General features: G+C 43.2%; 1 protein-coding gene across 1 annotated transcript; it reads left to right on the plus strand.

Annotated features, from left to right (window-relative positions):
- Positions 1–8,307: 8,307 nt before the first annotated feature.
- On the plus strand, positions 8,308–34,863 carry LOC119420345 (cationic amino acid transporter 2-like). The gene is made up of 12 exons (XM_037687735.1): positions 8,308–8,446; positions 8,535–8,905; positions 11,352–11,507; positions 11,767–11,932; positions 15,521–15,657; positions 20,851–21,073; positions 21,246–21,382; positions 28,347–28,449; positions 28,609–28,733; positions 28,920–29,086; positions 34,512–34,620; positions 34,742–34,863. The coding sequence occupies exons 1-12, from the start codon at positions 8,403–8,405 to the stop codon at positions 34,861–34,863; spliced, it is 1,860 nt and encodes a 619-aa protein (XP_037543663.1). The 5' UTR covers positions 8,308–8,402.
- The last annotated feature ends 19,386 nt before the right edge of the window (positions 34,864–54,249 follow it).

Consider the following 54,249-nt stretch of genomic DNA (forward strand, 5'->3'; position numbering starts at 1 on the left):
TCTCTCTCTCTCTCTCTCTCTCTCTCTCTCTCTCTCTCTCTCTCTCTATATATATATATATATACATATATATATATATATATATATAAATTAAAGAAATGTTCACAGCTTTTCTGCTAAAATGACTACGTTGTTTTTTATGCATTGCTGTATTTTTGTCACATTTTCTATTTAAGAACAAATTATGTCTTCTTTGTTAAATGTCATGTTTTTTCCCATTTTTATGACCATGAGCAATGTTTTTGAATAAAGCTGTCATGATTACCTCTTTCTCCGTTACTCGGTGTTACTCTTCACACTCTGCACACTTGCACAACACAGTGACACAAAGTTCAATGAAAAGAAAACAGAAGTGATGGTGTTTGGTCCTAGTGGCTCTTGTGAACCTTGCCCTGTTGATCTGGGCCCTCTGGCACCACATGTAAAGAAAATTATTTCTAACTTGGGTTTTAAAATCAACATTGATTTTAAATTATATTCCCAGACTGGAGTGGTGGTCAAGACCAGTTTTTATCACCTCAGACAGCTGGCTAAGGTAAAGTCCATCCTCACACAACAGCATCTGGAAATGGTAATCCATGCCTTCATCACCTCTTGGCTGGATTACTGTAATGCTCTTTACCTTGGAGTCAGCCAGTCCTCCATCAGACGTCTCCAGTTGGTCCAGAACGCTGCAGCTCGGCTTCTAACTGGAGTTCAAAAAAGGGAGCACATCACCCCCACTCTGTCTTCATTCCACTGGCTGCCTGTTCATTTCAGAGTTCATTTTAAGATTCTTTTATTTCTTTTTTAAGTTTTAATAGGCTTCCTCCATCCTACCTCTCTGAGCTGCTTCATCTGTACTCCATCCATCCATTATCTTTACCCATCCATCCATCCATTTTCTTCCGCTTATCCGGGGTCGGGTCGCGGGGGTAGCAGCCTAAATAGGGAGGCCCAGACCTCCCTCTCCCCAGCCACTTGGGCCAGCTCTTCCGGGGGAATCCCGAGGCGTTCCCAGGCCAGCCGAGAAACATAGTCCCTCCAGCGTGTCCTGGGTCTTCCTCTGGGCCTCCTTCCGGTGGGACGTGTCCGGAACACCTCACCTCATCTATGGTCACAAGCTTTGGGTTGTGACCGAAAGAATGAGATCTCGGATACAAGCGGCCGAAGTGAGTTTTCTCCGCAGGGTGTCTGGGCTCTCCCTTAGAGACAGGGGGAGAAGCTCGATCATCCGGGAGGGACTCAGAATAGAGCCGCTGCTTCTCCATGTCGAGAGGAGCCAGTTGAGGTGGCTTGGGCATCTGTTTAGGATGCCTCCTGGACGCCTCCCTGGGTAGGAACATAGATCGATCGGTAAATTGAGAGCTTCGCCTTTTGATTCAGCTCTCTCTTCACCACGACAGAACTGTACAGCGCCCGCTTCAATGCAGACGCTGCACCTATCCGCCTATCGATCTCACGCTCCATTTTTCCCTCATTCGTGAACAAGACACCAAGATACTTGAACTCCTCCACTTGGGGTAGGACCTCCTCCCTGACCCGGAGAGGGCACTCTACCCTTTTCCGGCTCAAGACCATGGCCTCGGATTTGGAGGAACTGATCTTCATCCCGGCCGCGTTGCATTCGGCTGCGAACCGCTCCAGCGAAATCTGTAGATCATGATCGGATGAAGCCAATAAGACCACATAATCTGCAAAAAGCAGAGACGCAATCCTAATGCCACCAAAACAGATCCCCTCAACACCTTGGCTGCGCCTAGAAATTCTGTCCATAAAAGTTATGAACAGAATCGGTGATAAAGGGCAACCTTATCTTTACCCGCTTCTTCCATTTTGTGTCACGGGGGTCACCAGTGCCCATGTCCAGCAATCACTGTGCGAGGGGTGGGGTACACCCTGGATGGGTCTCCAGTCCATCAAAGGGACACATAGAGACAAACGAGACAAAAAACCATTCAGTCTCTCACTCACACCTAGGGACAATGTAGAGTTACCAATCAGCCTAACATGCATGTTTTTGGTCTGTGGGAAGAAACTGGAGTACCCGGAAAAAACCCACGCATGCACGGAGAGAACATGAAAACTCCATCCAGAAAGGCCCCTGGACCGGGATTTGAACCGGGATCCTGCTCGCTGAGAAGCAGCAGCTCTACCAGTTGCGCCACCGTGCTGCCCTCACCTGTACTTTCCTGCTGAAATTAGGGACACATTAATGTACAATAAGAGGGAAAAGTATTCATATTATGACAACAAAGTCCATGCTCAATAATCCAGGTACACAATCCAACATTTTTCAGTCAGGTCATCTGGACAGTTTCTTCATATTTTTTTTTCTTATTATTTATTCTATTCATATTTTGTTTCTCTATGTACCTTTTTGTGATATCACAATGAGTGCAACTATGATGTATGACATCAGTAACCAAAACAGCATCAAGTGATTATGAAAATAGAAGAATACAAAGTCAGCATCATCACTGATAAATAACATCCAACACATCCAGGCTAAGTGGCACCCTAGAGCTGCCGCCTCTCATCAAGAAGTTTGTTGGTTCAAATCCCAGCCCGGGACCTTTCTGGGTGGAGTTTGCATGTTCTCTCCGCACTGTGTGGGTTTTCTCCAGGTACTCCAGTTTCCTCCCACAGACCAAAAACATGCATGTTAGGCTGATTGGTAACTCTAAATTGTCTCTAGGTGTGAGTGAGAGAGTGAATGGTTGTTTGTCTCTATGTGTCCCAGTGATGGACTGGAGACATGTCCAGGGTGTCCCCTGCCACTCGCACAGTAATATCTGGACATGTACTGTATAAATTACTTTCTAATGATGCTATAAGTATCATTATATATGTTGTTTGTTGTCGCAGTTTCTCGGTTTTGTCTTTTTTTCCCTCTATTCGCAGGTCTAGAGGCAGACTTCAATGATGTTGATGTGTTTTCTTTTTCCCTCTCTCTCTCCTCTATTCTCTATCCTCCTTCTTTATCTTTTAACCCTTCTCCCACTTTTCTGCTTTGTTTTCTTCTTTGTTTTTCATCCCCATGTCCATTACATCTGAAACAAACCCAAAGCAAATTCTAATAAAGTTTTATTTTTACAGTATATCAAGTGGAGCATTAAGGCCAGCCAGAATGCTCTGCTTGTGAAAGTAAATCTGTTGGGCATCACTTTGACACTCAGACAATAATTCTGAATGTCTCAATGCCGGACAGGACAAGGGAAAAAAAATAAAAATAAAATAAATTCCTCGACATAGGCACCAGTGACCCAAAAAGGAAGAAGTGGGCAGGTAAAGATGATGGATGGAACATACCCAGGCTGCTCCTTCACACTGTTCCTGGATGAAGGGTTTCCATGGTAACCTCTTCTATTATCTGATGTGTTGAGTTATGTTGCACATGTGGGGCGGGGGGTGGGGGGTGGGGGCAACGACAAACAGCATTGACTTCTGCTTCTGTGCCAGGATGAGGTGAAGAAACAACTTTAGCTCACTCGCAGCAATTACCACCACGTTAGAGCTGATAGAACACGTTTACAACGACACAAGCAACACACACACATGCACACCCAAAGAGAGAGAGAGAGAAACTTGGCTCCATGCCATTCATACATCACTGTTACTACTTCTGCAAACATGGTAGTGGAGACTGTGAGAAGGGACTGGGTTGATTTTTATGTGCAAAATAAATTAAATTTAGTCAGATGAATTATTTGTCGAGTCTCTTAATCTAAATTCTCCTTCACGTAACAAATAAAAAGAAACGGAGGAGGACGGTAGAATTTCTCAGGTTTTACACTAAAGAGAGAAAAGTTATTTTAGTGAGATAAGCTCATTTTGTGGAGGGTGCTGTTGCAGACATTAAACAAGTCGAGCCAGTATTCAAGAGGTTGCAAGTTCAAATCCTTGGATCATTACTACACAATGTGGGTGGGAAAAGTGAAGCACCCACAGTTGCCCCACTGTGGGCCCTTGAGCAAGCCTTAGATGGAAGCCCTCCTCTCCACACGTGTGGGATGTGGTAGCACTGCTGTTGCTTCAGGAAGTGCATCCAGCATTGAACAGAGCTCCTTCATGTAAGTTTGCTCGAGGTGTTAAACGTCAGGACAAAGAAAATCTGTCTAAACAAATGTGACTCAGTTCAGGAGCTCAGGCAGTTCATCTTCCTGCTATTGATCTGAAACAGATTTCTTCCTCACACAAATATTTTTATCAGCATTATGTCATCATTTGATAAATGAGGGGAAAGAATCATTTCGGTATATTTTTATTTCTAAATCTCCTGTTGCCATCTTGTGGTACTTCCTGGGCATTACAGGCGAGAGAAAACCCATCCATCCATCCATTATGGTTACGGCTTCTTCCTTTTCGGGTCACCGGGGTCACCGGTGCCCATGTCCAGCAGTCACTGTGCGTGAGGCTGGGTATGTTATTTTTGCAAGTGGCATTAGGTGAAAATAATGAAACAAAACAAAACAAAAAAATGAAAAATAAAAGAAAGAAAGTGAAGAAGGAGGAGAAAACCTCCCACCGAGGTGAGCAGAAGAAAGCAGAACATTTAGTTAATTTGATATTTGATGATCGCTCTTAAAACTGAAGAGAAATTCAGAACTGAAAATGCAGAACAAAGATGATCAGCAGTGCTCCACTTCATCCAGTCTGATGATAAGCAATCTTCATCCAACAGTTTGATTCTGAACTTCAGACACCTTCATCTGATGGTTTTTAAGAAGACCTCTGTTCATTTCTGACACCTGCTTCCTCCTGATGACACGTGGAATCATTCATCCCATCAGATTTACTTTAGCAAGTGCCGACTCAACTCTGAGCAACTTAAACATTAACATAAGAAAATCAACGCATATTCAGAATCATACTGGGGGAGAGTTGGAGCAGAGGTTAGAGGAGGTGAGCTTGGGATTGGACGGTTGCAGGATCAGCTTCCCTAACCTCAACACCCAAATATGTTTATGGGTAGCAATGATCCCTGAACAGTTTCACGCCTTGATGGCTTTTAGTTAAAACTGCAGGTGAAATTTATGAACTTTACTTCTGTTTCCCCTCATGCTTTGTCCATCGTCTTTACACGCTTATCCCTTTTTGGTTTGCGGCGGTCATGCCATACCATTTTATTTATAGAGCACTTAAAACAGCTACAAGGCCATCTCTCTGATCTGCTACAACCGTATGTCCCACCACGTTCCCTGAGGTCAGTGGACCAGTTGCTCCTCACAGTTCCAGGAACTCGTCTTAAGCGCAGAGGTGACATGACCTTCTCTGTAGCAGGACCAAGACTCTGGAATGAGTTACCTCTGCTTGTCAGACAGGCCCCCTCCCTCCCAGTTTTCAAATCCCTTTTAAAAACTCACTACTATTCAGTAGCTTTCAACACCAGATGATCTGTGTTTTGGACCTGTATGCTCCACACTGGTTAGTCGTTATATTTATCATATGCAACGTTTTTATGTCTTTATTCTGATTTACTTCATTTTGTATATTGCTTTGTGTGTTGTCTGTTGTTCTGTCTGTACAGCACTTTGGTTGGCCTTGTAGCTGTTTTAAGTGCTCTATAAATAAAATGGTATGGCATGACCGCCGCAAACCAAAAAGGAATAAGCGTGTAAAGACGATGGACAAAGCATGAGGGGAAACAGAAGTAAAGTTCATAAATTTCACCTGCAGTTTTAACTAAAAGCCATCAATCAAAGATACAGGCTGATTCTGAAAATGTCTTCTTCTTTCAGCTGTTCTCTTCTTCAGAGGTCAACACAGTGAACTAACTCACACTACGCCGGATGTCCTTCCTGACACAACCACAGTCCACTGAGCTACCACAGCCTTCTGTGTGGAGCAGAGAGCTGCTATCTTGGGTGCCCAGGGAAGCAAATAATGGGGGTGCCTTGCTCAAGGATCCAAAGTGGAGCAAATGAGGGTGGAGGCAGGTATGGGTGCTTCACCTTTCCTACCCAGCCATCACTGTGCGAGATGTAGGAGACACCATGGACAGGTCTCCAGTCCATGACAGGGACACATGGAGACAAACGAGACAAACAACCATTTACTCTCTCACTCTCACCTAGAGACAATTTAGAGTTACCAATCAGTCTAACATGCATGTTTTTGGTCTGTGGGAGGAAACTGGAGTACCTGGAGAAAACCCACGCATGCACAGAGAGAACATGCAAACTCCACCCAGAAAGACACCCCGGACCGGGATTTGAACCAGGGACCTGCTCGCTGAGAGGCAGCAGCACCACCAGCTGAGCCACCGTGCCACCCTGCTTTGGTCCAGTAACTGAAAACAGGTCACAGATTCCTAAATGCAAAAATAAACAGCAACGTTATAGTCCTTTTGCTCAAACCTTAATTATTTATTTATTTATTGTTTATTTAATCTTTATTTATACAGGTAGTCTCATTGAGTCATGAGGACTCATTTTCAAGAGGGACCTGTTTTGGGCGGCTCTGTGAACGCCCCAAGAGCAGTTAGGGATTTGGTGTCTTGCTCAAGGACACCGCAACATGTGGGTATGACGGGGAGTTGAGCCTGCGACTTTCTGGTCCCAGGTCGGCCACCCTACCTCTACACCACACACACACTTTGTTAATGATGTCTGACTTCTTCCTGTGCATGCTGTGAGATGTGACAAGATGTGAGCCTTCAGTTTGTGTTCTGAAGGCCTCTTAGCTACTACCACCACAAATGTTGTGTCTGTTTCTGTAAACTGGCTGAGTTATGATCATTTCTGTGTTTTTAAAGTCTCAGCTGTGTCATGCTGTGTTTTACCTTATTTAGTTTAACTACTTTTCTTAATACTTTTATATTTTGATATTTTTATGCAGAAAATATTTTATTGAAAGAAAAAGTTTTTTTATATCGACGAAGAGAATAACCTTCACATCAATGTGAAGAAGACAAAGGAGATGATTGTAGACTTCAGAAGGAACAAACACACCTACACCCCCCTGAACATAAGAGGATCTGCGGTGGAAGTGGTCTCCAGCTACAAGTACTTGGGTGTACACATGAATGACAACCTCAGCTGGAGCAACAACACCACCAGCCTGATCAAGAAAGATCATCAGAGACTCTACTTCCTCAGACGGCTGAGACGAGCTGGTCTGTGAAGCTCAGTCCTCACCTCCTTCTACAGGTGTGCAGTGGAGAGTATCCTGTGCTCGAGCATCAATGTGTGGCATGGAGGCTGCACAGCTGCAGAAAGAAAAGCTTTGCAGAGAGTGGTGAAGGCTGCACAGAAGATGTTGGAGTCAGTCTCCCCACCATCACAGACATTTACACCTCCAGATGCAGGAAGAGGGCCACCTGCATCATGAAGGACCCCACTCACCCAGCACACACACATTTTGCCCTGCTCCCCTCAGGCAGGAGGTTGAGGAGCGTTACGTGTAGAACCACTAGACTGAGGAACAGCTTCTACCCTGAGGCTGTTAGACTCATGAATCTCTAACCAGAATAATCACTGTGAAAAATCACATGTTGCTGCTGATCTGTTTCATGTTGATGTGTTCATGTGTGCTCATCTGCTCACACAGACTCATGTTTGTGCTGCTGTTCGACGTAATGTTTTTATGCTATTTGTGCTCAGTGTATTTTTAGTTGGTGTTTTTCTTATTTCATATCTTAGATGTTATCATTGTTTTTCTTTTACATTTTTATTGTTGGATGTAACTGGGACCCTGTGTGCATAGTTTCGTTCCACCACATGTACCACATGTGGTGGAACGACTAAAGAACTTCTGACTGTTTTAGAAACAGTTTTGCTTCAGTCAGTTTTGTCATGAAAAATTTAGTGGAAAAATATTCTTGCTCAAGTTGTGGTTTTTTTCATTTGCATGAAACATGTGGAGAAATTAATTTTTTTAATTGATTTATAAATGACCTATGAGTTTTTATTTTTACTATTTATTTTATGTTTTATTGGGATTTCTTTTAAATTATCCTGATAAAGAATTGAAAGATTTTTCAAAATTAAACCATTTTTGTTTTATTTTTGTTCAAATTTGGAAACGTTAATGAAACTGTTGGCATTTTATTGTTTAACCATTAAGCTGTTTTATGACGAGGTACCTAGAGGTGGAAAGAAATGTGGTTATATGAAACATGGTGTTGAAAAACAAAAACTGAAATAACGGCATTTGAAATCAAACATCAAGTGGATTACATCTGTGGATGAAAAAGTAAAGGATTTCCTCCCAACCTGCAGGGGATTCTCCAGCAGCAGATAAAGAATCCTGAAGCCTCCACCTCAGTGGACTGATCATCTGAAGTGACTTCAGGTGTGCACCAGCAGCCGGCTGCAGTGAGGAGTCAGGGTGCAACCTGAGAGTGACGTGTCACCTTTTCTTTATTGTGTTTCCATCATCATTTATAATTATATATATTATATAAATATTTACCTGTCAGCATGTCAGGACACAGTGAAACCAGAAGCTCACAAACAACGAGCAGGTAATAAATAGCTTAATTTATTTATTATTTACAAATATTAATCAGTTACCATATAAGGACTTGTTGGACAACTGTCCTCTGATTTCAGAGTCTCCTGTGTGAAAGTTTTAAAGCTTTATCGTGCCATGACCCGAAAGAAGCCTCTGGAGCCAGAAGGCGAAGAGTCCACGTTCTGCAGATGCCTGACCACCCTGGACCTCGTGGGTCTAGGTGTGGGCAGCACCCTCGGAGCTGGAGTTTACGTGCTGTCAGGGGAGGTGGCGAGGGAGGTGGCTGGTCCGAGCATCATCCTGTCCTTCCTGGTAGCAGCTGTGGCTTCCGTCTTTGCAGGGTTGTGTTACGCAGAGTTTGGAGCTCGAGTGCCCAAGACGGGCTCGGCCTACCTGTACACGTACGTGACGGTGGGCGAAGTGTGGGCCTTTGTCACAGGTTGGAACCTGTTACTGTCCTACGTCATTGGTAAGTTACCAAATGATGTGGAAAACAAGAACACTCACAGCTGAAATGGTAGCAGTAATATTAATGTATATGTGATCTCATTAACATCTACACTCCAGTAAGAGCACTCCGGTCTACCAACCAGTTCCTCTTAGATGTCCCCAGATCCAAACTTAAATCCAGAGGTGATCGGGCTTTTGCGGTTGCTGCTCCAAAACTGTGTAACAGTTTACCAGAGAATTTAAAGACCGCTCAGACTGATGAGACTTTTAAATCTTTGCTCAAGACTCATCTGTATTCCTTGGCATTTCATCCATGCAGAGTCTGAGAACAAGTTGAGCTGATTTTATTGTTGTTGTGTGTTGTTTTTACTGTCAACTTATGTTTTTGAGTGGCACTAGATGCATTTTTGCTCTTTTTTTATTTTTTATTTTTAATCTGTCTTAACTGTAAAGCACTTTGGCCAGCTTTTTTTTTGTTATGTGCTATATAAATAAATTGACATTGATAATGACATTGACATTAAACCTACAGAGGTTGGACTGGACAGGGTGGTGGTATGTACAGACTCAAAGACTGTCGTAGAAAGCCTGCAGTCTAAAGGAAACAACAGGAAATACCTTCTTCTAGAAATTCAGCACAGTTTATTCAGGTTACACAGGGGTGGTATGGATGTTCAGTTTAGTTGGGTGCCAGCACACGAGGTGGTGGAAGGAAATGAGAGAGCAGATAAAGTTGCTAAAAAAAACTTTGAAGGGTGAAATAACAGTTAATATACTGTTAGGGAAAGGAGAGGGTAAAACGATTAAAGGGAAATGAATGGAAATTTGGCAGAAAAAGTGGAATGAGGACAAAAAAGGAAGATTATTCAAAATACAAAACTAAGAATGATAGAGAAAGAAGTAGAAGAGAATATGTGATAATAAGGAGACTGACGGTAGGACATGCTTGTCTAAATGATAGTGTATATGATGGGGGAGGAGGAATAACAGCAGCTGTGAGGAAACAAAGTGTGGAACATGTACTGAAGTTCATAAAGAAAAGGGAGAAATTGAAATAAAAAGTTAGAGGCAGGGAGAATATGGAGCTTAAGAAATATTATGAACAGGAGGAAACAAGGATAAGTGTTAGAAAAGTGTTAATTTACACAATATAAATATTAAAAACTGAATTTAGAGGATGGAGGCTATGAGGTTACACACTCATGCCCAGTAGGCGGCGGTATGCACCTGAACGTTGTTTACAATCCACCGGTAAATGGAAAAGAAGAAGAAACGAGAACAATTTACACAACATCAATGACGTGTTGCATAAGAATCCTCCAAAGGATGAAAATGTAGCATATTTTCTGTAATCCATGTATAGATTTATCCTAATCCATCCAATTTGTTGTCTGCCGAAGTCTGTGTGAACAGCAGATAGGCAGTTTCCTTTTGATTGCCTCAAACACCATTGGTGCTGCCCCTGGCTTTATTTTAAAGCTCCAGTTTATGCACCTTACAGACCGTACATATAACCAACCTAAACTCCTCATTTAGTGAAAATGTGTCCATGCTATTGCTTGTTATATCTGCGTGGATATAATGCATTCACTGAGTCAAAGATTTTTTTTACGATTAAAGCAACTAGTTAACCCAGGTAAGCTGAAAGTTGAAGCTTATTTCAGTCAGCAGCTTGTAGATCGGTGTATCGTACTGGAAATGTTCCTGTCTGTTCTAAGAATTACACATTTTAGTGGTAAAACCGTTTAGTTCAAAGACATCAGTGGAAGTCTTGTTAGACTGGTCTCCATTGGGCTCAATTTATTGGTATGTGGTTGAAAAAGATGAAAATCATATACACTCCCTATTTTGGGATATTTATTTAAATAAAACCAGGATTCGGAAGAGTGATCAGTATAATGGACAAAAAAGAAAATACTCAGATACTGTTCTGCTAGAATAATTGTGTCTTTATTATTCCGTCACAGATTATAGCATAAAAGCAAAGCAAGGTACAATCACAGATGTACAATCATAAGTATCAATGCATAAACAAGCTCTCACCGTGACACAAGGCTGGGGAGCCAACTCAGCCTAGGTATAACCAGAACACCGACACAGCTGGACGTCCCGATCGGTAGACTCACTGCAGACTCTAACCTGGTCCAAGTGCTTCTTCTACTTTTATTCTCTCTACATCACATGAGAGCATTTCCCAGTGAACAAAACATGTTTACTCAAAACTCAGAGCTGCATTCCAAAAAACGGTAACTCCTTTCCATCTGCGTGGAGGGAGTGAAGACTTATCTTATCTGAGGAAAAACATGCTTACTTGAAACTCAGAAACTTCAAGGTAGTGCGAGAAGGGGATGGGCCAAATCCTCCTCTCAGGCTTCCCGAGTGATCAAAAACACTTCATATAATAGTTCAAACGGTCAGAAAAACAACTTTTTATTAAATTTACAACTCACTCCCCCACCCCCTAGGAACATCCAGTGTTGCGAAAGCTTGGACCGGGACTTTCGATGACCTACTGGATAACGTTGTTGGAAAAACCCTTGAGGAACATACGATGATGGACTCTCCTGGCTTGGCCTCGTACCCAGACTTCTTTGCTGCTGCACTCATCATGTTGCTCGCTGGTGAGAATATCAACTTTATGTTTAATTGTGTTTAAACAATGTTGTACTACAGACATTTAAGACGATAAAAAATATATATTTTGTTCATTCCTATGCTTGCTTCAGAAAGGGCATCTGACGTGAAACAATTGCCATGTCTTCATGCACATTTTCTTGCAGTGGTAACTTCTCAGAAAGGGAGCAGTCAAAAGGGGGAGAACGATCATTCCATTGATCTATACTATTTATCTAGATTATTTTATCTATCTTCATTTTTCAGGAATACTTGCATACGGTGTGAGGGAATCTTCAGTCGTGAATACCATTTTTACTGCCGTTAATGTGGCGGTGCTGCTTTTTATCATCATCTGTGGTTTCATCAAAGGAGACGTCAACAACTGGCACGTTACTAAAAAAGATATCCTCAATGTTACTCAGCAAATTAAGTAAGTTTCTGTTTTAGTAGTTTTGTGTTCCTTTAATGTGGTGAGTCAGTTTATTAGTTCATCCAGTTTATTAGTTCATCCAAACATAGAGGAAAAGGGTCAGTTCCTGAGCTATTCATGGTCTGTCTTCACTGGCCTTTCGACATTAAAACTTCGCTCAGAATCAGATTTTGGTTTTGAAGGGAAAGTCCAGCCAACTTCGAAGTTCTGTGAAATAGCTATTAATAGATGGGACCAAGAGCAATTCTAGGATCTGACCTTGTGAGGTGCTTAGCCCCCAGTACCGACAATAGCTCTTGGCTTGAACAACACACCCCTTGGTGTGGTTTGAGAAGCACAAAAACTTACAGCACCTGGTGTTCCCAGGCGTTCTCCCATTCAATTTACTAACCAGATCTGATCCTGCTTAGCTTCCGAGATCAGACGAGAGCGAGCGAGTTCAGAGTTGTATGGTCATAAATGAGCTCTATCACAAATGGGACTTTTAAAGGATCATGTCAAACAAAGACTAAACTTGTACAACCAGAAATTGCAACATATATCTACATTTAAGACAAACAGAACAAAGCACAACTAGCTAACCTTTAATTTGACCATTAACCTCTGACTGCCAAGTGTTCGTAATGCAAAGCCCTGACAATGTTGTTGGAAGAAAATGGGGTGGAGCTTCTGCAGGTAAGGGGCGGTTAACTTTGGGACAAACTGAGGTTGCTGATTGGTCAGTTGCTGATGAGCCTATTGTGTTGATTGACAGATGTTGAGCATCTGACTAATGTAAAGAAAAAATAATTTCATAGATTTTACTGGCCCGTTAAAGTGTGTGATAATTTATTCCATATTTATTTAAAATGTATTAAATATTTCGGTAAATCTTAAGGTTTGAGAACCGAGCTTACAAAATCCTAATGATGGTTTTTTGATTTTTTTCAACGGTGCTGAGTTAATTTAGGGGCACTTGAGTACTCGCAAAAAGTGGCTGAAATCGCCACTGGATAGGACTATATCAGCCGTGACAGTGAAGATTAGAGTATGGAGAAAGAGACTAGTCTTTGAAGCTAAGCTCTGGCAAATCAAAACAGTACCATTCCAGAAACGACATACCAGTGTGAAAGAATACTGCTTTAGCTAAGATTAGATCTCTACAGTTTTGCATGATGGTTTGTTTAGTCTGTCACTGTTTTCTCTGTGGAACGTCGTCTGTGATTATTTTGTGAATTTGTGTGTGTAGTATAGATAAATACTGTATGTCAGTGGTCTTCTGGTAAGATGGCGCCTGTGTACATGGCTTACAATCCACCTCTGCTGATGGTGTTCGGATTATTTTTGTTTTTTGCATTTCACATCTGTGACATCAACTCTCTGCTGGTGTATGACAGACAACAACTTTTGAATATTCGTTTTTCTGTCACTGAAGTCGCTTATTTGGACCATTATCAGCGTACCTCTGGACCCCTTCCCCCCCTGCTGGCGGACGTGCCAGCTTACCTTCACTGCGCTCCTCACCTGCCTGCCCGGAGATATCGCTTCAGACGCCGGGGAAAACGTGCTGGTCAGCTGGTGAAGCTGAAAGCTCTGCACGTGGCATCTTCCTCTCCACCTGGCAGTCATGGTCTCCATCTCCAGCTTCCTGTGTGCCCGGACAGTTAACCAACGCGAGTTGTCAGCCGTTGCGCAGCTCGGACCGACCTGGAGGGGCTGTTATTGAAAACCTGCGGCCATTAGCGCGCGCTAGGTCCACCGCTGCTAGCTCCACTGCTGCTAGCTCCACTTCGGACAGTATCCGGATGTGTTTGGTCAACGCAAGATCTGTTACCAACAAAACTTTTATCCCCGGGGATTACTTTCAAGAGCACGATTTGAACTTTCTGTGCATCACAGAGACTTGGATGTCTCCGGGTGACGCACCTCTGGAAGCCTCAACTGAGCTGTGCAACAACTTCTTAAATTTCTTTTTGGAAAAAATTGCGACCACCAGGGCTCTCATTTCTCCTCCAACTCATGACCCATCCATCCCACCTCAATCTGTAGCTCCTTTTGACCATTTTGAACCCATCACTCTATCTTCTCTAGAGCAGGTCATGTGCAGCTTGAAACCTTCTGGCTCCCCCTTTGATGTGGTCCCCCCTCGACTACTAAAGGAGATGTTTCCAACTCTAGGTCCGTCCAATCTTGATATAGTAAACGGTAGTTTATCCACTGGCGTGGTCCGCAGGGGTCCATCCTGGGTCCCCTCCTATTCTCTTTATACCTGCTGCCGCTTGGTGCAATTTTCCGGAAACACAACATGCCCTTCCACTTCTATGCCGATGACTGTCAAATTTAATTCCCCCTAAGACACAATGGTACATGCTCTATTCAACCGCTGCTCAACTGCCTGGCTGACATCAGGGACTGGATGGCTTTAAATTTCTTGAGTTTCAATGAAAGGAAGTCTGAAGTCATTTTGTTCCCTCCCAACAACACAATCGCAAACCACTGCATTGACCTTTCCGCTCTAACCCTGTCAGAAAAACAGAGTCACTAATCTGGGTGTGATAATGGACCCTTCCCTGAAGCTTAACAGTCATGTAAACATGATTGTTAAATCATGTTTCTTCCAACTGAGGCGGCTGTCTAAACTGAAGCCCATATTGTCCAAAAATAACCTGGAGACAGTAATACATGCATTCATTACATCTAGGCTTGATTACTGCAATTCGCTTGTTTGGTATCAGTCAGACCTCCATTGCACGACTACAACTGGTCCAGAATGCAGCAGCCCGATTTTTAACCAGTACAGGCAAAAGAGAGCACATTACACCTTGGCCTCACTGCACTGGTTACCGGTTCACTTTCGTATCCAGTTAAAAAAACTCATGTATGTCTACAAATCACTGAACAGTGTCGCCCCCCCCCCCCCCCCCATCTCTCTGATTTGCTACAACCGTATGTCCCACCACGCTCCCTGAGGTCAGCGGACCAGTTGCTCCTCACAGTTCCAGGAACTCGTCTTAAGCGCAGAGGTGACAGGGCCTTCTCTGTAGCAGGACCAAGACTCTGGAACGAGTTACCTCTGTTTGTCAGACAGGCCCCCTCCCTCTCGGGTTTTCAAGTCCCGTTTAAAAACTCACTACTATTCAGTAACTTTCAACACCAGATGATCTGTGTTTTGATCCTGTATGCTCCACACTGGTTTGTCGTCATTATCTGTATCGTTTGTATGTCTATATTCTGATTTACCTCATTTTGTATTTTGCTTTGTGTGTTACCTGTTGTTTTGTCTGTACAGCACTTTAGTTGGCTTTGTAGCTGTTTTAAGTGCTTTATAAATAAAGTGGTATAGTGGTGTGAGGGTGCTGAATGTATTATTCCATTAGAAGTTGAGTAAACTGACTAGATGTGCTGATGGATGTGGATGGGCTGATATATATTTCAGCAGTCTCAGCCTTATATTGGTACATAAACATCTGTTCATTTATGTTGCCATACTTTTTTAATTGTTCTGTAGTGTGTCAAGGCCATAACTGCAGAGACTTTTCCCACACAAAATGTTACAAAAATACTGATCCACTTTGAGAGACATGATTAAATTTGTATTCCTTTTCACAGGAACCACACAGCAGCCCATAATCAAACTGTGGACTTTGGTGTTGGCGGGTTCTTTCCCTTCGGTTGGGAAGGAACTCTGGCAGGAGCCGCGACCTGTTTCTATGCTTTTGTTGGGTTTGACTGCATCGCAACAACAGGTACAATTTAGTGCAGGTCTCTCTCAAAAAGTGGCACCTATCGGAAGGATTTTGTGCTGCCTGCAGCAGTTTTCTCATTTGCCCACATGCTTCTGAGGTTGATACAAATTGATGCCTAAGAGTGATTGTTATAATTTTTAGGTTTAACAGAAAATACAGCGGGGAAAACCCCTTAACATAAAATGTGCAATGTTGGGTACAAAACAAGTTTTTTGGTCTTTAACTGCATTATATTCAGTATCTTCTAATTTTATGATTAAGATGACAAAGACTACCTTTATCAACTCTACAAAAGTATGAGCTTTTGGAAGTAGACTTTTGGGTAACAATTCATAAACATTAGCTAAATTTTATGTGTTGGGGGGGGGGGGGGGGAGATTTTCCTTGATGATGATGAGAAACTGGGCTTTTAAGGAACTTTGAAGTTTGCAAAATTTACAATTTAATCACGTTTTATTAGGATCTTTTCAAACCAAACGCATAAATCTGTTTCAACAGTCAGCTAAACACTTTCATCTTTTGACTGACCACTCTGTGAGAACAGGCCATGTGTGTTTGTGTGGGTCTAGAAGATCTTTTGAAAAAACATACATAGATGAAGTTCAAATTCTGAGAAAAGTTTTGACTTGGGAAACTGAGACAAAGTGAAGATTCAACATCTGCTGGATTCCTTAGATAACTTTTACTAATAAGCTTTTTTATGAATGTTTAATGACTTAGCATGTGGACAGCAAAAAATCAGGGTTTATTGCAAAGGAGGTGCAGGTCAAAAATCAACCAGCTGGACACGCCAAGAATATCCAAAACACCATCCACTTTCTATTTTTATACCTTCCTTATAAAGGCTTGTATACGTTTCCTGATGCTGTTCAATAATCCAGGTAGATCCACTACATTGCCAAAATTATTTGCTCACCCATCCAAGTTATCAGAATCAGGTGTTCCAATCACTTCCATGGCCACAGGTGTATAAAATGAAGCACCTAGGCATGCAGAGTGTTTTTACAAACATTTGTGAAAGAATGGGTCGCTCTCGGGAGCTCAGTGCATTTCAGCGTGGAACTGATAAGACGCCACCTATGCAACAAATCTAGTCATGAAATTTCCTCGCTTCTAAATATTCCACAGTCAACTGTCAGCTGTATTATAAGAAAATGGAAGTGTTTGGGAATGACAGCAACTCAGCCATGAAGTGGTAGGCCACATAAACTGACGAAGCGGGGTCAGCGGCTGCTGAATCTCGTAGTGCGAAAAGGTTGCCAACTTTCTGCAGAGTTGATCACTACAGACCTCCAAACTTCATGTGGCCTTGAGATTAGCTCAAGAACAGTGCGCAGAGAGCTTCATGGAATGGGTTTTGGTCGAGCAGCTGCATCCAAGACATACATCACCAAGTGCAACGCAAAATGTCCAATGCAGTGGTGTAAAGCACGCCGCCACTGGACTCTAGAGCAGTGGAGGCGTGTTCTCTGTAGTGATAAATCGTGCTTCTCTGGCAATCCGATGGACGAGTCTGAGTTTGGCGATTGCCAGGAGAATGGTACTTGTCTGACTGCATGGTGCCAAGTGTAAGTGGAAGGGGGATTACGGTGTGGGGTTGTTTTTCAGGAGCTGGGCTTGGCCCCTTAGTTCCAGTGAAAGGAACTCTGACTGCTTCAGCATACCAACACATTTAGGACAATTCCATGCTCCCAACTTTGTGGGAACGGTTTTGAGCTGGCCCCTTCCTCTTCCAACATGACTGTGCACCAGTGCACAAAGCAAGGTCCATAAAGACATGGATGGCAGAGTCTGGTGTGGATGAACTTGACTGGCCTGCACAGAGTCCTGACCTCAACCCGAAAAAACACCTTTGGGATGAATTAGAGCGGAGACTGAGAGCCAGACCTTCTCGTCCAACATCAGTATGTGACCTCACAAAAGCGCTTCTTGAAGAATGGTCAAAAATACACTCCTAAACCTTGTGGACAGCCTTCCCAGAAAAGTTGAAGCTGTTCTAGCTGTAAAGGGTGGACCAACGTCATATTGAACCCTATGGATTAGGAGTGGGATGTCAATTAGAGTGCATTCACACCAGCCATGTTTAGTCCGCTTTAATCAAACTCTAGCTCGTTTTCCTAGAAAGTCCGGTTTATTTAGGGAGGTGTGAATGTGCCATCGAACTCTGTCACGGAACAAAAAGGCGAACTCTGGCCCGGGCTAAAACCTAGGTCTCGGTCCGGTAGAAGAGAACTCCAGCGCAGTTCGAGTGCAGTGTGAATGTAAACAGACAGGGCCCCGTTCCGCAGGGTAAACAAACACGCATTTCTCTGACCTTATATGGAGCCGTCAGCTGCCTTGTGTGGAAAAACGATATTCTCCATGGTCTTCTATCTCATCTTCTGTTTATGCTAAGTCCATTTTTGAAAAATGACAAAATATAACTCCTAAAACTGCTAAAACTTGATGCCACTTCGTTTTTATTTTTATTTACAGAAGAAGATGTGTCTTCAGAGGTTTTTGTGTTGTTTCAGTAGTTCTTGGTGCAGCGCCCCCACAGGCGAGTGGAGGAATAGGTTGGTTCAACAGGTTTACTCGACTGCACAGTGCAGTGTGAATACAAACGCACCCGCTCAAATGTAAACAAAAGGTCATGAATACCAATACCGAACCGAGTCTACCGGACTATCTGGTGTGAAAACAACCTTAAGCTCATGTGAGTCAAGGCTGGTGAATACTTTTGGCAATGTAGTGTAAGTCTAACCAGGTGAAGTCAGGTCCTCTGGACAAATTCTTCTGTTGAAACGTTTAATCTTTTGTCTAAAAAGGCTTTTTCAGTCTGAGAAGCTGCAACAAACTGTCTTATAAATGGCACCTTCTCATAGTGAATCAACCAGTTTATTGTTGCCACCCAAAACTAGCTGTTCACATGATAGACCAGCCTAACAATTGATCATTAGTGCCCTGATGACCACTTGCTATTCACAGGGGGCTGAGTTATACTAGCAATAACAACTCTGTAATTGGATTAAAGACGAAGCGTTTCAACAAGAAGAATTCATCCAGAGGACCTGATTTAACCTTGTTAAGTTTATAAAAGTTGTTCTTGCCTAAGTTTGTCATGTACGCGCTATCTAGAAACAGCCACTGGACTCAGTCCAGACATTTTCATGTCCACTTCCTGTAAGATAAATGCATTATTTCCCTTAGGCTGTAAGAAAATTTCAGTTGCATAACACTTTGATTTGTTGGATTGATGTTAAAGGACTTGAATGCTTATCTTAATTTGATGTTTGCAAGGTGTTTTTTTCTTTGGATCTACAGCAATTTAGCCTGATGCATGCTCAATAATCCAGGTAGGAAAATCCAAAAAAGTTCAATCTGGTCCTATGGACATTCAAAAAAACAAAATAAAGCAAAACAACAAAAAAAATGTAGAAAAATTTCGTCTCTCATCCGAGAGACTTCCTCAGTCTAAGGTGTTGTATTCAGCTCAGTCTCTTAAATAGCACCGTCTCAGAGTGGATCAACCAGTTTTGCTGCTGACAACCAAAACCAGCTGATCACATGCTCAAGAAGGACCATCAGCCTAACAATGGATCATAAGCACACTGATGGCTGTTTACTATTCACAGAGGGCTGAGTGATACTAGCAATCACAGCATTGTAAGAGGGGGACAATTGAACACGTAGGCTTCCACCCCTGTTTAACGATGGACGGTTTCTTTTCACAAAGATGGCCTCCTTTGCTCCTCTCTCAAACCATCGTTCCTCTCTATCCAGGACGTGCACATCTTCATCCCTGAAAGAGTGACCGGCGGCCTGGAGATGAGTGTAGACCGCAGAGTCCTGGCCTGATGATGTTGATCTTCTGTGCTGGGCCATCCTTTTGGCCAGTGGCTGTTTTGTTTCCCTGATATAAGACTGATCACAGCCCTCCTGACACTGAACAGCATACACAACATTACTCTGTTTGTGCCGGGGGACTGGATCTTTGGGATGAACCAGTCTTTGCCGGAATGTATTTTGGGGTTTAAAAGCCACTGGGACGTTATGTTTAGAAAATAAACTTGTCAGTTTCTCTGATACTCCCTCAACATACGGAATGACCACTGGTATGGGTCTGGGTTCCTCCTTTTCACCTGTTGGCTGACTGGAGTCCTGTTTGGGTTTCTTCTCTGCTTTTAGGAAGGCCCATTTAGGATATCCACATTGCTCTAGAGCCTGTCTTGTGTGGGATTTCTCCTTCTGCCTGGCTCCTGAGCTAGTGGCGATGTTGTCTGCTCTGTGATACAGAGTCCTGATGACTCCTAACGTGCTCGAAAGGGTGATGGGAGTCAAACTGCAAATACTGGTCTGTGTGGGTGGGTTTGCGGTACACCTCAGTTTGCAAATGTCCTCTATCAGAGACTGAGACCTCACAGTCCAAGAAAGCCAACTTGCCATTTTTTTCATCTTCTCGTGTGAACTTGATGTATTTATCCACAGAGTTGATGTGGTCAGTAAAATGTTGGACTTCCTGAGATTTAATTTTAACCCAGGTGTCGTCAACATACCTGAACCAATGACTTGGTGGTGTCCCTGAAAAGGACGTCAAGGCTCTCTTTTCTACCTCCTCCATGTACAGGTTGGCAACAATAGGAGAAACTGGAGACCCCATAGCACACCCATGTTTCTGCCTATAATATTGCTCCCCATATGTGAAGTAGGTTGACTGCAGGCACAGTTTCAAGAGTTGAATGTCCAGAGGACCAGATTGAACTTTTTTGGATACAGCAATTTAGGATTTATTTTCCATCAGTACACAGGCTCTTTGTCCTTTCACTCAAAACAGGGTATGTTTATTTTAATAGTTTAATAATGGGGAAAAAATGCATTTATTTATTCAAATTCTTGATTTAGATTTTTTTTAAGTACATACTTTCAACTTTACCATTTCAGCCTGCTGTCAAAGTTTGAACACAACTGATTCAGTTGGACACTTGAAACGCACAATATACTTAGTACTATTGTATGTAACTTGTGCTGACAAGCTAAAACATTTATGACCATCTGTTGGTTCTCATCTTATGCCTCAAATTAAAAAAAATATATTAAAAAAATATTACTTTAATCCTTTTTATAACATGCGGTTTGACTGTAAACCAGTTCATTTCAGGATCTGTTCTGAACCATTAACAATATAGGACAATGCTAACTGCTTTGTTTCTCCAGGCGAGGAAGTACAGAATCCACAGAAATCAATACCTCTTGGGATTGTGGCATCACTGATCATCTGCTTCTTGGCCTATTTTGGTGTCTCAGCTGCTCTGACACTAATGATGCCCTATTATCTTCTTGATGTCAGAAGTCCACTGCCAGTAGCTTTTGAATACATAGGCTGGGAACCAGCAAAGTATGCTGTGGGTCTAGGATCTCTGTGTGCCCTCTCAACAAGGTATTTATCTTTTTATTCTGAAGAAGAAGCTTTTGGTTGTTCACTATTCAATAATACTCAAAACTTTCTTTTTGGCAGTGTTATTTGGTTACAATGAAAGTGAAATGCCAAAACAGAAAATCAAAAGGGTTAAACGTTTTATTTTTATTAAATATACTTTGTGGTTCTTTAGTCTCCTTGGGGTGATGTTTCCGATGCCCCGGGTGATGTTTGCGATGGCCAGAGATGGTCTACTGTTCAAGCCATTACGCTACATGAGCTCCAGACAAAGTCCAGTTTTAGCCACACTGTCTGCAGGAGCTGCAGCTGGTAAGACCATCCAGTTATTCAACATTGTTTGACAGAACATGCTTTTTATGCTTTTAGACAGGAGAAAACCTCAGAAGTTCACAATAACTGGTTGTAAACATCTGTTGAGAACCCAAATATATTTTGTGTGTGTATTAACTGAATATTTTCTTTCGGACCTTCTCTCTTCAAAAGTTGCCACAGTGAGTGATTGTCTTCCATATCACTCTGCCCTCGCCATCCTCTGTCCTCATTCTGACCTCCCTGCCTCAACACCAAATGCGTATCTCTGCCTTTGGCCTTATTTGTCTTCATTGTGACAGCTGAATTTGTAACGTCCTTCTACTAATAAACACACTGTCCCTTCCTCTGCACTGTCCCTTCCTCTGCCCAAGTCTTGGTCTGGCCTCTCTAACTTTATCTCCAAGTCCGTCAACCTGTGCTGTACCTCTGATGAACCATCCATCCACCCATTATCTTCCGCTTGTTCCAAAGTCGGGTCGTGGGAACAGCAGCTTGAGTAGGGAGGCCCAGACTTCTCTTTCCACAGCCACCTATTCCAGCTCTTCTGGGAGGATTCCAAGGCATTCCCAGGTCAATCGAGACTCGTAGTCTTTCCAATGTGTCCTGGGTCTTCCCCGGGGTCTCCTCCCAGTCAGACATGCCCAAAGCACCTTCCTAGGGAGATTCCCAGGAAGCATCCTTACCAGATGCCCGGACCACAACAATTGGCTCCTCTCAATGTGGAGGAGCAATGGTTCTACTCTGAGTCTCTCCCAGAAGATTAAACTTCTCGCCCTATGGGTCCAGCCGTACTGCGGAAGAAACTCATTTCAACTGTCTGTATCCATGATCTCATTCTTTCTATCACTACCCAAAGTTCATGGCCATAGGTGAGGGAAGAAACGTAGACGACTGGTAAATGGAGAGCTTTTCCTTGCTTCGCTGCTCCTTCTTCACCACAATGGATTGGCACAGAGTCTGCAATACTGCAGATGATGCACCAATCCTTCTGTCAACTTAATACTCTATTCTTCCCTCACTTGTGAACAATACCCTAAGATACCTGAACTCGTCCACTTAAGGCAGAACTTCACCCTCGACCTGAAGAGAGCAATCCACCCTTTCCGACTGAGGACCATGGTCTCAGATTTGGAGGTGCTGATTTTCATCCCAGCCATTTCACACTCTGCTGCGGACCACTCCAGTGAGAGCTGGAAATCACAGCACAATGAACACAAATGTTGAGCCTGATGGCAAGATGGTGGCGCGCACAGGCGCAGTGGCACAGTGCTCTCACTTTTGGTGTACTTTTTTGTTGTTTTTGGACATTTGTCACTTGTCTTTAACACCTTCTGTTGGGCTAACAGTACCTACAAGTCAGCATGATCTCCTAAAAACAGGAGCTTTGTGTAGAATAGACGTCACAGCAGAGTTTTTATACTCTCATAACATACCGGCAGATATAGCAAGGAGGCTGGGAGCACCGTGGATTACTATTCCAGCAGGAAGGAGGTGACGGCAGCAAAGGGAGAGGAAATGGGGCTGCCGGGGCTGCGTAAACAGCCACATAAATCACCGCTTCCAAACATTTTTCTCACTTATGCAAGATCGCTCGCTGATAAGATGGAAGAACTGCAACTTCAGATGGCAACAAATTACATCGTCAAGGATGGCTGCATTCTGCTTATTACCGAAACCTGGCTACATCCAGCTATTCCGGACTCGGCAATCTAGCTAACGGAACGTACAGTACAGCGACAGGATAGAAACAGTACCTCTGGTACGTCCAAAGGTTGGAGACTTTGTGTGTACATTCACAACAACTGGTGTACTAACACAGTAACTGTTGCCAGTCACTGCTCCCCGGATTTGGAATCTGACTGTTAAATGCAGACCTTTTTACCTACCGAGGGAGGTTACTGTGGTTATGCTAACTGCTGTTTCTATTCCACCGGATGCTAATGCTAACTCGGCGCTAGCACTTTTGTATGATAGCATTAGCCAACAACAAAGCCTGTATCCTGACGTTGTACTTATCATAGCAGGGAACTTTATTCATGTGGCTCTAAAAGCAGTGCTCTCCAAATTCCACCAGCATGTAAAATGTACTACCAGAGGAGCAAATACACTGGACAAGGTGTATACAAACATCAAAAAGGGCTACAGGGCTATACCACTACCACACCTGGGTCAGTCTGACCACTTCTCCATGTTTTTAATCCCATTTTATACCCCCATCAGGAAAAGTGCTCCTATTACAACCAAAACTATTAAAACCTAGCCTGAGGGAGCCTCTCAGCAGCTGCAGGACTGTTTTATCAGTACCAACTGGGATGCTTTTGGAGCAGGATTTGGATGTGTTTACAGACAGTGTCTTATGTTACATTAAAAACTGCAATGACACAGTCAAAGTGGACAAATGCATCTTGAGTATATCCCACCGAGACCCCTGGATGACCAAAGAGGTCTAACTGCTGCTTAAAGAAAGGAACACCACTTTCAAGTCTGGCGACAGGGCCCTCTACGGTTCTGCACGTTCCAACCTGCAAAATATTTTATAGTTTTTATAAGCATTTTAATCCTACAGTTTTTTTCAAATTGTTTTAGTTTTTTATTTTTTTTTAGTCCTTTTTTAGTCAATCCTTTATTCTCTTTAGATATTTCATATTGTAGCACTTTGAGATTGTAAAGTGCAGTACAAATTGAATAATTTTTATTATCAGGAAGGCAAAGGCTGATTATAAAAGAATGATTGATTGACCACCTAGAAAGTAACAACTAAATGCAAGTCTGACAGGCAATACAGCACATCACAAGCTTTAAGAACAGCCACGGGACAACAGAGGGCAACGCTACACTGGCAGAGGAGCTAAACGTTTTTCTTTGCGTGCTTCGAGGAGCTGCAGGAAAACATCTTACAACACCCAGTGGTCAGCAGTAACATCGGTTTTACCCTGACTCAGGATGAAGATGTGGTAAGGCGCACGCTAAAGTCTATCAACCCAATAAAGACTGCAGGCCCTGATGGTGTCACCAGGTGGGTGTTGAAAGACTGCATTGATCAACTTGCTGGGATTTTCATGGAGATCTTTAACAGGTCACGTTCACAGGCGATCATTCCAGCCTGTCTAAAATCCACAACCATAGTCCCCCTACCAAAGAAATCTCAGATCACCAGCCTAAACGATTACAGTCCAATTGCCCTAACTCCGGTAATAATGAAGTGCTTTGAGAAACTGGTTAGAAATCACATACTTTCACTTCTTCCATCCGACTAGCAGGTCTACAGAGGATGCAGTGGCTACTGCCCTTCACACAACCTTAAACCACTTGGAGCAACAGGGAACCTATGCCCGGCTCCTTTTTGAGGGTTATAGTTCTGCCTTTAACATCATCATCCCCCACAGACTGATGTGCAAACTATTGGACCTGGGTTTGCCTTATCACACCTGTTTATAGATCAAAGACTTTGTCACGGGACACGGACAAAAGGTTAGGTCCTCCTCGATATGAATACCAAGGAAGCAAAAGTCTGTGACCCTTTCCACACAGTCCCCATTGATAGTTATGGGTTGGATGTCCTTTCTCACCTTTCTAAAATCAATGACTAGCTCCTTCGTCTTTGATGTATTCAGACGTAGATTATTGTCTTTGCACCACATTGACAGCCGTTCCAACTCATCCCAGTAGGCCGTCTTGTCGTCTCCTGAGACGAGTCCCAGAATGGTAGTATCATATGCAAATTTTACTATGGTTTTATTGGTGTGAGCAGTGGTGCAGTCATGGGTGTTGAGGATGTAGAGCAAGGGACTCAGCACACAGCCCTGAGGAGAGCCTGCGCTGAGGCTAATGGGTGTAGAGGCATGAGGTCCTACTCTAACCTGGGTGTGAACATCAATGAACTAAAAAAAGGCACAACAGAGACTACTTCCTGAGGATTCTCAGGAAAAACAACATTAATCAGAGGCTGCTGGTGTCCTACCATTCCACCATAGAGAGCATCCTCACTCACAGACTCTGTGTGTGGTTCTCCAGCTGCACTGCAGCACACAAAAAAGAACTACAGAGGACTGTGAGGTCGGCAGAAAAAAATCATTTGGTGCTCTTTACCCACCTTGGAGGACCTACACAGCTCTTGTTGTCTTCAGAGAGCTCACAAAATTGTTATGGACGATTCCCACCCCGGTCACCATCTCTTTGAGCTATTGCCATCAGGCAGACTGTACAGATCTATTAAAACAAGGACCAACCGGCTCGGAAATAGCTTTTACCCGACAGCAGTTCGGGCACTAAATAACCTTTTATAAACTCTGTTTTAATACAGTTTTAAATAGAACACGGGACTGTGTAATATTTTACTATTCACTATTTTATTATTTTACTTTCACTATTCACTAATACAAGAGCAATATGAATTTTTTGCTTCGTAGCTGTTGTGCAATCTAACAGTATTTTTTAAAACTGTAATCGGTTTACTGACGTAAGGTCTGTTGGGTGTAACAGTTTTCTTTTATTATGTCTTTTATCATGTTTACAAACCGGATTCCAAAAAAGTTGGGACACTAAACAAATTGTGAATAAAAACTGAATGCAATGATGTGGAGATGGCAAATGTCAATATTTTATTCGTAATATAACATAGATGACGGATCAAAAGTTTAATCTGAGTAAATGTAACATTTTAAAGGAAAAATATGTTGATTCAAAATTTCAGTGTCAACAAATCCCAAAAAAGTTGGGACAAGTAGCAATAAGGGGCTGGAAAAAGTAAATTGAGCATATAACGAACAGCTGGAAGACCAAATAACACTAATTAGGTCAATTGACAACATGATTGGGTATAAAAAGAGCTTCTCAGAGTGTCGGTGTCTCTCAGAAACCAAGATGGTAAGAGGATCACCAATTCCACCATTGTTGCGCTGAATGTGCAGCAATACCAGAATGGTGTCACCCAGCGTAAAATAGCAAAGACTTTTAAGTTAAAGATCATCAACCGTGCATAACATCATCAAAAGATTCAGAGAATCTGGAACAATCGCTGTGCGTAATGGTCAAGGCCGTAAAACTCTACTGGATGTTCGTGATCTCCGGGCCCTTAAACATCACTGCACCTCAAACAGGAATGCCACTGTCAAGGAAATAACAGAATGGGCTCAGGAATACTTCCAGAAAGCATTGTCAATGAACACAATCCACCGTGCCATCCGCCGTTGCCAGCTGAAACTCTACAGTGCAAAGAGGAAGCCATTTCTAAGCAAGCTCCACAAGCTCAGACGTTTGCACTGGGCCAGGGGTCATTTAAAATGGAGTGTGGCAAAATGGAAGACTGTTCTGTGGTCAGAGGAGTCACAATTTGAAGTTCTTATAATGGTAGTATTGTGACAAGTGTGGTTCCCGACGTTTTCAAACATGCAGTAGTTCATCCGTTAATTAAGAAACCTGGACTTGACCCTTCGACTTGCTCAAATTTCAGACCAATCTCAAAACTTCTCTTCCTGTCCAAAATCCTGGAGAAAATAGTTTTCATTCAATTAAACAAGTTTTTGAATGAGAACATAATCTTTGAAAATTTTCAGTCTGGTTTTAAGCAACTCCACAGCACTGAAACAGCATTAGTAAGAGTTTGTAACAACATTATGATCTCAAACGATTCTGGTCAATTTGTGGTACTTGTGCTCCTGGACCTTACTGCTGCTTTTGATACTGTTGACCACAGTATCCTTATATCACGGCTGGAACTGTGGGTTGGGATCACAAGTGCTGCATTAGAATGGTTCCCTCATACCTGAGTGGCAGGAGTTTCTGTGTCAAGGTTGGTAATAATGTATCCGCCTCATTACCTCTTTCTTGCTGGGTCCCACAGGGTTCGATTCTTGGACCCCTTCTGTTCTCACTTTATTTTCTCCCACTGGGGTCCATCCTGAGGAAACATGGTCTTTCATTCCATTGCTATGCTGATGACTGCCAGATCTACCTGCCTGTGAAACCAGCAAGTGTTTGCTCCATTCACCCGCTGTTAAATTTAAAATGTCTGGACGACATTAAGGCCTGGATGGCTTCAAATTTCTTAAGCTTTAACAATGACAAGACTGAAGTCATTGTTTTTAGCCTTAGCTCAACTGCCACCACTGATCCTGTCAACCTGGACTCTCTTCAACCATATCTGAAGCAGTCTGGTAAAACTCTTGGGATGGTTTTAGACTCTGATTTCAAGTTTGACAATCAAATCAACTCTGTTCTGCAGAAAAGCTTCTTCCAACTCAGACAGGTAGCTAAACTCAAGCCAGTGTTGTCCAGACCTGGCCTTGAGAAACTAGTCCACGCCTTTGTCACGACCCGATTGGAAAATTGCAACGCACTGTTTGCTGGGATCAGCCAGGCCTCCATCTCACGTCTTCAGCTCGTCCAGAATGCTGCTGCTCGGCTTTTAACCGGAACGAGTAGGTCTGAACATATTACTCCAGTTCTGTCCTACCTTCACTGGCTCCCTGTTCATACGATGATAGTTTATAAAATTCTTCTGTTGACCTTCAAATGCCTAAATGGCCTTGTACCCCTTTACCTCTCTGAGCTTCTGGAACCTTACGCTCCCTCTCGGGCCCTGAGACCATCCAATCAGCTGCTTTTGGCTGTTCCGAAAACAAGACTGAAGCTCAGAGATTGGGCTTTTTCAGTCATGGGCCCCAAACTCTGGAACAACCTGCCCCCCAACATCAGGCAGGCCACCTCCCTTCCTCACTTCAAATCCCTGCTAAAAACACATCTGTTCTCTCAAGCATTTCATACAGTGCAAATTGATCTAGTGTTTTTTTAATCTGTGACCCTATGTTTTAAATGCTTTTTATTGAATCTTCAGTTATCATTATTAGTGTTACTATACATTATTTTGATTTTTGTAACAACTAACATTACTGCACTTAATACAGATGGCATTCAAATTGAACATTTTTTGACATTAACAATTTTTTGAATGTCGTTGCAGCTTTCATGGTCCTCCTGTTTGACCTAAAGGCGTTGGTTGATCTGAGCTCAATTGGGACCATTTTTGCATACTCACTTGTAGCGGTGTGTATACTTTTACTGAGGTATGTAAAATTTATTAGTGTTTCATAGACTTTAAAAATATGAATATTAAACTTACAAAAAAAGTTAAAATATAAATTTCTGTAGAGGGGGATATTAATACTGGTGTCATACATTAAGAGCCCCATGATGAATATTTGTAAGGTGTATTTTCATTCTAGGTACAAAGAAGATGCCAACTTTGTTCACAGACCAGAACCATTCTCAATAATTGGGCTCTTTAGGCCCCCAGATCAACCAACACGCCGCACCTCTAAAAATGTCAACATAGCCACGGTTGTCATGTGTAAGTTTTCATTTTTATCATTTTTTTGTTGCTCTCTAATTTTATTTTAGCTTCCTCCACGGGCATGTTTTCCAATCCCACTAGTAGAGAAAGCAAATATTGCAGTTTTTAACAGTGATGCAGTGATTGATGCAAATTTGAATCCTATACTTGGGTATTTTTCTAAAGGCTCCAATCTTTTTCCAGTGGTCTTGGTGATTGTTTTGAGTGTGCTACTTAGCGAAGCCATGGATTGCCTTCGCAGACGTGAGATCTGGAGTATCCTGGTGGTCTTTGTCCTTGTGCTGATACTGGTATTCACCGTCATCATCATCTGGAGACAGCCACAGAGCACAACTCAAGCTACTTTCATGGTAAACTACAAGGTTATTTGTGATAGGCACTACACTCTAAACAAATGGCACAAAGTACAAGCACTACAGTCCAAAGTCCAGTGGGGCCGAGATAGGATAGAAGTAGGGCAGCCGACTCTGGGTCAGAATTTCCCAGGTTAAATCCCCAGCCATCCCCACATGTCATGGTGTTTCTGAGCAAGACACCTAAACCCCAATTGCTCCCCAGGCACTTAAATAGCTGCCCACTGCTCCACCTGGGTGCATCCCAGGTGCAATGGGTTAAATGCAGAGAACCAGTTTTGCCATTGTATGGGAACATACAATGATGACAACACATACAGTAGCACTTTATAATAGTTGGGGGGAAAAAAAAAAATCTTTGTTCCTTACACTGTTGAACAATATTCTCAGAGCTTGTCAGCAGTTGGACAGATGGGCTTTGGGTTTCTTTTTAAAGTTGTCACTTAAGTATGCCAAAACTTGTTTAAGACCAAATAATTATTTCTTCCTTCCAGTTTTTGCTTCTGCAAGTGTAGCCCACCTATACCCCTCGGAAGTAGTTAAGGGCCCCTGAGTTCGTTAAAACCATTAAACTCAAACTAATTTATGCTTAGAAATAACCAATAACTCAGGATTAAAGTTTGAACACTATGAATTTACATTAAATTCAAACACAAAAACTAAGCATTCACAGTTGTTCCAAAACATTTCAGTCGTAATAAAGTCTTTCTGATTATTAAAGTTTACACAAAATCAAGTGGGCCCACACTCTTAACATACACCTAAGCCGGCATATAGTTAAATTAAATTTGTTGAAACAAAATAAAAACCCTGTTGCAGGCCTGATGTGATGCTGAAGAGTGGAGGGAATGTGGTACCTTACTCCAAGGTCTAGATCCTCTAGAACTTATTTTGTCAGTCCCAGTTAAAGGAAAGATGGTGCGGGATGTTCTCAGCTCCATTACCTGCCTCTCGGTCCACCAGAAACGGAGACAGCAGAAACTGTGAAGATGCAGTGCTCCAGCTCAGTCATGTAAAACTCTTGGTATAAGCTTATCTATTTGTACAGTACTTGAGGAGCTTCCATGCTAGAAACTTTTTCTTCGTGTTAGCTGGGTTAGCCACACAGTACTCCATGTCCATTCACTGTGCTAATGAACGCTAATGCATTAGCGAGCCATAAAACATAAACTCACGACTACTGTACTGCAAATTCTGGGTTGAAATAATTACAGTACCATAGTAAAAAAGAAAAAAAAAATGCTCAAGGTATAGTTGATATCTATACAAAGACTGAAATGAACATCTAAATCAAGGGTGTCAAACTCACTTACAAAAAGGGGCCAAAATTACAAACTTTATTAAACTAAAAGCCAATTTCAAAAACTACATTGACTCAAATCAGATCACCAACATCTTTTCTTGGTCACCGGTTCCACAACAAGAGTTTAATTGGTCTCATTTGATGTTCTCTGTTGCGCTTTTGACATCATAATCAAAGATTATTGAAAAAAATCCAGAGATGGAAGTATTTTACATTTCACACATCATCTTGGGGGCCAGATTAGATGTCTATGAGGGCCACATTTGGCCCCCAGGCCCGGGAGTTTGACACACATGGCACAGGTGTCAAACTCCAGGCCTCGAGGGCTGGAGTCCTGCAACTTTTAGATGTGTCTCTGATGCCACACAGCTGAATCATATGACTGAATGAGCTTCTCAGTGCAATCAAGTTCTCCAAAGTCCTGCTAATAACCTTATTTGATTCAGCTGTGTGGCGTCAGAGATGCATCTAAAAGTTGCAGGACTCCGGCCGTCGAGGCCTGGAGCTTTACACCCCTGCTATATGAACCCAACCCTGTACAATATACATTTATTTTGGACTGGGTTGCAAAAGCAAAAACTGCAATCATTTTTGGACCTGCATCACCTGTCTACTGCATCAGATGTCTTCAAGGATATCCATCAACTTTCTTCTGCTTATCCGGGTTCAGGGTTGCGGGGGGTAGCAGCCTAGGTAGGGAGGCCCAGACTCTCCTCTCTCCAGCCACTTGGGCCAGCTCTTCCAGGGGAATCCCAAGGCATTCCCAGTCCAGACAAGAAACAGTCTCTTCCCAGATACCCGAGCCACCTCAACTGACTCCTCTTGACATGGAGAAGCCTTTTGACTCGGCTCTCTATTCACCACGACAGACCGGTACCATGCCTGCTTCACTGCATATGCCGCACCTATCCACCTATCGATCTTTCACTCCATTTTCCCCTCATTCATGAACAAGACCCCACGATATTTAAACTCCTCCACTTGGGGCATGACCTCTTCCCTGACCCGGAGAAGGCACTCTACCCTTTCCAGCTCAAGACCATGGACTTGGATTTGGAGGAACTGATCCTCATCCTGGCTGTCACACTCTGCTGCGAACCGCTCCAGCAAAAGCTGTAGATCATGACCTGATGAAGCCAATAGGACCACATAATTTACAAAAAGCAGAGACACGATTCTAAGGCCACCAAAACGGCTCTCAACACCTTGGCTGCGCCTAGAAATTCTGTCCACAAAAGTTATGAACAGAATAGGAGACAAAGGGCAACCTTGGCGGAGTCCAACTCTCACGGGGAACGAGCCCGACTTACTGCCAGCAATGCGAACCAAGCTTTGACACCAGTCATACAGGGGCCTAACAACCTGTATCAAAGGGCCTGCTATCCCATACTCCCGGAGTACCCCCACAGGGCTCCCCAAGGGATGCAGTCGAACGCTTTCTCCAAGTCCTCAAAGCACATGTAGACTGGTTGGGCAAACTCCCACGCACCCTCCAGGACCCTGCTGAGGGTGTAGAGCTGGTCCAGTGTTCCACGACCAGGATGAAAACCTCACTGCTCCTCCTGAATCTGAGGTTCGACTATCAGATGGACCTTCCTCTCCAGAACCCCCTAATAGACCTTAACAGGGAGGCTTAAGAGCGTGATCCCCTTGTAGATGGAACACATTCTACGGTCCCCCTTTTTGAGTAGGGGGACCACCACCCCAGTATGCCAATCCAGGGGAACTGCCCCTGATGTCCACACAATATTGCAGAGTTGTGTAATCCAACACAACCCCACAACATCCAGAGCCTTAAGGAACTCCGGGCGAATCTAATCCACCCTTGGGGCCCTGCCACCAAGGAACTTTTTAACCACCTCAGTGACCTCAGCACTAGAGATTGGAGAGCCCGACACAAAGTACCCAGGGTCCGCTTCCTCAGTGGAAGACATGCCGGTGGGATTGAGGAGGTCTTCGAAGTATTCTGCCCACCGACCCACGACATCCCGAGTTGAGGTCAGCAGCACACCACCTCCACTATAAATAGTGTTGGTGGCATACCGCTTTCCCCCCCGAGACACCGGGCGGTGGACCAGAATCACCTCAAAGCTATACGGAAGTCATTCTCCATGGCCTCTCCGAACTCCTCCCACATCTGGGTTTTTACCTCACTGACCGCACAAGCCTCATGCCACTTGGATTGCCGGGACCCATCAGCTGCTTCCGGGGACCCACAGGCCAAAAAGGCCATATGGGACTCCTTTGGTCTGACAGCATCCCTCACCGCCGGTGTCCACCACCGGATTTGAGGGTTGCTGCTGCGACAGGCACCGACAACCTTGCGGCCACAGCTCCGATAAGCTGCCTTGACAATAGAGGCATGGAACATGGCCCACTCAGACTCACTCAGACGGAATGTCCCCCACCTCCACCAGAACGTGTTCGAAGTTTGCCCAGAGGTAGGAGTTAAAGTGCCGTCTTACAGGAGACTCTGTCAGATGATTCCAGCAGACCCTCACAATACACGTGGGCCTGCCAGGTCTGACTGGCATCCTCCCCCACCATATGAGGCAACTCACTACCAGGTAGTGGTCAGTAGACAGCTCCGCTCCTCTCTTCAACAAAGTGTCCAAGACATGCGGCCGCAGATCAGATGAGACAACAAAAAAGTATCATCCAACTGTGGCCTAGGGTGTCCTGGTACCAAAAGCGCATATGGGCACCCTTATGCTTGAACATGGTGTTCGTTATGGACAATCCATGATGAGAACATTAATCCAATAATGGAACACCACTCTGGTTCAGATTAGGGGGCCATTCCTCCCAACCACACCCCTCCAGGTCTCACTGTCAGTGCCCATGTGAGTGTTGAAGTCCCCCAGCAGAACAAGGGAGTCCCCAGGAGGGGCACGCTCCAGTACCTCCTCCAAGGACTCCAAAAAGGTGGGTAATCTCAACTTCTGTTGGCACATACGCACTAACAGTCAGAACCCATCCCCCCACACATAGGCGGAGGGAGGCTACCCTCTTGTTCTCTGGGGTGAACCCCAATGTACTGGCACAAAGATGGGGGGCAAGAAGTATGCCCACTCCTGCTTGGCACCTCCCACCAGGGGCAACTCCATAGTGGAAGTCTACAACCCCTCTGAAGGAAACTGGTTACAGAGCCAAAATCGTACGTCAAGGTGAGCCCGACTATTTCTAGCTGGAACCTCTCAACCTTGCACACCAGCTCAGGCTCCTTCCCCACAAGACAGGTGACATTCCACGTCCCGAGAGCCAGCTTGTACAGCTGAGGATCAAACCACCAAGGTCCCAGCCCTGGGCCACCACCCATCCCACATTGCACCTGAACCCTTTGGCCCCTCCCACAGGTGGTGAGCCCATGGGAGGGGGGACCCACATCTCCTCTTTGGGCTGTGCCCATCTGGGCTCCATAGGTGAAAGCCCAGCCACCAGGCTTTCACCAGCGTGCCCCACCTCCAGTTCCAACTCCAGAGTGGTGCCCCGGTGACCCACGTCCAGGCGAGGGAACATTGCCAGTCTTGAAGACTGAAGAAGTCTTTCAGATGAAAGACGAAACTTTTCTACTTTGTTTTGTTTTGCTCTTTTTTTTTTTTTTTTTTGTATGTCCAGAGGACCAGACTTAACTTTTTTTTTTAATAGATTTTTCTGCATGGATTATTGTGCATGCATCAGGATATTGCTTCCATTTATTTTATTCATCATAAGGTGTCTTTGGGCTGTACATTGTCTGGTCCCTCCTCTAGGACCCGTTTGTCTTGGATGACCCTATTATGGGCATGAAGCCTCTGACGGCATGTCTCCTAGGATCAATGGGACACTCAAACCCCTCCATCATGGTAAGGTGGCAGCCCATGGAAGTGACAACAAAGTCTTAAAGGCCTCCTTTAGAATGTTGGCTACACTTTATTGGATTTTCTAGGACCATTCATCAGTTCTTTTCCCACCCCAGGTTGTAGTCTGAGCTCAGTCATTAACCTTTGACCAAGGTAGTATGTTTTAACTGTTCTTAGTACCAGGCTGTTTTTTTACGGACAGTCGGGTCGGTTCTAGGCATGCATATCGATAATCAGCTGAAGATACAAAATGTGTGAAGTTTAAATGTCTCTGTAGGTCCCTGGTGTACCTGTGGTTCCAGTATTAAGTGTCTTCATTAACACGTACCTGATGGTTCAACTGGGTTCCACAACATGGATCAGTTATTCTGTTTGGATGGCAGTTGGTAAGTAATAACCAGCTAACATAACACTTGCATAATGGTTGCTGATCGTCTATAAATTCAATAATTATGAATGGATTTGAAGTGATTGGCACAGTAAATGGTCTATCGCCTCATTCCACAGGACTGGTCATATACTTTGGCTATGGAATTCGTCACAGTGTCCAAAAACGAAGACTTCAGGAGATGCATACTCAGATCAATGTCGTTAATGTAAATCTCAATGTTGTTGATTCTGCTGCTTGATGTGAATTTATACATTTTATATTTATAAAATTATTTTTTTAACGTCTAAGGTGATCAAAAAATCACCTTTTTTTACCGTTTTATTTCTTTAGACTGACCTGGTGTCAGTTTGACTCATTTGGTGCATGTTTTAATGCTAATCTTTAAATCTTATTTTAAAAATGTGTTGCAATGCAACACAAATTTGATATCCTGTAATTTTATCCTTTATGGCTTGATCAGTCATTTAAAGGAAAGCAATTTTGGATGTTTGGTAATGTCAGTATTTGACAGTGACAACTTTAAATATGCATTTTTTGTAAAGTTAATAAAATGAAAATGGAATAAATTTGTAAAATTCACAGCATTGCTGAGATTTTTCTTTAAAAACCAAAAAATATATATATTTTTGATCACCTTTGGGGGAAAATGGATCTCTTTTTATGGAGGCCTGGGCCTGAAGACGGTCGAAATGTGCATGTTTTTGAGGTACAGTCCTTTCTCATGTCCACACACTCTTAGCTTTGTCTTTTCTTTCTTTTTTTTCTTTTTCATAGCAAATCAGCAAGTCATCCTCCATCTCACTCTGTCCTCTGCATCTCTGTCCTCACTCAAACTACCTCCATGTCCTCTCTAACTGCATCTAAATAAATCCTCTAAATATTTCCTCATTTAGCCTTCCTCTATATTTTTTCTATAGAAGTATTTCTAATACTCCAAAAAAGTTCAATCTGGTCCTCTGGACATTAAAAAAAAAAAAGCAAAACAAAGCAAAAGAAATCTAGAAACGTTTCGCCTCTCATCCAAGACACTTCCTCAGTCTGAGGTGTTGTTTTCAGCTCAGTCTCTTAAATAGCACCTTCTCAGAGTGGATCAACCAGTTTGCTGCTGACAACCAAAACCAGCTGATCACATGCTCAAGAAGGACCATCAGCCTAACAATGGGTCATTAGCACACTGATGGCTGTTTACTACTCACAGGAGGCTGAGTGATACTAGCAATCACAGCATTGTAAGAGGGGGACAGTTGAACCCGGAGGCCTCCACCCCTGTTTAATGATGGTCGATTTCTTTTCACAAAGATGGCCTCCTTTACTCCTCTCTCAAACCATCGTTCCTCTCTGTCCAGGATGTGAACATCTTTATCCTTGAAAGAGTGACCGCTGGCCTGGAGATGAGTGTAGACCGCAGAATCCTGGCCTGATGATGTTGATCTTCTGTGCTGGGCCATCCTTTTGGCCAGTGGCTGTTTAGTTTCCCCGATGTAAGACTGATCGCAGCCCTCCTGACACTGAACAGCATATACAACATTGCTCTGTTTGTGCCGGGGGACTGGATCTTTGGGATGAACCAGTCTTTGCCGTAATGTATTTTGGGGTTTAAAAGCCACTGGGACGTTATGTTTAGAAAATAAACGTCTCAGTTTCTCTGATACCCCCTCAACATATGGAATGACCACTGGTCTGGGTCTGGGTTCCTCCTTTTCACCTGATGGCTGACTGGAGTCCTGTTTGGGTTTCTTCTCTGCTTTCAGGAAGGCCCAGTTAGGATATCCACATTGCTCTAGAGCCTGTTTTGTGTAGGATTTCTCCTTCTGCCTGGCTCCTGAGCTAGTGGGGATGCTGTCTGCTCTGTGACTTCTGGTCCTTCTTGAGCATGTGATCAGCTGGTTTTGGTTGTCAGCAGCAAACTGGTTGATCCACTCTAAGAAGGTGCTATTTAAGAGACTGAGCTGAAAACAGCACCTCAGACTGAGGAAGTCTCTTGGATGAGAGACGAAACGTTTCTAGATTTCTTTTGCTTTGTTTTGCTTTTGTTTTTTTTTTAATGTCCAGAGGACCAGATTGAACTTTTTTGGATTTTTCTACCTGGATTATTGAGCATGCATCAGGATATTTCTAATACTCTTTTACCAATGTACCCACTGTCCCTCCTCTGGACATGTCCATACAACTGTCCCTCCTCTGGACATGTCCAATCCATCTCAGTCTGGCCTCTCTAACTTTATCTCCCAGTTGTTTAACCTGTGCTCTACCTCTGATGATCTCATTCCTAATCTTATCCATCCTTGTCACTCCAAAGGAGAACCGCAACATCTTATTCTCCGTCCCCAGTTCCCTCCCTTGCCTTTTTAGTCGATGTGGTCTCCAACCTTGAATATCTGCTAAGCTTGGGTTGTCATATTAAGACTACCTAGTAATGACTGAAAACATTTGATTTGTGTAAAAATTTCCAGTAATAACAATGATTACTGTGCTGATAATTTACACAAACTGTTTCTCTACCATACACTTTTCAGCACGTAACTCATTCCACATTTTTTGTGCCATTTGAACTATTCTTGTATCAAAAGGTTCAGCTCTGTCAGGACATTCCTGATGACTTTTAGTATTTGTGTAACTTTTACATTTTGAAATATTTATCTTCTTTGGCCACTTTTCTTTTTGAAAATGTATAAAGCTCTCTTCATAATCTTCAAAATCTTTGTGCTGTTTAAAACCTTTAACAGCTCATTTTAGCTTTGTTTTGGTTCAACTCTAATCTTTTGCAAATTCCAGTTCTTCAGCTACTTTCTGCTAATTTCAGCTTTTTTTGTTCAGCTTCATTTGGAAAATAACCCCCCCCCCCTGCCTTTAGCTACTTTTTTTTTTCTAATTTAGATTTTTTTTCAATTTTCTTTGTTGCTTATTTCTGCCTTCAAATAATTTAAACTTGGTATACTTAAATTTGTTCAACCTTTTTATTAAATGCTCATAGTTAAGTCAGCTGTAGCTCACCTTCCTTGCATGCTGAGGGGAGGGGCACTACAGTATATTTATATATTCAACATATAGCTGATGACCCATGAACTTACTGAACATGTTTTTATAACTTACAAATAGCATAATTGCCAGTGTTTTGGGGGTTCATCTATATATAGGGTAGAAATTATCAACTCATCACTCCTGCTGGATCAAGGTACAGAGGTCCACAGCTATCGCCACAGATGGAGGACCGTGCTACAGCTTCTTTGATCAGATTTGTTTCTCTGCTGAGGTATGTTGATCAATGCAAAATTACTGAGTGAAGGTGCAGAGAGTTGCCCTTTTTGTCCCAAATCATACGATTGTCATATGCTCAAACAAGCTGTGCAAAAAAAAAAAAAAAAAGGAAATTTAGTGCACTAACATTGCTTTGTGTAAGTCAGTGCTTAAAGATTAGAAAAGATAAGTATACACTATAGAATTCCTGACTGGTTCCTGACGTATGTCAACTTGAGTAATTCACATACATGTGAAATTATGCACAACTTACCTGCTGAATACCTTCAGAGCAACATATAAGCTGAAAATTTTGTGCATGTACAAAATATTTTGCTTGCATTAGTGTAAAACAAGTTTGTAAACATATTTCAAAGTGCTAAGTTAGTCAAGACGTACGTCTAACATGACTTACATCAGCGTTTTTAGCATTTTATTCATACAGTGATGCTATACATCACTGTGTGGCAGCCCCCTCATCACAATATGCTCAAATATACCATGTACAAGACTGGCATAAGTTACACTAACGTTGGTCATAAACTCTGCATAAGTTAAAAAAAATGCTCTCACAAGCTTGTGTAAGTATAAGATAGAGAAAAGTTATGGATAAGTTACTCATAGGTTATAACTTTGTTCAGCTCATTAGCAATGTATTATAGGTCCAAAGAAGTGTCAATGATTTTCTTTTTTTCCCCCAGTGTATTCATGTTGGATATAATTTACTTATGTCAACATAAGTCCTCAAAGACACTACGTAGTAATGTATGATGGCTGATAACATGGCAGCACGCAATAATACAGTGGCTTCTCTAGCTCTCTGTGTTAGTCGATTTAATGTTAAAACAAAGGATAGTTGGGCAAAAATATTATAAACATTTTACTGTTCTCACATTAAACCAAAAGCAAAACTTTGCAGACAGTGCATCTTAAAGTACGACACAGAGCCAAGAGGAGGTGATGCAAACAGAGGCAGAAGTGTAGTAAAGAGGGCTGGACTGTGAACCAGGCTAAGGACGAATGCTAGCAGGCCAGCAGTTCCATCACTTTATATCCACTATCTAGGCTCTGGATAATAAATGGACCTTTTTTACGTCTGAGATCATGCCAACAGGAAATTTCCAGCTGCAGTGTTTTTGACTTGATGGAGACATGGCTCAACAACTTGGCAGACTCTGTCTTCGAGCTTGAGCTGCTGCTGTTCCATTTGGACAGAGGCAGCTTTCTGGGAAAACCAGAGGTGGGGACTCTGCATCTAAGTAAACAAAGGTTATTGCACAAACTGCTCTGAGGTTGTGAAACATTTAGTTGTGAAACAATTGCCACACAACAGCCATTTGAAACAGATGGCCGCTTTTTCTGAGCCTGGTTCTGCTGGAGGTTTCTTCCTTATGAGGGACTTTTTCCTTTCCACTGTTGCCTTCATGCTTGCTCAAGATGAGTCTGTAATGAAGTTACACTTAAAGCAGTCTGCTCCTCAGATAATGTTCTTACTTTTTAAATTTGTATACATATATGGATGTTTCTGTTCAGTGCCCTGAGAGGACGTCTGTTGTGACTTGGCTTGTATAAAACTGAATATAATCAAAACAATCTGCTGTGGGAGTTCACAGCAGTGTTTATCGTGGCTGTTAACGTCCTCCCTCAAGCTGCCGCCAACAGAATCTTCTCGTGGAACGCAAGGATTCTGAGTGACAGAAGCTCTGGCGGTCATCTGGGATTCATAGAACCGTAGTTACATACGTAACTTTCATTCTATTTCATCCCTCCTGACTGCCAGAGGGTGGTGCTGAAAGCACCGAATGACTAATACCAACAATGTCACAAGGAATCCTAAACACCCACCTCACTGAGGAGGCCCAGAGGACCCTTGTAGAAGAACCTGGCCCAGGGGATGAGGGGTGGAAACGTTAACTCTATAAAATCTGGTGAACGTGCTTGGGGAAGCCCATGATGCAGCAGCACATATTGCTTCCAGCGGAACACCTCTCAGGGCAGCCCAGGAAGCGGAGACGCTCCTGGTAGAGTGAGCCTTCAAGCCGACCGGCAGGGGGCCGGACCCTGCAGCATAGGTGTGGCAGATGACGTCCACGATCCAGTGGGAGGGGCGCTGTTTGGAAAGAGGACAGCCTAACCTAGGGCCTCAATAACACACAAACAGCTGGTCTGAATGTCTTATCACGGCAGTAGCTGCAATGTATGCCTCCAGTGCCTTCACCGGGCACAATAATCCAGACCCCTCACCAGGCGCAGGCTGAAAACGTGCCAGCCTCAACGGTTGGTTACAGTGAGCGTGAGATAACACCTTTGGTACAAATGCAATGTTTGGCCACAAGGTAACACATGAGCCCTCAGGGCACCACCTGAGACATAAGGGGCTGACTGATAGAGCATTTAGCTCGCTGACCCTCTTTGCTGAGGCAATAGCCAACAAAAAAGCTGTCTTGCATGAAAGCCACTTGAGGTCCGCCTGCGTCAGAGGCTCGAAAGGAGGACAGCACAGAGCTTCGAGAACCAAGGGAAGGTCCCAACCTGGTGCCCGTGGAGCTGTCGGCGGGTGTGACCTACAGGCACCACGCAGAAAAAGAGACTAGATTATGGCTCCCTACCGTACAGCCATCAATGCCAGCGTGATTAGATGATATTGCCGCTGCATAAACTTAAAGCATCGAAGGAGAGCGACCCTTACCAAGTAGAGACTGGAGAAACTCCAGAATGGTGGGTACTGTACAGGAGACTGGATCCTTGTTGTGATCAGAACACCATTGGGAAAACGGGCACCACCTGTTTTCATACTGCTGATGAGTAGAGGGTGCCCTGGCACCCAGGATGGTGCATTTGATGGTGCTCGAAACTCCAGTCAGCTGTTGTCCTAGCCTTGCAGTGGCCACAGCCGAAGACGTTGAGGATTGGGGTGCCATATCAGTCCCCCCAACTGAGACAGCAAGTCCCTTCTGGTAGGAAGACATCATGGGACGCCCTGACATAGACTTCATAGCAGTGGGAACCATGGTCGCGCTGGCCAATACGGAGCCACAAGCAGCATCCTGTGGCCCTCCTCGAGGACTCTTTGAAGGGTTGGCCATATTAGAGAAAGGGGTGGAAAGGCATATAGAAGGACCCTTGGCCAAGGATGAGCCAATGCCCAGCGCACCCGACGGCCCCATAAGAGAGTACCATAGGGGACACTGAGTCGACTCTTCAGTCGCAAACAGGTCCATCTCTGCCTGACCAAAACGGTCCCAGATCATCAGCACTATGTCACTGTGGAGGGACCACTCTCCCGGAGGGGACTCTTGGCGGGAGAGAAAATCTGCGACCTAATTGTGTCGCCCTGGTAAATACGCTGCCCACAGGGTGGACAGGTGAGGAGAGGCCCATTCCAAGAACTCTCTGGACACTCTCAGAAGTTGTGCTGACCTGGTGCCCCCCTGATGGTTGTGATAGACAACGAAGGACGAATGCTAGCAGGACCGAACAAGAACATGCCTCCCTTCCAGGTGAGGCAGGAAGTGCCTGAGTGCTAAGTGCACTGCACGCAGCTCCAGCACATTTTTTTATGCCTGGAGTGGTCCCTTTGACCCCAGCGGCCCTAAACCACTCTGTGTTGCCACACAGCCCCCCCATCCCATGGAGCTGGCATCTGTCGTGACCACTTCCCTGCGACACATTACCACTCCCATGGGGACACCCCTGGACAAATAATCTTCGTCCCTCCATGGGGTCAAGGCATGAAGACATGACCACGTCACTGCGAGCTTGCGATGCCTGTGCAGCCTGGCATCCAGGCGAAAGCTGTTGAGCTGCCTCTGCAAGGGGCGAAGTGACAGCAGGCCTAAGGGCACCACCCGAATGACTGATGTCAGCTTGCCGAGTAGTTGCAGGAAGGCAATATAGGGGAGCTGCCTGCCCAGCCTGAACCGATTGACCAGCTGGAGTACGCCGGCCACCCTTTGAGCAGATGGGTGAGCTCTCATGGAAGATGAATCCAGAACCACCCCAAGATAGGTGGTCGTCTGGGAAGGGATCAGGCAGCTCTTTTCCAGGTTGACATTGAGGCCCAACTGGGACATATGAGCGAGCAGGCAGTTTGTGTCGTGAAAGGCACAGGCCTGAGACGGGGCACAGAGAAGACAATCGTCTAAGTACGGCAGAATCTTCACTCCGCAGGCCTGCAGAGAAGAGAGGGCTGCCTTCACGCACCGAGTGAACACCCTTGGGGAGACAGAGAGCCCGAATGAGAGTACCCGGAACTGCCAGTGGTGACCCCGATAGGCAAACCTGAGAAAGCGGCGATGTTCTGCCGCAATAGGCACATGAAAATACGCATCCTTCAGGTCTACAGATATGAACCATTCTTCCCTCATGACAGCTTGAATGACTTCTGCTGTTGTGAACATGTGGAAGGGCAGCTCCCTTAGGTACTGGTTGAGTCCCCTCAGGTCTAAAATGGGACGAAACCAGCCCGTCCTCTTTTGCACGAGGAAGTAAGTCGAGTAATAGCCCCTGGGTTGTTGCAGAGGGTCCACTGCCTCTATTGCGCCCTTGGCTAGGAGGGTAGAAAGTTCCTGGTCTAGTGCTCAAGCTTTCACTAGGTTGGCGATTACAGTCATCTTGACCCGGCATGAGATATGAGGCCGCCGTCGGAACTGTAGCCGGTAACCATGGGTCAGAGTGGCAACCACCCATGGGTCCACAGCGTGAACAGCCCAATAGCTGAGCTGTTGGTGGGAGAAATATCTGACGGTCGGCCTGATGACATCACCGTCTCCCTCCACGGCCCCTATAAGCAAACTTCGGAGCACAGTCCAACCGACCACGCGGTTGGAGGCCTCCAGTAAAAAGGAGCGGCGTGAACGCTACCGCTAACCAATAGCAAAATATAAGCAAAAAAACCACTACTCACCAGTGTTAAATCACACACATAGCAGTCATAAACAACATTGGAGCACAGTCCAGCCGACCACGCGGTTGGAGGTCTCCCAACAAGCGTGAGCGGAGCGAACGCTACCGCTAACCAACGGCGAAATATAAGGAAAACACTACTCACCGGTGTTGAATCACACACATAATAGTCAGACGCTGTAAGCTGGGAGAGGCGGAAACTGCCGTAGTCCCCAACAAAACAGCAGAAATACCTTTGAACAGGGTTAAACTGTCGTAGCCCTAGGATGGTGAACACGCTATGGAGACAGGCAGTCAGGCTTCCGACGACGGTAAAATGTTCAGAAAAGGTCCAAAGGGCTGAAGCCCTGAATTGAACCGTGCTTGAGAAGAAAAAAGGAGCAGAGCAGCGGATGAAGTTGGGCTATATAGCCTCTGATTGGTCATCCGTGTCACACCTGTGACTCCGTTGGTATTATTACTCGAACAGTACATGCGCAAAGAGAACATTCAGTGCTTTCGGCACCGCCCTCTGGCGGTCAGGAGGGATGAAATAGAACCCCAAATTCAGTATCTCAAAAAATTAGCATATTGTGAAAAGGTTCAATATTTAAGGCACCTGGTGCCACACTCTAATCAGCTAATTAACTCAAAACACCTGCAAAGGCCTTTAAATGGTCTCTGTCTAGTTGTATAGACCACACAATTATGAGGAAGACTGCTGACTTGACAGTTGTCCAAAAGCCGACTATTGACACCTTGCACAAGGATGGCAAGACACAAACGATCATTGCTAAAGATGTTGGCTGTTCACAGATCTCTGTGTCCAAGCATATTAAAAGAGGTGAAGGGAAGGAAAAGGTGTGGTTAAAAAAAAAAGTGTACAAGCAATAGGGATAACTGCACCCTGGAGAGGAATGTGAAACGAAACCCATTCCAAAATGTGGGCGAGTTGACTGCAGCTGGAGTCAGTGCTTCAAGAACCACCACACACAGATATATGCAAGACATGTTTCAACTGTCACATTCCTTGTGTCAAGCCACTCTTGAACAAGCGACGGCGTCAGAAGCATCTCGCCTGGGACTGCTGCGGACTTGTTCAAAGTTATGTTCTTTGATGAAAGTAAATTTTGCATTTCCTTTTTGAAATCAAGGTCCCAGAGTCTGGGGGAAGAGAGGAGAGACACAGAATCCATGTTGCTTGAGGTCTAGTGTCAAGTTTTCAGTCAGTGATGGTTTGGGGTGCCATGTCTTTTGCTGGTGTTGGTCCACTGTGTTTTCTGAGGTCCAAGGTCAATGCAGCCATCTACCAGGAAGTTTTAGAGCACTTCATGCTTCCTGCTGCTGACCAACTTTATGGAGATGCATATTTAATTTTCCAACAGGACTTGGCACCTGCACACAGTGCCAAAGCTACCAGTACCTGGTTTAAGGACCATGGTATCCCTGTTCTTAATTGTCCAGTAAACTTGCCTGACCTTAACCCCATAGAAAATCTATGGAGTATTGGGAAGAAGAAGATGCGATACACCAGACCCAACAATTCAGAAGAGCTGAAGGTCACTATAAGAGCAACCTGGGCTCTCATAACACCTGAGCAGTGCTACAGACTGATCGACTCCATGCCACGCCCAAGTGCTGCAGTAATCCAGGCAACAGGAGCCCCAACTAAGTATTGAGTGCTGTGCATGCTTGCATTTTTTCATGTTCATACTTTAAAGTTAGACAACATTTCTACAAATCCTTTTTTTTTAATTGGTCTTAAGTAATATTCTAATTTTCTGAGATACTGAATTTGGGGTTTTCATTAGTTGTCCGTTATAATCATCAACATTGAAAGAAATAAGCAGCAGAAATATGTAATTCTGTGTGTAATGAATATATATAATATAAAAGTATCACTTTTTGAATGGAATTACTGAAATGAAATGATCTTTTTTATGTTCTAATTTTATGACCAGCCCTTGTAGAGGTGCTATGCGTAGTGGTGGGGGACTTCACACACGTGAGAGTGCAGGTTGTCCTCCCCATGTTCCACCAGCATGTCACCATCACCACATAAGGTGGAAACCCTCTGGACAAAGTACTAACAGAAGAGGGTCATATACCCTGTGAAGCGGTGTCCCATCCCCACCTCAGTGCCTCAGACTACATCTCCATATATCTGTCTCCAGCTTACTACTGTTGGATTTAATATTTTATAAATTTTTATAATTCCTATCAAGCACTCAAATGTCATGTCACATAAAGGGTGTGCGTGTCTTTCTTCCAAGGTTGAACTATGTTTATAGAAAATGTTTGCTAATTCTAACTAGTTGACCTTTAAACATAATCTCATAGTAGCTAAGGATAATTTTACAAGTTCACATTTGATAAATTACAAGCAATCAAATCAGGCCGGAGAGCAGACTGATTAACATAAATAAAGCTAGAACACAGCTCTTTAATTTAGACAATATAGTTTGACTAAGTAAAATCAAATTAAAAGTATAACCATGATCCAAATAAAAACATGAACATAAGTTAGATAATATAATTATTCCTAGAAATAAACAACTATTTCAAATCAGTGTTATCACTAAGGTATAATCATGTTAAACAAACAGTGTTAACAGTTTAAATGCAAACACAGAAACTAAGATGATTCTGCCTTAAAAACAATCACCAGGCCTCCAACAGATATTGAATTAACAAGCCGATTTCGGTGAACCAAAACTTATCTGAAATATAGATGTTAACGTCCTTAAGGGGGTGGGCTAAGAGGCGTAACCATAGCAACAGAAGCTGAACCAATCAGGAAGCTAGCCTTCTCAAACGGGGATAAAAGGCCGGAAATGACACACGCCCACCGAGCATTTCCGGGAGGCGCACATGGCGACGGTTCGTTCTTAATGCTCCATTTATATGCATATATCTTATTAATGTAATTGTTTGTCTCTGAATATCTGTAACCCATGTTGTGTCAAATAAATCTTTTATACTGTAGTGAACTTGACCTGATGTCAAATCTTGACCTTAGGATCATATGGTCAGAAACTGTCATTTCATTGATTTGCATCCGGAAATACAGGTTGATCGATCCTGAGACTTTCTTTCTTGAATTAATCAAGTGGAAAAGACAATTCTCTATGATCATTACTATTTTACAAATGTTTTGATAATCAAATTGTATTAGTTCAAACAATGTTTACATGTTGAAGTGAACTACTCATTTTTATTTACTTAAACAGTAGTAATGATTTTTAATCCTCAATTCAAAGTGAAATCAAGTTAGAGTACGTTACAGAGTAATGATTCAATTTCTTGATCGTCTGCTTTGAAGTGAGCAAATTTGTAAGTGTGTCAAAGTTCGAGTTTCGGTCAACTGAAAGTTTACTGAAAAGAAATGTCATGTTTAACTTTTACAGCGAGATACTTGGTGAGAGACGCCACGAAGTCTGGTTTTTCCATGATATCTTTCTGTCTGTTCTTAAACAATCTGAATCTTTTCCTTGACTTTTAATAACACCTTACATCACAAACCACACCTCTGCTTTGGTCCATCGCTCTGCTTTGGTCCATCGACCAATCAAAAAGCTCTCAAATGAACCGGAAGTAGAGCCCATTTAAATGTGGCACTTCCTAGAGTTCAGTGAAGAGTTTTTGGAGTTCAGAGAGTTCAGCTCAGTCTTGAAGCTGCTGTAAGCTCAGTCTTGAAGATGGAGCAGCAGTTCAAGTAGAGTTTTTGGAATTCAGATGCAGAGAGTTTGGGAGTTCCTGAATGCAGAACGCGGGCATTCAGGATGCTGCTGAATTAGATTCAAGCTGAACCAGAGACGATTTTGGGAATTATAACTTCTGTTTGGATAACCTCACACGACTCCCAAGGTTTTTAGCTGTCCTCACGGAGACGCTGAAAGAGTCAAAAGAAGAGCTCTACACCGACGCTGAAGCTATCGTCTGCAAGGTAAAAGTTCTATCTCGACCAAGCGTACCGTTGGCCCAAGCTGATTTCAATGGAGCGTGCTGTTCTGGTTAAAACAGACAAATTCCCTCACACATCTCTCTCAGATAAACTTCATCTTTCCATCTTTAAACTCTCCTTTCTGCTAGAAAATTAATCCAGATGTTTTCAGAAATGTCTGTGGTGTAGCAACGGAAAATCATGGCCGTATGGTTTTCCTAGTTGTAAAGCTGATTAATTATGTTGTTATTTTCCAATTCTTGCCAATTAATGTAAATGTGTGATGTGTTAAACTTGATTCTGTTAATAAATGACCCACTCGCTTGGTGAGTCAAAGATAATTAACGTCTCACGTCCACATTTTTATTACATTCAACGCACGTATGTTACACAGTCCAGAAAAATGAGAGAACCCGTTTTAACTGTATGAATATATCTCAGCATATGTCATACTACAATACGAAGGGCGACGCCTCAGCCGTTTTGAACACGACGTGGTATTCTAACCACAACACTACCCAGTGTCCAAGAACAGGGGCACTGTGACAAAGACTAAGTGGCCCAATGTGCTGTGTCTATGCTCCAGGATTGTTTAGATGCCACAGACTGGAACATGTTCAGGGAGACTGCAGCTGTGGATTTGGAGTAGACCTCATCTCAGCTGTGGATTTGGAGTAGACCTCATCTGTCCTACATTACATCAAAGAGTGTGTGGAGGATGTGACCTCCTCCAGGACCATTATCATCCAGCTGAAACAGAAACCCTGACTGACTGCAGAGGTGTGGTCCATGCGGAGAACCCATGAGTCCGCATTCTGGGAAGGTGTTGCAGTAGCAATAAAAGCAGCCAGAAGACACCTGTCCAGGAGTATTAAGAGATCCAAGTCCACATATGTTCTAAATAAAGTTAAATAACCCAGAGAGTATGTGGAAACGCTTCAGGTGCATCATGGACTACAAGAAAGGTGGTGTACTGTCTTGTGGATCCAGCACTCCTTGAATCTCTGAATGCCTTCTACGTATGCTGGCTTTGAGGCCTCCAATACTACCATTCCTTCCTGGCTCATCCCCACATATTATGAGCCCTTAGCCATCAACACTGGGACTAACCTGTACAAATAAAGGTTGAATGAACACTGCAGCAGTAGAGGTGAGGATGCTACAGAAAGTCAATCTTTGAAAGGATCCCAGGCAGTGTCCTAGGGGACTGTGAACACCAGCTGTCTGAGGCCCTAACAAACATATTTAACATCTCATCTCAATCCAGAGTCCCATGATGGCTCAATACCTCCACCATCATCCCTGTCCTGAAGACCTCTGCAGCATCATGTCTCAACTATAACCATCCCATAGCCCTCACTACTGTCATGAAATGCTTTGAGAGACTGGTGATAAGGCACCTGAAGACCACAGACGAGGGTTTTTTGAGATATGTAGTTTTCCACAGGACTAATGCTATTCCCTTTCCACTCTAAATCAATGGAGCAGCAGAGAAAATGGTACCTTCTGTTATACCTCAGGGTGCATCTTGCCAACACCCTCGTGTGGTGCACCAACAACATGGCTGTGTCTAATCAGAATCAGAATGCCTTTATTGTCATAAGATGCAAGTACAATGAAATAAGAAACCCCACCAACACCTGTACTTCTGAGGAAGCTGAAGAGGGCAGGTCTGGATGCTGATGTCCTCAGGTCTTTCTATACCTGTGTGATGGAAAGCACCCTGACCTTCACCTTCATGGTGTGGTACAGTAGGTGTTTTGTGACAGAGGAGGTGGCATGGCGTAGGGTGACAAGTCTGTTTAGAGGACCATAGGGTGCAGCTTACCATCCCTCAGGGACCTTTATACCACCAGGTGCAGGACAAAAGCACCTGCATCCTCTGTGACCCCACTCATACTGCACATGTACGGCTCGCATTGCCCTCAGATAGGAGACTGAGCTGCATCTGGGCAAAATCCTCCAGACTGAAAAACTGCTTCTAACCCAGATGTAGTCAGTTTGCCGAACTGCTCCCCACCCAAACACTGAAGCCTTTACTTTAACATTGAGTAGCTGTGATCTGCTGCTACTGATGGCTGGCTGCTGCACTTTGCTTCATTTAACTTTCAGTTTTTTTTTTTCCACAATAGTTAGTGTTAAATCAATGAATTTATTATGGCCTTAAGGTATTTTTAATGAATTTTTATTCCATTTTAATTTTAGCACTCATCAATTTGTGATACTTTGGTCATATTTCTTATCTACAATTTTTTGATCATTGTATACAGAGTCAAAGGTAATGTTTTATGATGTAATGGCTTGAAAGACAATATTAAAAAATTGAACCGAGCACTGTAGTGACGGGTCCTGTACAGTAACAACTGAAGTAAATGAAGAATATTAAGGGTACCTTAAATGGTGACCAAACGAAAAACAGAGTTTATGCAGTCTGAGATGTACGTCTTTCCATCTGTTCTTTGTCAACATCCCAGTTTGTCTCTGGGGGTCATCAGAGCAGCTGCAGCAGCCACCACCATTCACAATGAACTCTTTAGGGAGATGCAGACATAAACGCATCTTATTAGGTACTCCAGATTGGCCATCCTGAGGCCCAGATGTCTGACCTTTTTGCACCCCCTAAACACAGAGTTATTGTGATTAAAGCATGATTGACAGCACTGCTTATTAAATCTAATCTTGGGCACATATGTGTGGTGGTGGGCAGTGGGCAGGCAGTGGTGTGTGCCAGGCCGAAGTCATGCAGAGGCTAATTCAGGCTGACGCACAATCAGAGCTTGTATGTAACATCATTTCGCTGATGCACAAAGGGAAGATGAGGAGGAAGGTTATTCCTCAACACTGTTTAACTCTACACAAAACTTTAAAAAATCCACATCTTTTGACTGTTCAAGTGGATTTGTAAGCAAAAGCAGCAAATCCTTTCTATAGCAATTCTTTTAAAATATTTTATATTTACTCTGAGATGAAAGCTCAAGAGAAATGTTAAAGGTTAAAACATGAATTTTATCTAAATCTATCTAAAAAAGTTAAATGCGGTCCTCTGGACATTTAAAAAAAAAAAAAAAAAAAAAAGCAAAACTTTGCTTTTTGTTTTTTTGAATGTCCAGAGGACTAGATTTAACTTTTTTAGATTTTTCTACATGGATTATTGAGCATGCATCAAGATACTTGGAGTAAATGTTTTATTTCCTTTATAAAATAAGATAGAACTTTTTTGCTCCTACAGGAAATTGTTGATTTCAACAGCATTGATGGCTGATTAATATCTGAATAGTAATAAGGTCGTTTTCACACCAGATAGTCCGGTAGACTCGGTTTGGGACCAATATTCATGACCTTTTGTTTACATTTGAGCTTGTGCGTTTGCATTCACACTGCACTGTGCAGTTGGGTCAACCTGTTGAAAGAACCTATTCCCCCGCTCGCCTGTGGGGGCGCTGCACCGAAAACTACAGAAAGTAACGACACAAAACCTCTGAAGACACGTCGTCTTCTTCTTCTGTAAATAAAAATAAAAACGAAGTGGCATCAAGTTTTAGCAGTTTTAGGAGTTATATTTTGTCATTTTTCAAAAATGGACTTGGCATGAGCAGAAGATGAGACGGAAGACCATGGAGAATATTATTTTTCACACAAGGCAGCTGATGGCTCCATATAAGGTAAGAGAAATGCGTGTTTGTTTTTGTCCTGTGGAGCGGGTCTGGTCTGTTTACATTCACACTGTACTCTAACTGCGCTGGAGTTCTTTTCTACCGGACCGAGACCTAGGTTTTAGCCCGGGCCAGAGTTCGCCTTTTTGTTCCGTGACAGAGTTTAATGGTGCGTTCACACCTCCCTAAACAAACTGGACTTTCTAGGAAAATTAGCTAGTTCGATTAAAGCAGACTAAACAGGGCTGGTGTGAATGCACCCTAAGACTAATTAAATCACTTATGCTTGCTTTGACAGGGAAAATACAGATCTCCCCCCTGCTTCACTGCAACTCTAGGGACACTGCCCCAGTCCTGAGCATGCACCAAGTGAGAGTCGCTCTTAGAAACATCAACCCCAGGAAGGCACCTGGGCCAGATGGGGTGCTGGGTAGGGTGCTGAGACACTGTGCAGATGAGCTGGCAGACGTTTTTACTTCAATCTACAATATGTCGTTGTCCACTTCATATGTGCCGGCCTGCATTAAAGCAGCTGTAACAGTCCCCATCCCCAAACAGTCTATTATTACCTGCCCAAATGATTATAGATCTGTGGCACTCACCCCCATATCAGCTAAAAGCCCAGAGAGACTAATCATCAAGTACTTAAAGAAATCTATACCATCAACACTAGACACATCAGAAGACACTATTGCTATCATGGTCCACAAACTTCTGGAACATTTGGGGATCAAAAACAAATATGCTAGGCTGCTCTTTGTTGATTTTAGTTGAGGTTTTAACACCATATAGCTGAACAAACTCCTACCAAAGCTACATGATCTTGGACTGAACAATGCTCTGTGCAATTATATCTTGGACTTTTTAACTAACCACACATAGTGTGTGAGAGTGGGCAAGCACACTTCCTCAACTCTTTCCGTCAGCACGGGGGCCCCACAAGGCTGCGTGCTCAGCCCAGCACTTTATATTCTCCTCACTCCCGACTGCATGGCCTCTTTACCATCAAATCTCATTGGTAAATATGCAGATGACATCACATTGTTGGGGCTCATCAAAGACAACAATGAGACAGCATATAGGACCGAAATATAACAATTGGTACAATGGTGTCACAACCACCACCTGGTTCTTAACATAAAGAAAACCAAGGAAATTGTAGATTTTCGCAAACAAAACAAAACCACTCTCCACCAGAAATGAAACGGTTGAGAGGATCACAAAATTCAAACTTCTGGGCATGACGGTGACGGAAAACCTGACCTGGGGTACTAATGGTGCCTCAGCCATTGGAAAGGCCCAGCAGCGTCTTTTCTTTCTGAGGAAACTGAAATGAGCCAAAATTTCTCAGCAGCTTATGATCAACTTATATAACTGTGCTATTGGAAGTGTATTAACCTGTGGATTCTTAGTGTGGTTCTCCAGCTGTACTAAGGCAGACCAGCAGACTCTCCAGCGGGTGGTTAAAACAGCTGGGAAGATTATTGGGATTATCCTCCCGGAGATCAAAACTAACTATACAACCCACTGTCTGAGACAAGTCAGCAACATCCTGCAGGATAGGTACCATCCTGCACATGTCCTGTTCTGTCTGCTGCCCTCAGGCAGAAGGTACCGGTCCATAGGTGCCAGGACTACCAGAATGGCTCAGTCTATACTCACAGGCTGTGAGACTGTTAAACTAACAGCATATATCTCTGTAACCCCGCCCATTAACCTTACGTCACAAATCTCATTATGACTAACTGTGAAATGGATATTGCATTGCTCTAGCAACCAACTACTACCCCTTCAATATCTGGCTGTTTACAGTTTTCCCTTCTTCTATCTTGATCTTAGTTGCTGTATTATCTGTGTTTTGATGCTATATTATTATGTGTTTACATTGATCATGAAAACCTTGCAAAGTTATTTCATACCACTTTGTGCTAATTTATTAATGTGTAGGTGTATGATTCTCCATCAAAATTTCATTGCTGTCCATAACTGTTGTTATGGCAATGACAATAAAGTAAAGTAGTACTGATAAAATCTAAATTCTGATTTCCCTTCACAAAATCCTGAATGCATTAAAGTTTTATTGTGGAATGGTCTAGAGAGTGATGTGAAAAATGCCAAGTCAATGTGTACATTTAAGAAAAAGATCAAAACTGAATTGTTAAAAAAATATATATGAAGTAGCTTAGTGTGTGTTTTGTATTAGAATTAGAAAAAATAGAAAGAGTTATTCATTTTGTACTGTTACTTGAAGATTATTATGTCTGAAATAATTGTTTGAAAAAAGGGGCAGATATAATGAGATTTTTTCTTCTTTCTGCTGCCTTTCATTTTAAATCTTTTGTATCTTTTTTTATATTGTTATGGAATTGTTTTGTACTTTTTTAAAATGAATAAACTATATACCATACCATACCATACCAAAGTATATGAAGTGTTTGGACTCTTTTTGATTGGGTTGTAGGGGAAACAGAACATCACCTCAGAAACAGTTCACCTCAGCTTAAACAGAAAAAGGAGTTCACCTCATCTCACAAACATCATGTGTTTTGTGTTTTAAAATGTTTAAAATAAGATGCATCTATTCCCTTGTGAACAAACAGACTTTATTTTACAGGTGTTAAATTCAGCTCACAAACGTCTTAGTTGACACTAATGTGAATGTATTAAAAAAAAAAAACTGTCACTGTGTTAACTACAGTACTTTCAATATGAACTCATTTCCCACGAAACGAGGGGTCGTTTTAATGAGTTCGGTCCAACTGACCTTGAAGTGAAACGTCTGCTGAGATGAACTTCCCCCCCGAAAAAAGGAGTACTACTCCCAGGATGGATTCCCATGAAGATAACACATTTTAAAGAACCCTTTGTTTAAAAAGACATTTTCTTTTCAGGAGATGAACAGCGATACCTTTTGATGAACATTGCATGTTATTTCAAAAGCTTCAGAACTGAATGTTTGTTTATGAAAATGTCTGTTTAAGTAAACTCTCTTTAAGATAATCACTTGTCTTATGTTTTCTCTTTTAAAAAGAAGAGTGACTTTAAGGTCGTTTTCACACCAGATAGTCCGGTAGACTCGGTATGGGACCAATATTCATGACCTTTTGTTTACATTTGAGCTGGTGTGTTTGCATTCACACTGCACTGTGCAGTCGAGTCAACCTGTTGAACCAACCTATTCCCCCGCTCGCCTGTGGGGGCGCTGCACCAAGAACTACTGAAAGAAACAACACAAAACCTCTGAAGACACGTCTTCTTCTTCTGTAAATAAAAATAAAAACGAAGTGGCATCAAGTTTGAGCAGTTTTAGGAGTTATATTTTGTCATTTTTCAAAAATGGACTTAACATGAGCAGAAGATGAGACAGAAGACCATGGAGAATATTGTTTTCCACACAAGGCAGCTGACGGCTCCATATAAGGTCAGAGAAATGCGTGTTTGTTTACCCTGCGGAGCGGGTCCGGTCTGTTTACATTCACACTGCACTCGAACCACGCTGGAGTTCGTTTCAACCGGACCGAGACCTAGGTTTTAGCCCGGGCCAGAGTTCGATGGTGCATTCACACCTCCCTAAACCAACTGGACTTTCAAGGAAAACGAGCTAGAGTTCGATTAAAGCGAACTAATCAGGGAATGCACCCTTAAAGGCAGACAGAGAAAATGGACATTAGATTTTATCAAACATGACAGAGTTAGGACCACCCCTCTTCCGAGAGGTGGATCAAAGTCGATCTGTAACACACATACAGTTAAGTTTTCATACTTCTTCTGTATCTCATCTTCTTCACCATTTTTTCTTCAAGCAAACTTCAGAGAAAGACGCATCCTCCTACTGAGATATCCTAGGAAGAAAGAGAAGAAGAGAAGCAGCCTTTTCTGCAAATGTCTCAGGACGAGAGAACCTGAC

This window comes from Nematolebias whitei, chromosome 1 (assembly GCF_014905685.2).
Source record: "Nematolebias whitei isolate Nwh7 chromosome 1, NemWhi1, whole genome shotgun sequence".
Taxonomy (NCBI): domain Eukaryota; kingdom Metazoa; phylum Chordata; class Actinopteri; order Cyprinodontiformes; family Rivulidae; genus Nematolebias; species Nematolebias whitei.

Coding starts and splice junctions, on each gene's coding strand:
- LOC119420345 (XM_037687735.1), top strand. CDS start 8,403: ATGTCAGGACACAGTGAAACCAGAAGCTCACAAACAACGAGCAG. Junction 21,074..21,245: donor CTGTGTGCCCTCTCAACAAG/GTATTTATCTTT, acceptor GTGGTTCTTTAG/TCTCCTTGGGGTGATGTTTC. Junction 34,621..34,741: donor TTCTGTTTGGATGGCAGTTG/GTAAGTAATAAC, acceptor CTCATTCCACAG/GACTGGTCATATACTTTGGC.